General features: G+C 42.0%; 6 protein-coding genes across 8 annotated transcripts; 1 reads left to right on the top strand and 5 right to left on the bottom strand.

The window, feature by feature from the left end:
- The first annotated feature begins 8017 nt into the window (after nt 1–8017).
- On the top strand, nt 8018–11423 carry gng3 (guanine nucleotide binding protein (G protein), gamma 3). Its single transcript, XM_079282785.1, has 3 exons — nt 8018–8134; nt 8951–9050; nt 9838–11423. The coding sequence occupies exons 2-3, from the start codon at nt 8952–8954 to the stop codon at nt 9964–9966; spliced, it is 228 nt and encodes a 75-aa protein (XP_079138911.1). The 5' UTR covers nt 8018–8134; nt 8951; the 3' UTR covers nt 9967–11423.
- Nucleotides 11424–11578: 155 nt separating this feature from the next.
- banf1 (barrier to autointegration nuclear assembly factor 1) lies at nt 11579–15776 on the bottom strand. Its single transcript, XM_079282878.1, has 3 exons — nt 15699–15776; nt 14288–14452; nt 11579–13563 (listed from the first exon to the last, which is right to left on the bottom strand). The coding sequence occupies exons 2-3, from the start codon at nt 14411–14413 to the stop codon at nt 13417–13419; spliced, it is 273 nt and encodes a 90-aa protein (XP_079139004.1). The 5' UTR covers nt 14414–14452; nt 15699–15776; the 3' UTR covers nt 11579–13416.
- A 1152-nt stretch (nt 15777–16928) lies between these two features.
- prdx5 (peroxiredoxin 5) lies at nt 16929–19430 on the bottom strand. Its single transcript, XM_079282882.1, has 6 exons — nt 19222–19430; nt 18186–18320; nt 17959–18090; nt 17832–17870; nt 17669–17733; nt 16929–17292 (listed from the first exon to the last, which is right to left on the bottom strand). The coding sequence occupies exons 1-6, from the start codon at nt 19315–19317 to the stop codon at nt 17187–17189; spliced, it is 573 nt and encodes a 190-aa protein (XP_079139008.1). The 5' UTR covers nt 19318–19430; the 3' UTR covers nt 16929–17186.
- Nucleotides 19431–20353: 923 nt separating this feature from the next.
- Nucleotides 20354–33955, bottom strand: esrra (estrogen-related receptor alpha). 3 transcript variants are annotated; one of them, XM_079283658.1, is made up of 8 exons: nt 33749–33955; nt 32008–32110; nt 27860–28255; nt 27198–27314; nt 26988–27101; nt 25674–25841; nt 24429–24698; nt 20354–23117 (listed from the first exon to the last, which is right to left on the bottom strand). In XM_079283658.1, exons 3-8 carry the CDS (start codon nt 28248–28250, stop codon nt 22864–22866), a joined length of 1314 nt encoding a protein of 437 aa, XP_079139784.1. In that variant the 5' UTR covers nt 28251–28255; nt 32008–32110; nt 33749–33955; the 3' UTR covers nt 20354–22863. The 3 variants fall into 3 exon arrangements, with proteins under 3 accessions (XP_079139784.1, XP_079139786.1, XP_079139785.1); XM_079283660.1 differs by having other exon boundaries at nt 27872–28255; XM_079283659.1 differs by lacking the exons at nt 32008–32110; nt 33749–33955 and adding an exon at nt 31006–31110.
- A 6311-nt stretch (nt 33956–40266) lies between these two features.
- Nucleotides 40267–51864, bottom strand: kcnk4b (potassium channel, subfamily K, member 4b). The gene is given in 9 exon segments (XM_079283584.1): nt 40267–40914; nt 40917–41450; nt 41541–41683; nt 42733–42919; nt 43017–43177; nt 43317–43431; nt 50073–50343; nt 50602–50728; nt 51813–51864. Coding segments are annotated over 9 exon segments (1620 nt in total). The 5' UTR covers nt 51826–51864; the 3' UTR covers nt 40267–40845.
- Nucleotides 51865–60582: 8718 nt separating this feature from the next.
- On the bottom strand, nt 60583–70453 carry adssl (adenylosuccinate synthase, like). The gene is made up of 13 exons (XM_079283577.1): nt 70186–70453; nt 69513–69615; nt 69015–69083; nt 68774–68824; nt 68630–68696; nt 68378–68485; nt 67793–67874; nt 67236–67362; nt 66986–67140; nt 65876–66000; nt 65646–65743; nt 61572–61721; nt 60583–61456 (listed from the first exon to the last, which is right to left on the bottom strand). Exons 1-13 carry the CDS (start codon nt 70414–70416, stop codon nt 61404–61406), a joined length of 1419 nt encoding a protein of 472 aa, XP_079139703.1. The 5' UTR covers nt 70417–70453; the 3' UTR covers nt 60583–61403.
- Between the last annotated feature and the right edge of the window lie 505 nt (nt 70454–70958).

Raw genomic sequence — 70958 nt, 5'->3', positions numbered from 1 at the left:
AAGCATTTCTAAAAGCCCATGCCATCGCTCACTGTGGTCAATAAAACTGTGATGTTGCTTTTTTTTGCAACAGTGTTCATTCTGTGAGAAATGTTGGCTAGGTTTGGTCATAGTTTTATGTTTAACTTGAGGAAAAGTCCATCCACAGGAATATTTGGCGACACTTATCTGAAAAAAATACGAGGGTCCAATAGTTTCAAAGCTGTTGAGCTAAAACATTAATCCTGCAACTGAAATTTCGACAAAATGCACATTTGTATCACATGCCATTGAAACTAAACTGAATCAAGATGTTAAATATATACCTGCTAAGCACCAACATGCTAGCATTATAACTGTGGGCGTGTTAGGATGCTGACATTAGCATTTAGCTCAAAGCACAGCAGAGCTTAAGCCCACCAGCATGGCTGTACACACTTTTATTTCATTTTCTAGAGTACTAACACACATCTTAAACATGTACAAAAGCTGCGTTTACCTCTGTCAAGTGAATTTTACAGCTCATAGTAGCATTATTGTGATACAACCTGCATATGTGTCAGTTGCAAGATTTCACTTGATTTGCGTTCATTAAGGTAAAACTGCTTGTCACGGTTTTTAATCCAGTAGCATCTGAACTTTCTCTTCCATTTCTTACATGTTTGATTAGCAGCAGCTCTGATTACATGACTGAAGCTTTCCCATCAAGTGATTTAATTGCCGTCTTGTCTTTTTTTTTTTTGTTGGTTATAGCTGAATATGATAAAAGAAAATAAAAAAATGACCGTAGTAGCATCCTAAAGTGTGCAGTACAAAACCTGCTGGCTGGTTTGTGATGTAGTTCTCCATGTTCATTTCTAGTAAACACACTGGAACTGGCTCTTTTCATTAAAAAAAAAGAATCATTCCTGAGAATCTTTTGTTTTTAATCATGTCTTCTTCCTGGGTGCACTGAAAGCTTCGGTGAACTCTCAAACAGCCAATGAACTCACGCACGAGATAGGCTGGCGCTAACTCTGCCGACGGATCACCAGCACTCTTTGAATGAAGTCAAGAGTGTCTATTTGGAAAGTATTGAGCAGTTACATTGCCGTCAATACAAACGGCCAGTTGCACTTGATGATTCAGATGATCACCCCACCCAGATCTGCTTTGCCCATCATGACATAAGAGCTGGTTTTGGATTCACAGCTGTGTGATTGAGCACCCGGGGCGGATCGATCAGTGAGAGAGGTTAAAACAAGCTCACTGCCTGCCAATCATTACTGTGAATAAAAAGCATGAGCAGTGAGAGGCAGGACTGTACTGACTGCATGCAACTGTGAGGATCATACTTGTATTTCATAATGACTCCTCAATCTCTTATTTGAAAATCCCAGTGCAAGTGGCAATCTCCAGTTTTCCTGTTTGACCCACACTGTCATTTTTAGCCATGCTAGGGGCGTCGCTCGAGGGACGGCAATGCCCGCTTTTGTCAACATTCATGGTCCTCAGAGGATTAACAATGCATACTTTGTTGATCCCCTGACTTTTCCTCTAGCGCCACACTGAGGTTCACATTTGTGGTTTTGTGTGAAATTAAACAACTGTTGGATGGTTTGCAATTAAAGTTTGTCACAGACGTTCATGTTCCCCTCAGGATGAACTGTAATAACTTTGGTGATCCCTTCACTTTTCATCTCCAACACAGCGTATGGTGTGAATAATTTCTTCACTACATTTCATTTATTTAAAAGTAATGTGTCTGTCATCATCAGTTTACTGAACAATCAAAGCATAGTCGTTTACACAAGAGCTCATCAGCCACTTCTGAGTGATCGGTTATCGTAGTGGACGTTTTACTGTGGTTCCATTCTGGAGAATATTGAGATGCAGCAGCTGTGAAAAGCCCTCTGGTCGTCAGTCATTCACGCTCAGAGTCACACACGTAATGCATCATGTATTTTGTTCTTCAATACCAACACCTTACCATTGAGCTTGAAACCCGTCCGGCATTTCAGTGTCTGAAAGCCAATCAAGGAATCAATGACCCAAATGGGTTGAAATGAAAATCAACATCGGTCCAATATGTATTGACATCAACCTCGAGGCTGAGAACTGCACTATCCACTGCATGGATTGAAATCAATATGTCACCAACGTGTTAACCGGGTCACGCAAGTCTTATTTAAAGCAGCAGTTTGATGGAGAGGGCAATGATAATCTGACAGCGTTACACAGGTGGGTAACAAGAGAGCTTCATGGTCTCGGCCTCCATTTACTGTATGAGACAAATCAAACTTTCTAGTCACTACAAACTGTCAAATTTACCAAAATGTTTAGATTTGTATTTGCGTCACAGAATAAAGCTTTTCTTTTTTTAATCAAGTCAGTGAGAAATCAAGTGGGGCTGTTTCTCAGCTGTGAGGTCTCCAGTGTGCCATGACAGTAATTAACTTCAACTTAATTAGGATTATTAATAAAGGAAAAAGAAATGCTCTAAGTGTTAATTAGTTGTAATATTTATAGCATCATAGATCATTAAACATACACGTGAGTTAATAATTCAAACCGTTTTTTTTGTTGAAAACATTGCTGGATTGATGTTTAAAGCATTTTTGCACTCGTATTTTGAAAAGACATGTAGAGTTGACTTTTCTTTTACCAATATAGTAAAGAGGGTTCTACAGCTCATTTGTTTTACAATTTACACTTTTAACCGTGACATTATTGTCATCACGGCAGCAAATTATGAAAATAATTATTTGCTGGATGGCATGCACCCACACTAATCACACCTGACCATAACCTGCAGAGATGAAACAGGAGGTCTCGTGGACCATCTGGGGAGTGTTTCAGACACGGGCCTTGCAGTCATGTCCTGATTTGTACCTGCTGTCACTGTTTCTCAGAGCGTGTGCCAGGACCAAAAAAATTAATCGCAGGGATTAAAACTGGTCTCTGGCAGTCCCTGCTGAATTAAGTAATGTGGGTTTGAACTACATGAGTTCCCTTGAAACCAGTTTAGAAATTGCTGCAGTAGATCAACCTGCTTAGCAGAAGAATGCATGAAAGAAATGGCCAAAAAAACAAAACTGAAAGCGCGTGACAGTTGATAGCTGCTATTCAAACAGCCACAGAATAAATCATTGTTAGTCTGTGCTGTCAGTTCATTTAGAAACTGAGATACTATGTACGGATGGAGAGCATTTACCTTTCTGCAAGTCATAACAGCAGTATAGGTTTATAACACACTGTAGCGGCTACAACTCGGCTACAGTGTAGCCTAGTTGTATGCAGAAATAAATACATTTTTTAATTGGCTATTAATAATGTCAACAACTATAATCTATGAAGCATCCACAATGTACTAAAAACAAATGAATGCCTAATAAAACATATTCATAATCATCTGAAATGATGTGTCTTAAGAAGTTTCACGAATGTATCACTGACCAATTTTAAGGTGCATAGTGAAATCGAATTATTAATAGTAACTTGGTTTACAGAAAGAGCAGACGATGATACAAGACAGTTCAATTTACGTTCTTTTTAAGGAAGGTCATCGAGTATGAATCCCATGAGACTCAAGGGAACCGTACCTTCTTCTGGAGCAAATCTCAAGTGATGATTAGCAGGTGAAGAACAGGATGCTTTGACTTTTTACAAATCAGTTGTAGTTTGATGTTGAGGTGGAACGCTTGGAACCAAGTTGCAACGATGATACTTTGATTATGGTTCATAACCCAGGAGCTCAAAATGTATCTCCAGTTGTATTTACTTGTGTAGTGATATATATTTAGCAATACATATTGGCATCCCATGCTAGTTAAACAGAAATGCAATTCATTTCAAATGTCTGCTGATAAAACAAGGGACTAGGTGACAGGATTACCGGAAAAACACAACAGAATTACGGTACCTTGGCGAGAACCATCTTGTGTTTGACACAGCTTCGTACTGTATATGGAACAGTCTTGGCTTTAATATGTTTTGTATTCAGTCCCTTGGAATTGATGCTATCATGCAATATTATGGGATTATTTTTACATACTAAAAGAATAAACATTCGCTGTCTATTTCACCTAAAGAACAGTCAAATAAGATCTTAAGAATCTATCAATTTATTGCATTTTACCCTGTATTGAGCATTTATAGTCAGTATTAAACAATTAGTAAATGCTTTTAACAAACTATAATGTAGCTGTAAACAGATATAAAGTATTTTATTTCAAGTGTTTGTTCATGCATTTCTCAACAACTTTATCTCCTCTAGTGAACAAACCAGTGGATAAACATTTGATGAATGCCTAATAACACAATACACATAGCTTTAATCATATATAATGACATGTCAGGAGTTTGACAGAAAGAAAATCTAACTCAAGGTCCATTCAGTAGCTTTTCTGGAGCTTTCAACCGCATATTATGGTCCTCTTCATGATAGAGTTTGCTCTGTTGTCACAGTTAAAACGGTTGACAGTTCTGGAAAAAGAAAAAATGTAAGTCTCTTTCAAGAAGCTGGGGGTTCCCATATCTCCCAGCCGGTCCATAAGGGAGCCGCCGTGTTGTGAATGTGATCTTCACAGATCAGTGATGCGGTCAGACCTGCCAGCACCATCCAGCAGATGGAGTCCTCAAACTGCATCTGCAGTTTATCAATCCATATATACATGCTGCCATCATGAAGTTCATCTGCAGTCACTGGCAAGGTAATCAAGATGGTCAGTTCAACACAATAAAAAGCAAACATGTTGAGATCAAGTAGAGTATGGACAGTGTGTGTGTGTGCAGCTCTTTGCTCTCTGATGTTTACATCATGCTGGAAGTTCATTTTTTTTCATTTGCACAAATAAATTACATGTTTTTCATCTTTTAGTAAAATTCACAGGAGTTACAATCAAACTGTAACAAACAGTATTACTGGATAGCACCATTAAGAACTGCTAAACTGTGTTGAAATCAGCTACATCCACAAAAAAAGTGAAAAAGAAAGAAAAGAAATGAAAGAAAGAAAATAACAATCAAAGGTTTATCTATAATTCAGATGTGTTTACTGGATTCACCGGACACCTCGTCGCAGTGGCGGGCCGTGCATTTTATACCTGGGCCCAGGGGCGGACTGGGGGAAAAAAGTGGCCCGGGAGTTACTGTCAGACCGGCCCACTCAATACACGGCGCGCTGCCCACTCAATAGTCTATATCTATTAGATATAGTTTATATCTCAAAGACCTCAGAGTTTATTTTAATACTGGATTAAAGGAAGCTATAACTGCTTATTTTGCCAACCTAATCTCTTCTTCAAAGAGAAATCCCAAGATTCTGTTTGACACAATTAAGAGAATTGTTTCACCGTCTGTCTCCACTTTACCATGCTATTCTGTTGACGATTGCAACAAATTCCTTATCTATTTTATTGATAAGGTAACAGGTATTAGGTCTGGCATTCAGCCTGGGATCTGTTCATCTACTTGTAGCTCCTCGCAATCTCCTGCTGTTCTGGACTCTTTCCAGCCTATCAGCCTTCAAGACCTGATGGACTTAATTAACAAAACAAAGCCATCATCTTGCCCTCTGGATATAATTCCATCCTCTCTATTTAAGAACGTTCTGCTAACTATTGGCCCTGCAGTAACATCTGTTGTCAATTCCTAATTGTCTACAGGAATTGTCCCTTCCTATTTCAAAACATGCCACTATCCAGCCCTTATTAAAGAAAACTTAGATCCAGCTTTTCCCATGAACTACAGGCCCATATCAAAACTGCCTTTCTTGTCAAATTTTAGAGAAAGTGGTGGCCAAACAACTTACTGCTGCACTGGAGAGGCACAACATGTACGACAAGTTCCAGTCTGGGTTTCGTAAGCAACACTCTACTGAAACCGCTCTCCTGAGGGTTTTGTGTAAAAGTAAACCCATGTCTTAGACCTGCTCTTAAAATATGTTTTACGTTTTTATTTTAGTTTTTATTATTTTTTATTTTCTCTTTTAATTTTTTTATTTTCTCTGTGTAGATAATTTATTGACCCTTGGGTCACATTGTGTTTTTTATGCTTTTAAATGTCTGCTCTGTTAAGCACTTTGTGATACTACTGTCTGTGAAAAGCGCTATAGAAATTCATTCTTTCATTCAATACACGGCATGTATTTCGCCGGTCTACGGCGGCCATTCGCACCTCCGCCGGCCCCGCCCCGACCGGCGCCCGGCACGAGCGCACGGCGCAGACCGCGGTTATGGAGAAAAGTTTAAAAAAGCACCGTAGTGTCCATCCGTGCTATGGCGTCCTCGGATCGCGAGGAGCAGTATAATGTCAGTTTATACTGTTGAAACAGTTTTCACTGATTATTGACTTTCGGTATCAGAGTAAATTGAACGTGTTCTGTGAAGCATATAATATAGTCGGGGCCGGCGATGTCAGAGACCGGCCCAAACCCCGTCGGCCTACCGGGGATTCCCCCGGTATCCCCGATGGCCAGTCCGCCCCTGCCTGGGCCTTCTGTGCTGTCCTACTGAGCTACGGGTATTTGTTTCTATTGGTTTATAATACACGTGTTCGTGTTAAACCGTTTGGTACGAGGCTTACGAACCGAACAATACGTTTGAATAATACTATTGCATTTGGAAAATGCATAAGCTTAAATTGTGGGAAATATAATGTTTTTTCGGTGGACTGCGCTCACATAACAGACAACGGGATGTGTGACCTTTTGAACCCGGAACAACAACAAAAAACAGCTGGGGCCGGCGTTCGCCTTGGCGTTTGGCGTCCTCAGGTTAGCATAGCATATCATAGAGAAATAGGGGCAGAATCTTTATTATTATTAAATTATGAAATTATAAAACAGCTATCACTTTTTGATTCTGTTTAGGCCAGCATATAAGGCTGAGCTGGCCGTGAAGGCCCACCACTGCCTCGTCGTGATTTTAATAAACTCTTCTTGTTACATTACTATAACTGTATTTATATAAGATGATGTTACATTCCTCAAAATGAAAATGAAGCTTTGATTTGCTTGATTTTTAAAAAGTTTGTAAAATGTTCCCAATAAAACCCACCACTAAATACAAAGCTACAAGTGTACGACGGCAAGCACTAAGGTCAAACAAGCAAGAACGAGAAACTGCCTCCTCGCTCTCAGAGATAGTACAAGATAGAGAGAGGTCACCATCAAAAACACAAGCAAGGGACATGCTCTTAGCGCCATTAACCGAAACGCTAGCCTAGCAAAGATGGCGTCTTACAGTTTTCGAAACTTCAGTTGCTGGAGTATCCTCTGAATCTCCACGATCTAGATAGATATCACAATAAGTGTGATGTACTTTTGTAAAAACAATCTCTATTTAACAGTTACACACATACAAATGATTTTCATTCACTCAAATAGCGTTACGACCTAGACAGAGTTGTTGTGGCGTAATGATCATGCAGCTCTCTCCTCTACAGGGTCTTTGGTCTGAGAGCGCCATAAGAGATGCTGACGAAAATACATCGCCTCTGCTTTTCCCTCAAAGACAATTCATTTTCTTTGTGTTATTAAAGCATTCAAGAAATCAGGTATTCTTCTCAGCTGTAGGCTATCGCATACACAGTGAATACCCGCAAGATTTTCACAGTTTTGACAGTGATGTAAACCACTAAACCAGACTGCAGCAGTCCCCATAGCAACAGAGGAGAGGGAGGGCATCACAAAAGGCAGAGAGACACATAATGAGTCAGGCCACTTGAGTTCACATCCCAAGCTTTATATCATATTTTAGCACTAAAATCAAAACCACACACCACACAGACCATCCTATTCCCTCTGAGAGATTGACACTTGAGAGATATCAGTTGGCGGCAATTTCCTCTGCACAGATATGGTACGATCCACCCTCACAATAAAACTCTTACTAATGGTTTCCCCCCTCCCTCTGTCTGGCAGGTACCACTTACTGCCGAGGGGGGTGAATCTATCCATCCACCACAAACCTAGTGCTCATTGTGGATGGATTGCAGTGCAGTGGGCTGTATAGAGCAGGGTACCATCCAGGCTGTTGTCAGTGAGGGGTGGGGTCCGGCTACACTGATACCACCAAACGTAAGCTTACAGAGGGTCACAGAGAGGCAGAAAAAGGGAGGAAAAAGAGAGAGAGAAGAGGGGGGAAGATTGCACCTGAAGAGGACTACAATACGGGTAAGGAGAAAAGGGGGTGGATGGAGATGGAAGGAAAAAAAGACAATGGAGAAAGGTCCAGAATGGTTCAAATAGATTCGCTCCTTTGCTGCTCTGCTTTCCCCCTCCTGTTGACAATCCATCCTACCTGATTCCTTTTTCATCTGTGTCATTTGCACATTTATTCATAATTTCATAAATGTCATGGCTGCAGTGCTTATTTCATTCTACATTTGATGTGTGGTTAGTGGGAGAATCTGTTGGCCATGGTGAATAAATCTGACCATTTGGCCCAGCTAACATGTTTCTTTTGCATTTGATAGAATGTACTATATGCTTTTGTTGCACTATAAGATGAAACGGTGTATCAGATGTGCCAATTTTACGAGACAATGTTGACCGATATTTATTCTATTCTATTGCTGGGGACTGACTTGTTTCATGCTATCTTGCTTGCTCTGCAGCCGAGGCTGCCAAGATATATAAACATCAATGAATATCATATACATCATTGAGTATAGCTTTTATTATATGACGTAGTATTGTACGTTGTATTTACTTCAAAGATCTTAGTTATCACATAGAGTGTACTTAATTTGATCAACCACCTACATTCATAATGAAAAGCTAACTTTGCAACCAATAACCCTCTGTGTGTGAATCGGAAATATTATAGTCAAAGTGACAAATAGTATTTAGGATATATGGATCAATCATTCCTGGAGAAGCAGGGCTAGAGGAGAACTATTTATTCCAACACTTCAACAAACAAATGCAAAGATTTTACAGAAGGTATTTCCATCCATGATGCTCAACTGTTGCTGTGTTTGTGGCCAGGATGAAAGGAGACACCCCAGTGAACAGCGGCATGAGTGTCGGCCAAGCCAGGAAGCTGGTGGAGCAGCTGAAGATAGAGGCTAGTTTTTGCAGGATAAAGGTAAGAAAAAAGCGTCAGATTCAGATATGAAAAATAGGAACGATGAAGCATCTTTTGCAGTGAGGGAGACGTGCTTCCTTCTCTTTACTCCAAGACTTTGCGAAACCCAGTACATGTTTAGCAATTAACATGGACCTTTAAAACTTCTAGATGTACTGTAAATGTATAAAGCAAAACTAGAGTCTTTCTTCGTAAACTTCTATTTTCTAAAAAACTGCTAAATTTCTAAGTAAATGTAATTAGTTGTGTACTGATGCCCATATTTTCCACTCAAACTCTACTGTTGTTGATTCTGTATTGTTTCATTGCCTATGTTTGTGCTCATGCTGGATTGTGTTCTCTGCTGTACTGTGATACCTTTGTAACTGCAAACAATATTTCACTCACTCATCCTGTTTAGTATGATTTATAGTAGTATAACCATTTGCATTTTCTAGTCCACATCAGAAAATTCTCAACTTCTTGCAGCTTTGGTAGAGAAACGTTTGATACAATTCATTTGAGTTTCTGAGCCGTCAATGAAAGACACCACAACATTCAGACCACGGCTTTAAAGCCAAGACTGTACAATGATGTGGTGAGGGCTTGTAAATGGTGTCATTACTTTAAGATATTATTACGACTACACACTGTATGACCCGGAATAAAGTGTTTATATCGTCTGTAGTTAAATGAACAAAGCAGAAGGTAAAAAAAGAAAATCATTCTACAAATATACTGTATTAACAAAAATAATGATGTATTCATGTTCATAACCCGTCCTGAGTCTGAGCATCCTCATCTGCAGGTATCAAAGGCAGCCGCCGACCTGATGGCGTACTGCGACGCACACTCCTGTGACGACCCGCTCATCACCCCCGTGCCCACCTCAGAGAACCCTTACAGGGAGAAGAAATTCTTCTGCGCTCTTCTTTGAGACCAATCAGGGATTGTTGTGATTGACAGTACAACTGTACAGTATGTACATGTATGTACAGTGTGTACAAGTACTTCTGATATGAATAAGACATCAATGTACTATAGTAACCTTGCATAAAAGCTGCCGATGTACAGTACACATAATCAACAACAAAATGTCTCAAACGAAATTCTTTAACTGCTGACGCCCGTCTCAATGTTAGAGGAGAAGAAGAAAAGAAAACTGCAATCAGTAAAGAGTCAGAGTTATCATTATGAAAAACAAGACTGGAAGTATTCGGAAAATAAACGTAAGAAACAGCTATCATCTGTTAAATGTTCAACACATTTCATGCTCATTGGTATTACAGGTAACTGCCAAAAAGAAGACCGTGTGGGCATCGAGTGTCTTAATGGGAACAGACTCGTGTGGATTCTGCAGCATTAGACTCGTTTAACTGGGAGGCTACATTGCCACACTCGGCCTTTGGATTGTGGTGGTGCTACATGTCTCAGATGCTGCTCTGATAGGTCAGGGTGGTCAGCTCTCCTCATAGAAACTGTCTACACATTTGAGATCTGGCAAGGGAGGAAAAAAAAAAAAGAAGACAAGCCTATAGGTGGTGAAGTACTTCCCGTGTGGTGGTTACTTGTAGGCGGAGGTAATAACACTCTTCTTCAGATTAGACGTGCTTTACTTACAGGCGGCGGTCTTCATTCTCTCTCTCTCTCAACAGCTGCATTTGTCCTTCAGAGCGACGTCCCATCTGTCGTCAACATGTTTTGTATTCCTCATCCACTTTCCTGCTTTGGCCGTTTAGGACAACAGCTGTTTATGACCCGAGTATGATCATCGATTCAATGTAGTTCGAGGTTTTACTAAGATTTTTGCATTTTGCTCATTTCTATGCTGTTGCTGTAGCGTGGGTGTGTATGTGTACGCATAGGTGCTACTGTGAAAAGTAGGCAACGATTCTGAGCATCTGATCACTGTCAAATCAAGGTTTTATAGTTCAAATCCACCCCCGCCCCAAAAAAAATCAACATTCCAGGGGTTAAGGACATTTAATCCATGCCATTGAAGCAGTCAGATCTTTCATTGACATGAAGTTTCATATTTCTTTGCCGCAGATAAATACAGCAGTTAAAATGTACTTTTAAAGAATGGCGTGCGTCATCGGGTCTGAGGTTCTCCAGAGCAGACGGGTCCTTCAGTCTCACGTCTCTGCTCATTCATGTGAATGACTTTTTCATTTAAAAGGTGTCACTTTGTCTGTGGTTATTCCACCATACAGCACAGGCAATGCTTTAGTTCTGTCCAATCAGATCCACACGAAAATAAATCTCTCATTTGGAGTTCCCTCGGGCGTCTCGTCTCATGAGCGCCGTGGCATCCTCTGCTCTGGACCGGTTAAAAACAATCAACCAATGTGTTGTCAATATCCTGCAAACGTCTAAATTTGGAGTTTTGGTGAAAGAGAGATCATGGAATATCATGTAGTGAAATAAAACCTTCAGTTATCAAAGATTCTCTCTCATTTGTGACTTTATTTGATACAAATTGAATAATTTAAATAAACCTGTCAGAAGAAAAATAAAAACATGTTTCCAAATCTGATGCTTGTCTTTTATATATCTTTAATGACGAGAGCAATATAAAAACAGAAGAGTTTACAGTCAAATAGAAACACATCACCGAGAGGTGAACAAAAAGCTGCTACACAACGGTTACATCCTCTAACAGCTGGTGCTGTGACAGTCTGGACGTGCACTACTGCAGGTTATAGCTCACCGGACTGAATGGAACGCATATACTGGTGTGTGTTAAGGCATCTCATGTTTAGAGAGATCAGTTATGAAGATCTGACCTAAATCAGGCTTGGTGTGACAAAATACATACTACTTGTGCTTCTTACTCCATTTAAAGCCACCGGACACTGAGACCAGTGGATTCCCTTTGTTTAGATTAGATGAGTTAGTCTCCCTCTTGTTGGGGTTTTGATTTGAAAGAGAAATGAGGTCTTATGTTCTTCTGAAGCGTTAAATACATTCTAACATACACTCCAGCATATTGACGACGTAGCTTCTTAACTGTTAACGGACAAACAGGGTGCCGATTGATTGACTGAATCGTGGTCATTTCTTTTGATTTGGATGGCTGTCATATGATTCTGAACACACACACACACACACACACACACACTTTACCCTCCGGCAGGTACTAAGTGCTTTAGCGGTATCCCCCGTCTTAGTAGACATATACCACAGCCGGCTCCTCAGCAATAGACTGACACGTTTTTGACAGTGTTTGAGTTTGTTGCATCTCCATCTTTATTTATATACTTTTCCATTAGGTTCAAACAAGCTCTGAGCAGACCATAGTCTGGCCATGCTGCTTCTTCATATGCAGGATCAAATGTTAAAAGTTTGTGTAATAAAATAAAAAAAGTACATCTTTGCTTAGACCAGTGACACATAGGTTGAGAGGTTTAGCTTCCGTTTGTCACATATTCTGCAAGTTACTTCAAACAGACAATCCACCTCTTCAAGAAATCATTTAAACATTGTTGGTGATGCTGAACTGTGTTACGATAAACTATTTAAAACAAGACAGCTTACAACTTTCCAATGGCTTTAAAAACAGGCAATCGGGGCACGAAGCGCAAGAGTTGAAGGTGAGTAAGAACATTAGTCTGGATTCTTCTGGTAAATCACTACTTCACACAGAAAGACAAGTGTGTGCTCAACTGAAACACATGAGAACAAAGTAGCCATGTTTGGCTTAAGACATTGAAATTCCCAGTACATGACCAACAATGGATGAACCACACATTTAAAATTCAACCTTTAACAGAAAGTACATGCAGTATTTCAATGCTCTCGGACAAATTGAACACCATACACATGAGCAGCTTTCCCCCAAAAAACGCAAACAGGACAGTTTCAGCCTGAAGCGCCTCTGAACCCAGCGTTACATATAGTGTCCCTGTGTCACAGTCCTAATGGGCATGCTGGCTCAGTGGCACGACTTACTGGTCGACATAAATGGACAGGAGCCACCATTATTGTTGTTAGTTACACCCGTGCTTTTACTATAAAATGTTTAAAAGACTGCCATAAGAAGATCTACCGACGGTGAGGAGGTGACAGAGATAGAATTGTCCCGCTGTTGTGATTCTCCAGCCAACTTTATAACAAGGTCAATTTGAGGAAAGAGTGAGTCAGTATTAGTCTAGACCCACTAATGATAGACCATGAGAAGGGCATGTGTGAAATCTGTTTTGGGGGGGGGGGGGGGTCAAAGGATTTCAGAAATACACTGAAAATTTGAAGAAGTTCAAAAATAAATAAACTGAACCTCGTTTGTGTGAAGAGTGTCAGTTCATATATGCGGTGTAGCTGAATTGAATCAAGATCACTGAAGAGGTAATGTACAGTTTTCAGAAGTAGAAAACAATGGCCGAATGCTTTATAAGAAGGCATCACACCATTCTTTAAGGCAGCCATAGCAGTCACCTTGTTGTTTCACATTTGCTCTGCAAGTGTCCTTCAGCCAATCCCGGAAAAGCTCCTCGTCTTTCTTGAGCACAAGAAACTGCCCGAGGACGACGTACGCCTGCGAAAGGGAGAGATGAACACACAACAGAGAACCTAATCAAGACGGGAATGCATACGTCACAGGGTTTTCCCACATTGACGGCCCTGTTTGTCAAGAAGCCAATGCTGGATCGCAACTTGAAAAATAGTTACATTGTTATGTAGAGAAGGGATGGCTGACAATAGATCTTAAGCAGGTCTATTCACACACAAAATCAGTCACAAATGTCTAAATGATACCTACACAGGTCTGTGGTAGCCTACTGGATAACAGGAAAAAATAAAAGAAGAATTAGGATACTTTTACCCCACCTTATAGAATTCAGTGCAAGCTTCATCATTTGCTGTATTTATTTTAAGATGAAGCCATTTCCCTGAGAACGCTGAAGAGCTTGTTCATCAAGTTCAGCTTGATTTGAGTTCAACCTATCAGCGAGTTTGATAACCTGTCTAGTGTGTTAACACAACCATACTCAAACACACCGCAACAGCTGCTTTTAGACAACAATTTCATGTTGCAGGACCTTGAATTCTCGTGTTACTTTGATAGAGAAGGGCTATTATAGCAGATCTGAAAATAATGACTGAACTAATATGACCGAATTTCATAATCTGCTGCATTTCTTGTTTACATTCATTGTTTTTCTGAACTGAATTCAAGACCCAAATACAGTTACTGTGAGAATACCATGTTGCCGCACCGATAACCACATAAAAAGGCAAAGAAATCAGATCTGCATTACCTTATCAAAACCCCTCTCCTCCAGTCTTCCGCCAAGGGCGTCTCCGATGCCTGCAAGAGCCCCCACAGGCTTCTCCCCCATGGGCTCGGCCACAAAGTCTTTATGTTTTTGGGATGTCGACGACATGACTGCTTTGTAGGCGGCCAAAGATCACAAACTACTTAACTGAAACACAAAAGAGAGGGAGTATAAAAATCATGCTTCAGAGAGAATGCAACCCCATAAAGTACATTTTTTCCCCATCGTCTTTTTCTACGGGGATCAGCTTTAAGTATAAAGTATCTCTATATACATCAAATTAACAGTGTAGTAGTTGTAGAGATAGATAGATAGATAGATAGATAGATAGATAGATAGATAGATAGATAGATAGATAGATAGATAGATAGATAGATAGATAGATAGATAGATAGATAGATAGATAGATAGATAGATAGATAGATAGATAGATAGATAGATAGATAGATACAACTACTACCACCAACAACCCACAGGCATCAGCAGACACTTGATATCTTCCCTGGTGGAAGGTCTTTCCTGAAGCAAACTTCCATTTAGTGTAACTGCCTTGTGTCACGATAATACTGGGTAACGCTCCTAATTTTAAATAAGATTAAACTGGGCAATGAGTCCTGGTGCTCACCCAATAAACGAATTTGAATGAAGGGGGCGTGTTTGTGCTAAAAATAGTGTTATGTTTCTGCTAAAGTCATTACTTTCACCACCATTGACTGCACTGTATCCTGTAACATTATACCTTTTGTGCACTGACTTGAGAGGCTAACCTGGTGTAAAATACAGTATGACGAATGTTAGATCGCTGATGGACATATTCCAATCAATTGAAAGTTGGTGGAAGCTAGGACATAGCTGGCAATAAAACCCGTTGTTTTGACAAAACCACCCGACAACCGCAAACGTGCGAGCTGCAGAATGAATTACTATTTGGGTCAATATTTAAATAATGTGAATGTTTGCATGGTATATACATACGCCTTTCACGCACGTGTTTACACACATTGTTAGGGCAACAATGCGGGTCAGGGTACACCCACCGTTGATTTGCGCGCGCACTACATTTCAGTGCTAACAACTGTAGCACAACGAGCTAACGTTCACTGGACTCAAAGTGCGCTATCGTTTATTATCCCACGAGTCACAGCAGCTTGTTACCAGGGGGTGTCGTCTATTTTTTAAACGTGATAATCCCCAGCAAATCGTTGTTGGTTAAGTTAGCACTGTGACGCGTGAGAGTAGCGTAGTTAGCTCAGAATTGAGGCACCTTCAAATTCATTGCACAGTAGCCATTTATAATAACTCTTAACTGTCGTCGTATGGTGCTACGTTTTGTTTACAGCATGTTTCAGCTAATGACAGCAACGTGTAATGTGGCGGAGTATTATTAACTTACCAATTATTGCCCCGTCCTGGCTAAGTATTTGCGCAGTTGGCTGGAGAGTCGTGTGGTTTCTGTTTCCGTCAGGCACCGGCGACCACAATGCAATTCGCCCGTTTCTTGCCTATTTACGTTACTGTGGTTCCCTGATTGTTGACTTACAGGATAAACAGAGCAGTGTGCTTTGTCACTTCTCAACAAGGCAGCAACTTCTGATCATATACAAGTAGCTTACCATCGATACAGCCTTATATCATGATGAATGTTCCCTGCGATACAGGTAAACAACTTATATTGGGTCATTAAAATAACTTTGAAAATTGTATTATATCATAACAGCAGCTACCTAATAGTGAGTAACCTACTTTATCCATTTATGAGGCTCTATATCTATATCATGGTATCATTACACACCCCAATTTTGTATAGAGGTGTGAAAATTGAAAAAGAATAAAACTTCTAAGGGGCTTACTCTTCATATACCTCTCCCAGCCACAGACAAATCAATATCCATATAAATCAGTGACATTCAGATAAATACAAGCATCTCAATTCTTAAAATTACAACAAACACAACATCAAAGACTGGTTATAAGAGCCAGACGTGTATATATTAGTTAATTGGAATTTCGGGCTTATTAACCATTTCATTTCTGAATTATGCTCATTGTGCAGGAACTAAAGATATGTAACATATTGAAAAGCATTTATGTTAATGATTGACACTCCCTTTTTTCGTGATGTAATGACATCATGACGGCAACCGGTGCAAAACCGAAGAGCTACATTAGGCACAAGAGCATATAGTCTTTCTACCACGTGACAGAGTATATTATTTGTGTCTTTATTTAACGCTTTGCTGCGTAAGATAAAAGGAAAAGAGTTGAAAGATCTCCTGTCATTCGCGTAAGAAAATGAAGTCACCGTGTCTGCAGCTCATTTGCAGCTTAATAATGAACAACACAGACGGAACGCCGCTACACTGGTGATTCTCCTTCTAAAGAGATGTATCAAATTTGAAAATGAGTCAAAAAGGATTTCAGTATACGTGACGCCACCGCAAAGTCCTTGTTATGTGGTGAAGATGATGCATACATTTCTGTCAATAATTATAGCAGTGTGCTTCAACAATCTGATGTTGCATGGGTGTGTAGGATGCACATGTAGCATTTTGTCCTCATTCATCATAAGAAGAACACAGCTCTGGGACATTCTGATAACACACACCAAATAACCTTCACTATGAACAACAGAAGAAAAACATGATTATTGCTTTTAGGGGGAATTTCTTTTGCTCACAGGGATCAGTATACAGAGGAGGAACGCAGTTCTTTTGGATTGCCATTCATGTCATAGTTGTGCGCATTAATAACAGTCATGTGACTTTTGCATCTCTCTTTGGGAAAAGAAGAAAGATTGAACAGGGTGGTACTGGGCTTTGTTAATGCAACTTTTACAGTGATCCTGTGTTTGCAGTTGCGGTTTAATGAGCTCCAAATAAGCCTACAGCACAGACAGAACATTGGAAGCTAGGCTGCAGGTCAGTCCAGTGCCGTCAGGCTCCACATTGATCTTCTTCACAACGCCATCTTCCACCAGCATAGCATATCTGAAACACAAGATCAAGGATTTGTAGCTATGTACCTCAAATGTACCAGTAAAAGCCAGACACTGACTACAATGCACAAATGATAAAATAAAAGAAATGAAAGATTGTTTTTTCTCAGTATTATTCTAGAAATACTGTTATGTTAGCATTGGCCTCTGGTTCAAGCTCCATTTCAGAATTTACATGTAGACTTCCAAACTCAGACACTCAAATACAATTGTGTACAGTTAATATTGTGCACTATGACAGTAAATAGGGAGTTATTTCTGAGACGTCATGAGTTTATATTGGCACTAATTGGAGAACATTTGTTTGTTTTTAAAGAGATGTGATCAATCGGATACTGAAAAACTGAAATTGGCAAAAGGATCAATACCTCTTGGATCGCTTGTTTCCAAGTGCCTGCACAATCTGATCACTGTCAAGTAGCAGGTCAACGGCCTAAGAGGCAGAAAGAAAAAGACAGATGAGTACTCAGTCGAATGAATGCATGCATGCATACATACATACACATACATACATACGACATTTAGTTTTACCTTTGTAAAAGCTCCAGTAGAATCAGCCAGCATTCGAACCTGCAGAAGAGAGTAGCAGTAAGCTGACAGCTCAGTTGTGTGCCATGAGCTATGATTTCTAAAATGCACCAAAAATGACATTCCATACCTTGCCCTCTGTCCCATGCTCCTTTCCCCAGGCAGCCATGACAAATGCATCGTTGACAGAAATGCAAGCGACCTCCTGAACACCTTTACTCTTCAACTCCTCAGCCTGCTGCACAAAACCTGGGAGGTGAGTCTGAAAGAGACACGACAAATACAACGTCAGCTGATTGCAAAGCTGATGGTGCACAGCAAGACACAGCGAACAAGAGACGACAGCGTGGTCTCAACCTTGGAACAACCAGGGGTAAAAGCTCCAGGTACAGCAAAGAGGACTCCCTTCTTCCCCTTGAAGAGCTGATCCATGGCCACCTTACTTCCTGGATCGCCCTCCTGGACCTCCACCGCGGGGAGCTTGTCACCAACCTGTTGGGGATGAAGTACACATGAATGCAAGAAAGTAGATCCATATTGTGAAATTATACAAATGTAATGAAAGATATGAGCATGGGGGTTTAGCAAATGGAGTAAATAATCTGAACAGGATAGAAATTGTAATCGTAATAGGCGCACACTTGCACACTTGTTGCCACTAGAGGGCGACAAAACACCGGAAATATAGATGCATGGGTTTCGTTAAAATGGCCGAAAACCTTAACTCAAATTAACCGACTAATAAGCGACACTTTAACACAGTTTTCAACGATATTTCATTAATTTATATTACTCTAACGATGCCCTTGAATGCATTTAATTTAAACAATATTTGTACGGTCACAATATTTGCAGCTGTGAAGCTCAGGCACACTATAGCTGTAAATGAACTTCCTCAAGGACTTCAGGAATAAGTGTGCTTTTACATACATTTACTGACGCCAATAAACCTAACCTAATACAACAAATAAACTAACTAAGGCTACGTTAACTCAGTTAATGTTAACTACGCAGGTCTGTATCGGTTTTCGACTGACTCCCGTAATGTATAAATAGGCATTGGAGCAGCCAGACGACAGCAAGAGGTTAGTCATTGATAGTTTGCATAATGCTACGTTCAATGCACCAGCAGGTGTTGATGAATAGGCTGCTGGTACAGTACCCAGAGGACAGACACGGTTTAGAGTCACCAAACAAACAAATGATAGCTCCCCTGGCTCATTATTGTGATGGCTACGGGTTTCAGAGAGACAGCTAGCATGGTGAGCTACAGGGAAGAAGGCGACGCAGAGTTTAGTTTAGTTAATTCCACGAAAATAAATAAAACGACCTCTGTCTTTAAACCTTATGTGGCGCACACGGCTAACGTTAGCTCAACGCACGCAACTCTCACCTGAATCGGCATTTTGACAGTAGGAGACGTGTGTAGCAGTTTCACGCGCTGGAGAACACGGGTGCTTTTGATGATGGTGCTCGTGATTGAAAGCATTGTGGCTTGGCTCGCTCTTTCGGCCGCTGGCGTGATGTCCTGTGCTGCGTTTACGGTCTCAGACGTGCCTCAGCCTGTCACTGTGACTTACCTCACCGTTACTGTGAGTTTGGCTGTTTTGGACTTAACCTAGCTTCCAGATCTGGGCCTGCTAAATCTTTATTTACTGCGCCACTGAGCTGTGGAAGTGCTTATTATAAAAAGTAGAAATATCATATCATCTAAAAATAATCCATTGTGAGTAAAAGTCTGAATTCAAAATGCTGCCTCAGTAAAAGAGCACATTTCGATTGGTTTGTTAAAGTGGAGCCAATTTAAGGTACTTTGTTTACTAGGTTAGATTAGCAGTGTAGTACTGCATCGTGTCATATGAATGTAGGTGTATCATGTATTTTTTATGTAAAAAGTAACTTCTGAGCCATTGCAATACTTCAGCTCAAGCACACTCTTTAACAATCCTACACACTCAGACATGACATGTTAATGCAGCCGCAAAGGTTAAAGCAAAGGCAAACTGTTTCCAATGGCAGTCTGTTCAATCATGGAATCAAATACTACCATCCAATGGATTATTTTTATTCTCCAGTATTCGTTTATCATGCTCAGGAGCTGCATATCTGAAGTCTGTCCAGTGTTTTGGGTACAATCTTTGAAGGACTGTCCCTCATCATCAGTTCAGAGTGTGTGCAAATGGTCAAAATTCATCAAGTCATGAAGTTGACAGTTTCAACAGCAGTCCTCATCTAATGCACACAAACACGCATCCATAAACATACACAGGGAGAGATGAGACCAATGATATGTGGTGGTGGTGTGTCCTTTTATTACACAACACAAAGCACCTACAATAATCCACTCCCCGTTGCGTCAGACAGTGGATGATCTCACTTTTTTCACAGTGATTGTTATGTGGACATGTTTAGACAAGGACATCAAACTGGTTTATCTAAAGGAAAAGAAAAAGAAGATCTACACACGGAAATTCACAGCCAATATCACACGCAAAAACAAAGCAGTGTCAACAAACAACAGTAAATTGAGTAAAAAATAGAATTTAATCATTTAAATAGTCTTTCAAAATACAAACATTGATTTGAACTTCTAAATAATATAACGTTTAGTAGCTATTCTGCATTATAACTGGCATTGTTACATGTACACTGTGGCTATACAAGGAAATGTGTGAGGTTTGGTAATTTATCGTATTGCTCATTTATATTAATGCGCACATATTTATTAAAACTACAAATGACCGTATCATTTTGACAGTGACACTGCAGATGACCCCCGCCTTCCCTCCGAAACCCGCCGTACCTAAAACATGTTTGCACGCTGATGAAAAAGCTTCCGTTGTGTAAATGGCCGAGTCAATATGAAGAAACGTTAACAGCTCTACTTCGACCCAGGCATCTATATTTATTTGTTTGCAAGAAAACAGGAACATGTAAGCTGTAAAGCATGAATAATGAGCCATACACCGTATGAAAACAAAGAAATGAATTATCTCAGGTGTTTTTTTAACAACTGCAAAGACGCCCAATGAACCCAATGCTCCAATTGAAGTTGACAAATCAAAAGATCAAGAATTACATTTGTCTCCACAGTTATTTGGCCGTCCGGCGTGCTCTGCCTCCTGAGGTAGCCCTCTGTAGCCTCACCAAGCCGCTAGATCTATAGAGCCAGGTAAAATTGATCCCTAAAATGACAATCAGATTCAGTAAAAACACAACTGCTTACATTAAAAAAAGAAAATTGTATTGATATTATCCTGAATGGAAAGCTTCATTTCAATACCAAACCCACAACAGTGTCACAATGTGAATAAAATACCCTTAAATCCTAGAAAGGAAAATATATGAAAAAGCAAGTTTCAAGTCTTTAAATTCCAGAGCACTGTAAGCTGCACAGATATAATTATAATGGGGAATTTGTATCACATTTGCTGGCGTCATCGTCTTCCACTATAAATTGCATGATTCTGTTTATTTGAATGGAACTGTACATGGCTGAACGATTAACGGGCCTTTGGCCGCTAAATATTCAATCTGACTTTGACATCAGATACTGCAGCCTTGCATTGCATGTGAAGCTTACTATCATGATCATTTCTATTGTACGTTTTTCAAACCTGCGGGACTTTCTGCATGTTTTCAGACAAGGTTTTCAACATCCAAAAATGGAAGATGTTGCATATTTTGCATTTGTTGTTGTCCTGAGCCCATAACGGACACTTGCAAGTTTCATTTCAACAGATGCACATATACAAAGGAGGGATCTCTCATTGAAACGATTGAGATCTTTTATGCAACGCTCCTCACGACTGCGGAAAATGCAGCGAAATCTCACCAATGGCCTATCAATCGTATGGATTAGTGTTGTAGCCCACGAATCAAATAGGTCAGACGATTCTTTTTGAACAGCACACAGCTGCTGAAGTCAAAAACAGTGGTTAGATCTAGTGGAGGACTGTATAAAAAAAAAAAAAAAAAGCATGATGAGGCATATGCATTTCTTTTCGGACCACTACTGTTGCTCGCGCTTTATTGTCAGAGTTGCGTTCTTCCCTGATCTCAGTGTGGCTCATTGGTTTCGGCTGCACACGGACGCACACGCTTGCTTGCTTGCATGGAAGCCAGTTGTTTGAGTGCCAACAGGACTTCCGTCCAACACTGAATATATTACCTTCCAAGTCTTCTACAGTCTTCATATGCACTTCTCCTGGACTACAAATCAACTGCACCACCGCTTATAAAGAATCCTGCACCAACTACGTACATCAGTGGTTCTCAACTCCCAATATTTAACCCCAAAAGTGCTTCTTCTTTTTTCTTCTCTTGCTAGTGTTTTAAATCTACTCACCTGGCATCCCAGACCCAAACCACTCCCTCTGCTAGCAGCGGGAGTTTCAGTAATCAGCACTTGGGGTTCTGAGAGTGGAGAACTACAGATATACACACACACACACACACACATAACTAGATGTCTCACCCTTTTATCCACATTTCAAATGTGACAGACAACAATCGAGTCGTTATATTGCTTTTAACATATTGCAAGTAATTCCTATGAATTTGCGGCACACTAATCTATAGTAAATACAAGCACTCCATGTGCGTGTTAATCTGTCTCCCCCCCCCCCCCCCGGGTACGTATGTCAGTCTGTTCTCGGGTACCTAAATGGTGTTCTTCAGTGGTTATGCAACTGCACATCAATGCTGTGATGGAACTCACCATGAAAATGTTTGAAACCGAGAAGTATTCTGCCGTTGGTGTTAAATGTCGTCGCTCTTGGAGCCTTTTACGGAAGTCTTTCTGCAAATAACCGATGCCCACTTTGGGACATGAATGCATGATCTTTTTTATTTTCTCATATTATTTTCCTGTCTTCATGATGCCTATGCGAAAAGGGGGGAAAAAAGGACCATTTCCCCCCACTATGAATTCTCTAATAAAATTGTTCATTTCTCACAAACCACTCATCCAGTCTTGAAGACTAGATCTCCATTGGGTCTTTCTCTGCGTCCTGTGTACTGCTGGCTTTCTGCTCTAGGGAGAGTCCATCATGGCTTCCAGCATCTCCAGGAATAGTTTGTGCATGGGTACGCCACCGCGGGTCTTGATGCTGTAGAAGGTGGTAAGAGCACGACCAGCAGTCTGTCGGAGGAGAGGCAATGTTAAAAGGAGGCGTCCTGCCCGCTGGGACTCGTCCGGGTGCCGCTGACATTCCAGCTCCAGCAGGGCCTGGTGGAGGAGGTCCCGCAGCTTCTGCACAGCCTCCGTGTCCTCGATGTAAACAGAGTCTAACAGAACAGCAGGGAGCACACGGTAAGGCAGTGCGTAGGGCGTTTACATTCGCCACAGAAAGAAAGAGTGTGTTGCCCAGTGACTTACCACAAATACAAACTAATGGGAGCCTTTTATTTACAACACAAACAGTGCATGTGTAGTGCAAGCAGGACATGCTACAGGATCTTCTGTTGACAGTAATCTTGAGTCAATCTATCAGGGACATAAAGGTGGAACTAGTGACCTTACAACAACGATTGCACACATTTCTGCTCTATCCTGTGTGTTCCTGCTTTGGCACATCTGCCTGCTAAAGGCTAAAAACTTTCTTATTTGTCATTTTAAAAACCTTCACTGCACTACCACTGGCTATGCGAGAGTGTTCTCATGTTGTCATGGGCCTTTGGCTGCTGACATGCACGTGATCCCATCAAGCTAAACATCTGAACGACATACATTGTCTTCACCTCTTCCTGCTGATCTGCTGCTTCAGTTTCTACCACTGACACACTTAGCAGTTCGATGAGGACTGATCACTGATGAGGAAGCAGCTACTTACATATGGAAGGACATACAATCCCACAACTGTAGACAACGCTAATACAAGGACTCGTGTTGCACCAATCAAATAGTGGGTTTAAAGCTGCCACTATGATTAAGACAGGAAAGTGCGTGTACAGCAGTCATCAGTTTATTCGGGACACATAGCTAAAACTAATTTAACTATTTTTTGGTTCATTGTTCGTTTTGATGGCTGTGGTTTGTGGTGCTGTTGAACTGCACTGCGTTATGCTGAGATGACATCAATGAGGGTACTCTGAATATTAGCAACAATTCTCTGTGTAACATAATACAATTTAGCAGCACCACAAACTGCAGGTGATAAAGTTTAATGAACACCTCTCTAAAACAGCTTCAGCTGAACCTGAACAATAAAACCTTCATGACGACAATTAGTTTGAGCTATAAACTGCCTAATGATGTACCTAATAAACTGGAAACTGAGTGGACTTTTTCATATACGTTATTAATATTCCACTTAGTCAGGTGCAAGGTTTCCCAAGAAACGTGTTAGCGGAGGTGGCGAGCACTGAGCCTTAACAAGTACGATTCAATTTCAGAAAAATGTAATAATCTCCTCTGACGTGAATTTCAGGCAAGGTGACTCCACTATGAGAGGCTGCAGGACCCCCTTATATGATCAATCATACAACTAGAAAACACAGTGATATGAAAACCCACAACACAACTAACAGTTCTGCACTCAGAGTCAATGTTGCTTCTTATTTGTCTGCACAGCTGTTCAACAACACAAGTGTACGTACCTGAGTTAGTGAGTGCGATGGCTTTAAGCATGACAAATTCCTCTCGGTCCACGTTTAGTGCCCGGAAGCGGCGAGCAAGTTGACTGATAGCGGCGTTTAGCTCCGTCAGTCCAGCGACACGTGACATCTCCTCATCAAGGACAAAATCCTCTGCGAACACCACCTCGTCCTCGCAGCCGAGCGAGCGGTACGCCACACCCAGCACCAGCACCTCCAGCCACACGGACTGCAGCACAGACATCTGGTCTGCTAGGGACAGCGACAGGAAGCCTGCAGAGAGAGCGAGAGAGAGAGAGAGAGAGAGAGAGAGTTTAAATGTCGACTGACACAGAAGGCACTGGTCCTGTGTCTTTACACCGGCCAAATAATGAGCTGCATGCTGTAGGCAGCTGGAGAACCGACTGTAGTTTGTAATGCAGTCCAGCACTGCGTCGGTTCAGTTGAACTTTCAGCAGACATTTTGTTTTACCGATTAATTTAGTTGCACCTCTCAACTACGCTGTTCAGCCATCAGAATGAGGTTCACACAGGCCCGTTATAAGAGTCAGGATTATCAGCTGTTTTCAAAGACCTCTATGCTGATATTCTTTCTAGCTCTGACTCATAATGTCTTCAATTTAATCTGCAACGTTCAAATCAAATCGGTTCCGCTATCTTCAGGTCCCTCACTTCGTGCATGCAAAGTTTGATTCTCTCTCGGGCCCCCTCCAGAATCCTTCTGGGAGGTTCTTTTTCAGCTTTAAGCTTCTAAAGAAGTGGAAACCCTTTGTCTACTATTTTAATGGCTTTCCTGCTCTCCCTCCTGACTGATTGCTTATGTTTCAACACCATATCATCGGCCTGTGGCAGGCCCCCGATTGATATCAGCATATTTAACTCCATGGCTCAATATAAACTGGTTGAAGCAGAAATTTTAATTTGTATCTATTTATTTTCTTTGATATAAATGTATTTCTCATTTATTTGGATTGTATATCATATAATATTTATATGTGTATATACAGTACGTGGATCTATTCTTCTCTCTCTTCTGTAATGCATCTTGATGCAGATGTGCCGGGGTCGGGCGGACGGAAGGATTGATGTGAGAAAGAAAATATGAAAACGAGTGACCTGTCAACCCAGCAGTGTGTTTATCGTTTTTCATTTGAACAAAAAAAAAAGAAGCATATTTCTGCCTGATGAGCATACATCTCTTCTTCTGCTGCCATGCTCTCCCTCCCCTATTTCACACTCTGAGCATACCGGGAATGTGTTTGGCCCAGCCAATGATGACAACCAGCTCCCGGTCAGCCAGGTCACAGAGGGTGGTGAGCGTGCGCTGGGCTGTGTCTGGCTGCAGAGGGTCCGGCATGGCAAATAGCTTCTCTGGCTCTGCCACCAGAAGGTGGGACACAATGATGTTGGAGGAACCTATGTCACAAAGCAGACACAAAACGAGGGATTAATGTGATGCACAGAGAAAAAAAAACAAGTGCAGTGTACATTAATAGACATACAGACACACAAGATCTGCACTCGTGTTTACTAAACTATATACTGCACTATATCATGTGTGTGAGTCAAGAGCTGCAAGTTCGTTCACTAACACTTGTGCAAATTAGCACAGAACAAAAGTAAGTGTTTTCTAAGTGTTGCTTGTATGCGCTGGGCACATAGTGTTTCACCCACCCGACATTTCTCGCATTTTTGGGAGGAACACTCTGAGCTCCTCAAGTAAAAAAAAGTAGAAAATGACTGCCTCATAGTTGTTTCAGCTTACAATCTGTCTAAAATGACATCACTTCATCATTGTATCCTGGTAAACATTTGTGTTGAGTTGTATCAATTAGCTTTCCAATTCCTGAGTAATAAAAACATGTTTTTGAGGTCACTGTGAGCTTTGACCACCAAATTCGAATCAATTAAATTCCTCCAAGTGGACATTAGTGGAAAATTTGAAGAAATTCCCTCAAGGCCTTCCGGTATTGCGTTCACAGGAATGGGACGTGACGGATGGACGGACAACCCCAAAAACATATAATGCCTCGAGCCAAAGCTGTCCGAGGAATGAAAAAGGTTCAACTCTGAACAGATGGTCTCGGTCTCTATTTGGCCGGTGTAAAGACACAGGACCAGTGCCTTCTGTGTTAGTCGACATTTAAACTCTCTCCCTCTCTCTCTCTCTCTCTCTCTCCCCCTCTCTCTCTCTCTCTATCTCTCTCTCTCTCTCTCCCTCTCTCTCTCCCCCTCTCTCTCTCTCTCCCCCTCTCTCTCTCTCTCTCTCTCTCTCTCTCTCTCTCTCTCTCTCTCTCTCTCTCTCTCTCTCTCTCTCTCTCTCTCTCTCTCTCTCTCTCTCTCTCTCTCTCTCAGAAGAGCTCAGCAGGGACGTCCCAACTGAACTGTAGCCGACAACCCCAAGCTTAGATTGGTTTGTGTGTGATTGCCGGGTTGTTAATTATTCTGTTAGCTTCTGTTAGTAGCTACATGCAGCTTGCCAGCACGCAGTCAACAGACAGTTGATTGTTTTACAAATTGTATTCCGCTATGCTGCCGGTTGTAGAACAGAACACGAATGACCTTTTTCACTCTCCTTTGTCAGTGGTAGAGGGGCACTCTGGTATGTTGCGTTCTCCACTTCTGGGCGTCTTTTGTACTTCTGCCTTCCACCTCTGACCCTGTCAAGACGAACTCCTGCATCGGGAAAACACAGAACAAACAGATGACACATTTGAAAAAGACCCGTAACACATAATAGCTCCAGAGCTTCTGCAGACCGTGAGCACTCACCCTCTTTCAGCATGCCTACTTTGAGGCACTTGGTGAAGCGGCATGCTTGACAAGCCTTTCTGCGCCTCTTGGTTATCTCACACTCATTCGATGCCGGACAGCTGTACTCAATGTTACCTTCATGGAAGAACGGAAAAAATGTCAATTTACAGCGAAGAAAATGATTAAATAATCCTGTTTCTCTACAATATGTCTGAGGTCACAAATACAAGTAAGATGTTTTTTTTAAATGAGAGAAACTTTATATCGACTGTGATAAAATAAAAATACATTATCAGTACTGAACTATTTATGGTACCTTAATAGCTTTAACTAGTTTAACTGACAGTGATCTTATGGTTGAAAGCTAAATGAAAGCATTTCCTGGAATACTGGAAAGGAATTTGTGGGCCCTGGTGTGTGGAGGGCCCACAAATAGAATGAATAGCTATGGAGGCAGAAAGGGGCCCTTAGAGAATGCCGACATACAGGGTCCAGAATTTAGTGCTTCGACCCTGGGTGGAGGTTAATAGCAGTGAGTGTCACAGAACAGACCTCACATTTAACATGATTTAAGTGCTGCGAATGTAAAACCTGTCACCTCGTTACAGTACAGAAGGTAAGTCAGAGGAAATCATGAATTATTCATTGCTTGTTCTGTTATGCCAACAGGTAAACCTCACCACGACACACACCTTGGATGGTTCTCTTGAAGAACGCTTTGCAGGCCTCGCATGACGCCACGCCGTAGTGGTACCCAGAGGCCACGTCCCCGCACACTAAACACAGCCTCTTCGGCAACGTGCTCAGGGCGTACTTGCATCGCCCCGCTCCGTTTCCGGTGGAGCCCTCCTCCGCTCCATCGCCGCCCTCGTCTTTGAAGTGGCAACGCAGTGCCGGCGTGTAGAGCGGCGGGGAGTACCGCTTAACGCCGTCTCCTCTGGTTCCTCCGCCTCCACTGTGAGAGGAGTCTGAGGAGGCCCCGCCGGGGCTGATCCGGCCTCCCCCACCTCCCTCTGGACTGCTCGGTTCTGCCTTTATGTAGACGTCGGACCGACGCTCCCTGGAAGACATTCTGTCTACAGGGGGGAATAAACAGCATCGTGAATAAAGGCATAAACATTGTCTTTGAAAATACCTTCATGTCACCTGGTAAAAAGAAATCAGGAATCAGAGGAAACAGAGGAAACAGGCAGCCAAAAGCAAAATGGATACAACCAAGACAACTGAGACTGAAGAGCTGTCATGTAATTATTGCATTATTACAGTTGTAAAACAATTAGACCAACATCTAAAATTATTTACAGTCCAACATACGCTATACTTCCCCCAGTGACTAGTTAACCGAGTCAACCAAGTCACATTAAGATCATGGACCGGATCTTTCTATTATCAGCCTGCTGCCAACATGACGAAAGGCCAGCTTGTTCCTCCTCTTGTTCTTCAGTAGCACTTATTTCCTGTGCTGTCTGCGCCTCTTTTCTTTTTTTTTGCTCAGTTAGGTTTTTGTTTTAAGTCAAGAAAAACACCCTAGATTCACCAAACCAGAACCTTTCAGTCGTCAAACCATCGCCGCGGTGCGAAGTCTTTGTCTTTGACATTTCTAGACATGAAAATACCCAAGGAGACTGGATGAAGGTCGCCATGCTCATAAACAGTGACCGCTCTTCCCTATTCAGACACATAAATTACAGCAGCAAGAGTACTGCGGCAACCTGCCTGCCTGCCAAGGGCATGTCTATAGTCCTCAATTTAAACACAGAGACAGGCACGCTTCACGCTTCACACAGAAGACTCATGAGTCCATGATTAGAGTTCATTTATTGTATATATCAACCGTTAATTCTTCAGCCACTTTCCCATCACCGGTAATCATAAAATCCATTCCAATTCTATTACCTCAATGTCAGGAGTGACAACTCTTGCATTTCGATCGTCTAAATATTTGAATATGCGTGTGAGTAAAGTGACCACCAATCATGATGTACCATGTGTGCACTTACCCCCCTTATGAGGGGAGCAATTTAGTACTTAAACATGTTTCATTGATTCTGAAATTAGCTAATAGAAATGTAGATTACGCTGCTGTTGTTAAATTGGCCCCATCAACAGGGATCAGAAAAAACGGGTGAAAGGGGGGATGAACGACGGGGCATGAATTCTAGCGCGTCTCTGGGCTTCAACTCATCATCGGACACATTAATGCAGAGCCATACTCCAACGATCGGGCTCTTGTTCCAACTTAATAGATCACCGTGCGAGGACGATCTCTGCAGCCTAAATAGCTGTAATCCATTCAAGAACCAAAACGTGACTTTCTCATGTGTACAAACTGGGCAATAGACGGCTATTACCAAAACCATTTGTTCCTTGTTTATCAGTTAGGCTGATAATCCAGTTGCAGCCTGTATATTTTCAAAGTGGTGCAACATTTAAATTGCATTGCTTATTGGTTCAATGCTCCGATCCCTTACCCTGCCCACAACGACAACATTACACGCGGTTGCATGCTCTGTACACACAGGTATGGGTTACCGACATAAAAGTATACGTGTTTGGCATAATTCACAAGACTCTTAGCATTTTCTATACAGTACATACTTTACATATGTACTGTACTGTAGTTTTATTTACATGCACTCTCAAAACATGTTAACTATCATCATGTTTGTGTGTCAAACGATCTGTGTGTTTATGGCCTATAATCAATAAGAGCTCAGTCCAGACCTGGGGTGTATGTTATCTGTCCATGCCAATCTGCTCTGAATATATGTTGTATTACTAATTTATAGACATTTATAAGAACAGGCCTCTACCGACAACTTAGCATTCAGATACACTTCACATCACAGCGTGCATTTAATGAACCTGGCTCTTAGAAAAACAGGATTGTCTGTGCTTTATTGCATAAACAGTCAGTCAGAGCATGTGCGTGAAATGTGATTTGAAGGGGATCAAAGTTTTTTTATATTAGGCATATAAAACTGGGTTAAAGGCCCAATGGGGGGGGGGGGGGGGCAGGAAGGAGACAGGAGTCTCTATTTGCATTGATACTATGGTGCTATGCCAACAACATCTCACAGAGTGTGTGTGCTTTTCATGTACGATGTAATACATCCAGGAACGTATAACTTGGTCCAGATATCAGTCATTGCAATCCAAGTGTGCCCTTTAATCATATTTATTGCTACATCTGATAATCAGGTCCTGCAGTAGCTGACAGTCCTCTCTTTGGAGTTTGCCCCCTCTGGACTCGATTGTAGCTGTAATGTTTGACAAGCAGGCAGAGGGGGTCACTGAAAACTCTGCCCGTTTAAAGTTTAGCTCACTTAGGCTGGGGGAGAGGATCAGCCAATAACATCACCTCTAGTACATGAGCCCACATAATCAATGATGTGATGCGGGTTCGATCGCAGCAGACCAACAAGTACACCTCCACCATGTGCACCACCGCTGCCCAGTTCGGTATCTCCTTTTGGCCAAAAGAGGAACACCGGTCTCGGAACAGAAAATGTCCAAAAGGGAAGCCACAGTAGCGACGTGGTCACTGCTCGTTTTAGTCGAGCAGGATAAACAGTGACTTGTTACCTATTTCACTCAACATATAAACGTGTCGTGTGTACAGTAAACTAGCACACACCAGCATGTTTTGAGTCGCGTTAGCATTAGCTTCGACAACCTCGAACACATAACGTTATATGATAACTGCAGGTTAGCTTAGCCTGTCTAAGCTAGCAGCAGCTAGCGTTAATCCTGGCTGGCCAGACGCTCTCCTGCTGGGGCCTAGGTGTATTTATGTCACTCTAACCCGGGCTAGGCTGCATCTTACCTGATAGCTGTCACTAGTACAGCATTTAGGTCTCTCCGCGGTGTGATATCATGACACAGGGTTGAGAGAAAATCCGTTTCCAGCGCCTGCTAGCTTGTGTTGGCTCTGTGTGTGTGTGCGTGTTGAGATGGGCCGGGCTACAATCGGCTTTCTCTAACAGCTGGCAGATGATAATGGTTGGATATACTGACGCTAGGACACATTAAGGTCAAGGAGCACTCTGGAAACAGGTTGACACTGATATCCTACAGAAGCAGTGTTCATCATGGCTAAACTGCCGACTGAACGAGATGTTAGTAGACAGCCTTGAATGCCATAAAAGAGGATACGAGGTGTTGGGTACGAGTCTTTGTTGTAATCTTGATATAGGCCTATTATACGGTGACTATAAAGGTCAGAAATGAATTCACTATCAGTGTGTTAGCCGTAAATCCAGAGTCTCGACTCACTTTACCTGACAAAATAAAAAATAAAGAGATTCCTCTTGCAAATTAGGAAATTCCAGGCACCTGGCTTTACATTGTGTTATTGACACACATCTTGATTCTGTTGAACAGAAATTGCTGCAGAAAGCTTTTAATTTGTTCCCCAAGCTACATTCATCATCCCCAAAAGAAATACATTTTGGACCCCTCAGACTGATAACTTGTCACATTGATTTATAGGAGTTAGGCAGAGAGCGATCCTCTCTACTTGTCCTTTGTTTGTCCTTTTGGGGTTTGCAGGGCAATCACCCATGCTTTCAATGTGCCCCATGAGTTTCTTCATTGCAACAGAATGATAAGCACTGTGCCATATTTTGGATGTGAAATGGAAACATCATCAAAATCCTTCTCTGATGTTTTTTTGATGCATTTCTCCCTCCACATCCCTCGTATGGCCATGAGAAGACATTGACAGCTAGACGTCCATCAAAGCCTTACAAGAATGAACTTTACAAATAAGACATTATCTTAGATGAACAGCGTAAATGTTTCATTTAAGTTGAGCTGAAAACATTACCTGCTTGCTGAGCTGGAGTCTGAAGCCTATATTTGTATGACTCCCAGTGGTAGCTCAATGAAGTGCTGTTGCTTTGGGTTGAAAGCTGCAGTTATCAGGACACCTGCAAAGCAAGCAAAAGTTGTTTAGTGCCGTAACAGAACAGCAAGCAGCCAAGTCACTCATGTGTTACCAGCAGCCATTTGTCATATTAATGGTCACAACAGAACATTATGTCTAGCCTCAGTTATCAGATTATTAATGGGTCGTAACAGTGCCCACAGTTTGGTTTCCTCTGTGGTAAGTCATGTGTATGCTCGTAACGCTGACTTTTCCTTCCTAAAATACATATTGCACTGTATCTATCCATATTTCTGCAGGCTGCACGAGCACCCTCCCCCTTGCGCTGCATGACACACTCCAAAGGTCACAGTCACAGGAATGCTTGAAGGACAGACGGAGTAAAGCCAACACCTTCTCTCTCGCTCACTAAGTCACAAGCTGAAGTTTGGTGATAACTCTCTGTAAATAATTAAAGTGACCAGTTTTAATGCAAAAACAAAAAAGAAGACACACACAGCAAAAAACATTTGAGTTACTATTTTAAAGTGTAAACATGGCTCTGGCTCTTGACATTTTAAAGACTAGACACCATTGAATGCCAGATTGGAGCACAGAAGGACAGTTTCCTTGAAGCAACTTTCAATTTGAGCAACAAGACTGTAACGTGGGACAACTTCAGTTTTCAACCGGGACATTTCAACGAAGGCGATTCATTTAAGTTGTATGATGTGGATTTCGATTTTTTTTTAAAATTACCATAAAAACAAATCATTACTAATATATTTAATGTTATCTCTGAATAACCGGCACTTTTTTTTGTCATGAATGCAAAATGCAAATGTCACATAAACCTGCCCGTCCTTGGTCTGAAGTGGTTGCAGACCTTTCGCATCATTCCTTACTGAGTGGACATCGTTGGTCTCTGTCGCTGATAATGCATCACACTGACTGCGCGGCCTATAAAACTCAGTTTGAAGGTTTTAAATGCGGCGCGCTGTGGAGACGACGAGAACAGCACCCAGGGGTGACCTTGTCTACTGATCTCGGACCGGTGACAGGTTAATTGCCACAGTGGTTTATGCTTTAAGATCAGTAGCCTCAATCCCGGTCCCGCAGGCTCGGTGCATTGCATAGTTCAGTGTGTTAAGACAGAAAGATGAATAACTCAGTGGGGTTCAAATACAAAAACAAACAGCTGGTGTGTACAGTTGAAGAAGTGCGTGGTGCTATTTGCCTCGTATTTGGACTCGTATTTTAAGTGTTGATCTGCGGTGAGCAAACACAGAATATATCCGCTGCATCTCATTCAACCACGCATTCTTCATTTCCTCAATAAGTCAGCATGCATCCCATTTATTAAGACATTGTGTGAGGGCTTCACTGGCGGGCGGAGCTTTGGCCATCGCATAGAGTTTTACAGCACGTACATGAGAAGTAGTCAGAGGAAGTAGTCAGAGTGTAGTTTACGAGGAGGAGAAGCCTACTGCACAATTATTACATAATGTAGCCGACTAAATGTGTATTCCCCCCCAATAACGTGGCCACGCGAACTCAGCTCTGACAGGCGAATCGTGCATGCACATCAGGCTGCCGCTGAGGCAGCTGACATCTCCGCACAAAGATTAATAATAGCCCGGACCCACTGTGGGCTCCATCTCTGCAGTGTAGGGTAACGTAAGGCAAAAGCTAGGCTACTTACTGGGAAATGCAAAAACATCGCAGGGATGTTGTTGTTTTTTTAAATTTTTAATCTGAAGTCAGTCAAGTCCTTGCGGCTGGTAAATCCACCGTCGGTTTGACCGGTTTAGGCTGTCCAAGCCTCGCAGGGCTCCTCACATCGCATCACTGTGTTGCCGTGTGATATGGCGATAACAACAACCGGCCACGGTCTTGTCCGCCTCTTCTGTTCCGTACACGGGGTGTTGTAAATTCTCGTCTTCGCCTGCAACAGCTGAGGTTGTGGCTGGACGTTGGCACCAACACTTCACGTAGGAACACCGAATGTCCGGTAAGGGATAAAAAGTTTCACAATAAAACTTTGACGACTCGCTTTACATTTTATCTTTACTCGAGACAGACAACGTCCTAAAGCCAAGGCGAGGTCTGAGATTATAGAGTCGGCCTCTATTACCGGAATGTGCAAAATGCCCCACAAACATAATGGTAGTATGACTAAAATTAACAAAAATCACGGTTTTATTTGAACAAGCTCAAACTAAGTTACTTCCGGTTCTTTCTTGGCTTCTTCCTTCTTCTCTCCAGCTTGACGCAGCTCAGTGACGTAGCCTCTATCCCGTGTCTTTTCTCCTCCCTCTGCCCAGTTTGCGTCCGCTGTGTCTCCGTTACGTCCGTACGCACCTTCCACCAGCGTCATCAGCATTATAATACGGACCTGCAACTCGTGAAAAAGATATGACCCAGTCTACGTCAGTACAAATGTTGTCCAGGTATATATATAACAAGATCCGCTGAAAGAGTTCTGATTTCAGATTAGCTGTTTTCAAATCAGTTGTGTTCACCACTGAAATTAAAAACCATAAAATTCCCACAGGGACTTATATACAATTTAAATGTATAGCCTAATTTAGTCGGTCCTTATTGTGGCAATATTTTCTCCCCACTTTGGCATTTTTAACCAAAATGCCAAACAATTAACCTAAAATACCATACAATTCAATGTTATGTCTGTTATGAAGACATTTTTATTTTAATTATGCCACAAGCTTTCGGGGACTGTTGCAGGGCAAATCAAACTAGAAAATGCATTTCCTGCTGAAAATGCGTTAGAATGCTGAAAGCTGAAATTAATTGTGAAAAAATTGCTGAAAATTAAGAAATGGGAGACTATCTGTCTGAAAAATGTTGAAGCCCGAAAGCATTTAAACTGCACTGCTGAAAAACCTTCTAGTTGAAATGTTTAACTATGGTGTCTGTAGCTGAAAGTATGAGGAAGAAGAAGGCTTTGAAAGTTGAAGAAGTATAACAGGATTTGAAGATTTTCTCCATAGAGATCCCATTCAAAAGAAAATTGCAAAAAGCTTAATTCAAAAAGTTTTCAGATTACAAATATGAAAAGTCAAAGCACACCTCTCTTGAAAGAGCTGAACAATTTCTGTAGCTTAAACAAATTTCAGAAGTAGTGATATTTGTAGTAATAGTAGTAGAAGTTGTAGTTGTAGTAGAAGTATTATTAGCAGTATAGGTATTAGTAGCATTAGAATAAGTAGTAGTAGTAGCAGAAGTGATATTTCTAATAGTAGTAGTAGAAGTCGTAGTTGTAGTAGAAGTATCATTAGTAGTAGAAGTATTAGTATTTAGAAGAAGTATTAGTATTTAGAAGAAGTAGTAGCCTAGTAACAGTAGTAGTAGTAATAGCTGTAGTAGTGGTCGTAGTATTTAATATAACAGTAGTAGTAGTAAAAGTAATGGCAGTTTTTGAAGTAGCAGTAGTAGTAGTGGTAGTAGCAGTCGTACTAGCTGTAGTAGTATTAGTACTGGTAGTAGCATGAATAGCAGTAGTAGCAGTTGTAGTATAAGTAATAGTAGTAGTGGTAGTAATAGCAGGAGTGGTAGTAATAATATTGATGGTAGCAGTAATAGCACTAGTAATAGTAGCAACAACAAAAGTTGTAGTAGAAGTAGTAGCAGCAGTAGTAGTAGTAATACTAGAAATATTAGCAGCAGTAGTAGTTGTCGCAGTATTTGTAAGAGCATTCATTATTTCAACAAAAAAAGCCAAATTTTGAGCTTAATGTTTACATACAGTTAATCCATGGGTCTTTTATTTTGAAAGGGTGGGGCTGGGTGGGGGAGGGAGGGGGAGAGGAGACATAATCATCATGTTTGACACATAAACAGAGGTTATTAAATGACAGGCTTCATCACAAGCAGTTCAGTTAGAATTCACTCTCTGGGGCTTTTATTTTGAAATGGGGTGTGGGGGAGAAGGGGAGAGGAGACAGAATCATAATGTTAGATAAACACAAACTGGTTATTAAATGACAGGCTCATCACAAGTATTTCAGTTAGGATTCATTCTGTGGGGCTTTTATTTAAAAATGGCGTGTGTGTGTGTGGGGGGGGGGGGTGAAGGAGGGGGAAAAGACCTCTAAAGATCCCTAAGACTAAGATTGTGGACACAGTGGCAAAACACAAATGTTTTTTTCACAAGAATCTCAAGCTGCTCTTCACTCTAGCGGTGACATCACGCACTCTAAGCTGTGCAATACACACCCATTATAAAGTCAGAAAAGGGCTGAAAAATCATAAAAGTTAAATTGCTGCAGTTCAAAAAGTGTAAAAGATATCGGAAAGCTGAATTACGCGGCAACATTTTAAAGTTGAAATGGTGTCTGTAGCTGAAAGTATGAGCAAGTTGAAGGATTTGAAAGTTGAAGAACTTTAAGAGGATTTGAAAATCTTCTCCATAGAAACCCATTAATAAAAAAAGTTGCAAAAAGCTTAATAATTCAAAAGGTTTAAAGGTTAGAAATAGAAAAAGTCATAGCAGAGATGAGCTGAAGGAGCTGAACATTTTGATAGTTGAACGGTTTCTGTAGCTTAAAAAATGAAGAAGAAAAAGGGGGACGGAAGAAATAGTGGAACTAGAAAATGCATTTCCTGCTGAAAATGCGTTGGAATGCTGAAAGCTGAAATGAATCTCAAAAACATTGCTGAAAATAGATATCCAATTTTAAAAAAATTGCAAAAAGCTTAATAATTCAAAAAGTTGAAAGATTACAAATATGAAGTTATATCACCCCTTTCCTGAAAGAGCTGAACATTTTGATATTCGAACGGTTTCTGGAGCTTAAAAAATGAAGAAGAAGAAGCATTGCAACGAAAAATGGGGGGGACGGAATAAATAGTGGAATAAAGAAACAGGATAACAATAGTTGGAATGCTTAACATCATTCCAACAAATAATGGGCTACATGTCCCTGACACAGCACATATGGAAAATATAGTCATGCTGTCGGTCTTGTGACACTGAACCGGCTCCCTACACACCAGTTGGACAGGAGCCAGGGAAGAGGAGATCAGGAGATCACTGCAATGGGATGAGACGGGGAAATAATCAAGGAATAGTAGTTTGGGGGATAAAACCGTCGCCTGCAGTTTGCCAGATGCATAATAAAAAAAAACAGTACTATTGAATAGGCCCCAGAGATCTCTTGTGTGTATTATTAATCTTTAATGTAGCCGATAACAACGATTAAATTATTTTTTTCTGGTTAACTCAGAGGCTGCTGCTTCTCGAAATAGGCTGCCCCAATGCGCTCTCCGACATGCCTAGTAACAGCTGGCGCAGAAGTTGTCACGGAAGAGTTGACGACCAACCTTGTCCACTAATGAATAAAAACAGAACGTTGGACGAATGCCACGAAAGGACATGTAGCAGCCCACGGTGTAGCCTACTTTGGATAAGCGAGTATTTCCCCAAAGAGCGCAGCGTTATCCCTCTAATTATAGACCAATAAACGTTAGTCGAGGCTGTTTTAAACCAATAAGCGCGAGAGCCTCCGCTTGCATTGAGGCGTTTGCATGCAGGCTGTGCAGTGGGCTCGAGGCACGGGACCACGGGACCACGGGACGTGGTGCGCGCATGAGAGGAAAAACTGACGGCAGTGTCATTGCGACCTTGAAGCGAGGTCATTCCGTCTCTGCTGCAGACTCTGCACTTCTGCGGAGCTGCATCACACATGGTGCAGAGTCTGGTAGAGGCGAAACCGCGTCACGCTATATATCTGCATGAGATCCAGTCCGAAACCGAAACATTGGATTTGTTAGAAACAGTTGTCTGATGTGAGATGATGCGTTGTAATGCTATAAGTAGAAACGGTGTCACTCTTGTCGCTGAGGATGTGTGTTGAAGCTGAAGTGGAGGAGCAGGCTAAACAATGCCAGCAGGGGTCCCCAGGGTGCTCCTTACAGCAGGTCCTGACCCCGGACAGGTGTCGGCTGATAAATAAATACCAAGACGCCATTGTGCCTGATACACAAATAGCATTTAGGCAGTGCATGCGTGAGTCATGGATAACACAACTGATAGAGAACATAGTCTCCACCTATTCTAACACTTTGATCTGCATCGTAGCCTGAATACACAGTGGGTTAAAGGTTTTAGATGCTCTTGTTTCAAGTTGTCCTTGCTGAACAATCTTTGGTTCAAAGTTTGTATTATTACTTTTATACATATTCCTAGTCTTATTACATAGTCTTACTACTGCATTTGTATAAAGTTTAAAGGGGAAACCTCCTAAAACTGGGCGTTACATATTATAATGATTATCAATACTAAGGTCAATACGGACAGATGTTTCACTAAACTGGAGATCAGAGCAGCATGGCTTAATAATGCCATCAGGTTACATTTGATGGAGTTTCACACCACTGCAACGACTAATTCCACGAGTCCAAAGAGGTTTTGTTGAAGAAGTCTCATCCAATGACTGCACGGTGTCCATTTGTGAGTTATAGAAAATGTCCTATAATGGAACTGCTCCAGGATTTGTTTCTAGACCTGTTTCTGAGACCAGGTCAGGAGTGTCTACATCAGCACTACTAACCATTCATTTGCCCTCTAGTGGCAGCACAAGGGGACCCGCAGCAGCGGAACTGATGACGTTAGAGCAGCTGAGTGTGTGTCCTCCAGTAAAAGGTCACCCACTGCCACAGCACATCATCACTGCCTGCTGACTTCCTGATTGCAATGCCAGAACTCTGCCTTTTTCTTTTTACATATCCTGCAGTAAAGTGTCCGATTTCTAAAGGGCGGATGAACAGTCAATTGGTTTCTGCTCCTTCCAAACACTTTGCTTACTCACCATAACATTCTGCTTACTCACCACAAAAAATGCAGAGCCTAATTTGTCTCATTTCAAATAATCATAAACGACCATCAACTTCAACTTTTATGTATCCGATATTTTGTGAGATCGACTTTTCTTCAGAAAAATAAAACTCAGACAACAAAAGAACTGCAGATGCAGTTTGCTGTGGCGTCATGTTTGTCCTTGGTGCCATTTCCAGATTGAAACACCAAGGTAGAGTTTCCAGCGGAGTATCACTTACATGGATCAAACGAGGAGCGACGGCACATGCTATAAGAGCCATATTGACAACCCGAAGGGCATTTACACAGTACATCCATAGCACGGCACTGTGTGTATGCCGTTCAAATCCTGCAGCACGTCTGGCCTGTCTCCACCAACCTCATCATGAATGCCACATGAGTGTTTTCCTCCTCACCTCCCTCTCTGTGCACCAAACAAAGCCTGTATTTCAGTTTAGTGACAAAGCCATGACACATGCAAATCTTCATCTAAAAATGACTGATATTGCCTGGAATCAGTTTGAACCCTTATTTGTTCCTCTTGGTAGCGTTGTTTTTAGCTGCTTCAGGAGTGCCAGTGTCGGTCGGTGTATTCAAGCAGTCAGGCTGAAATATTTCTACAACCATTCAACGGATTGACATGAGTTTTCCTACAGACTTTCACGGTTTCCGGAGGATGAATTCGAATGTCTTCGGTGATCCCGTGACCTTCCCTCTGGCGCCACCATCACGTCAAGCATGGCTGTAAACTCTTCAAGTTACGCTTCATTTTCTGTCTAAATATAACAACGATTAATACCTAAATTATTTTCACAACAGCCTGCAAAATTAAAAAAGGATTCCAGTTAAACTTTCGCCAATTGAGGTGTTCTTTAGAAATCTATATCAAATAGTGGATTTGACTTTTCACATGGTGACAAAGTCGGGGTCCCTGTTTTAATAGAAGAGGCTCACGCTGCTACTAACTGGTGCAGTGCATTGTGTGTGACTGATTCTATGACCAGCTGCAGGACAGACCCTAAAACCTCCAGAAACACAGATATACTCCATTACATATGGGACACCGATTGTAATCAGATCCTGGTTTGGTCTCTGGGATACACCCATCATGATTCAGCTCTCAGCTTTGTTAGACATGTTGACCTACTTTTTCAGGTATGCCGGGCCATTCTTGGTGCACCAGTGACACTAACCCAACATGTGATGATAACAAAAAGAGATGGTTGTTCAACAGATTATCATGTTTCCCAGAGGAGCAAATGTGCTGGAACAGCATCTTTAAAAATGAAGTAAAGTACAACAAAAATGCTAAACATGCTTTTAAGACGCAATGCAGCTTTCCTTTGAAAAAAAAGAAAAATCTTCATTACATATATGCAGTACAGTATGATTAATGCGTTTGGCCATCAAACTGCAAATATTATGGTGGTACACAGTATTTAAAAAAACGTTTTATAACATACCAAAGATGTACCAGAGCCTGTTTAGTACCCGTTTACTTGTTGGCAGGATTCAAGAGTAACTGTCTCAGACCAACGCTACCTCTCTTTAACATGAGCATCACACTGCTGTGGCAACCACATGTTTCTTTGGTTGCTTTTCTTGTTTCTTGCACTGTTGTTTTTATGAATAAAAGGCAGGGAACCCTCATGTTAAGAGAGTGGTAGTGCATTACTGTCTTGGCCCAGTAGAGAGCAGTAACTCCTCAGAAAGTAATGGGAACATTGGCATACAAATCCCTTCATCATCTTTGGTTGAGGCATACACACTCGCATGCTAAGAGCATTAAATGCAAACCACAAGTGGCCAAGGCTTCTGCTGCATGTTTGCATCTTAAGTGTCTGTAAGTAAGCAGTACATATATACAAATAAATTGCTATATTGACAACTCCTTTGTCAGAACATGAACACATCTCATATCTCTCAGGGCGATACTTGTGCTAGCAGTGGAGTTTCTGTTTTTAGCTTAATTCTAAAGGCTTCACTGGTAGACCTGGAACTGGTTGGGGGTTTCCATTGGGCTCCCTCTTGAGCCGTTGATTTTGGGGCTTCTCTGTGGAACATGTTTTCTTTGACGTCTCCTCTTGGGCGTCCGAGAGCGCGCACAGTTGGATTGTGATGTATCCAGCAGAGGATCCAAATGTAGTTTACCACTCTGGGTATCTGAAGACTCATCAATAAAGGCCAGGTTCTCCCCAAAGTAGTCCAGAGGCTGAGACAGGTGGGGATCTGGAGGAGTCTCCTCCTTTTCAGGTTCTGCAGTTTTGTCTTCAGGAACTCCCTCCGTCTGAGTGACCTGAGAGTCTGTTTCTGACCGAGACCCTGATTCATTGGAGGAGGCGGAAGAGGAGTAAGATCCAGACTCTGTCTGACTCTCACGTCGCTCTTCTTTCCCCTCAGGGGCCCCGTTAGCTGACATGGTGTGTCCATTGCTGCGAGGGCCGTGGCGACGCTTTCGTCGACGCCTTTTGAAGGGGTCATCGATTTTTCCTGGAATGCGAAAATCCACCGACATATTCTGGATGTTTTGAGTCCAGTCAGTGGCGTGGGCTCGGAGCTCCTCCATCTGAGAGAAGGGGATAAAACCAGAGATGATGGAACGGAAGTGGCAGAGACATGACAATGATAAAAACAGACATGAGAGGAGGAGAAGTACCTCAGCTCTGGTCTTCTTGGATAGAACTCGAAGCCATTTACCAATCATTGTCAGGATAGATGCAAAGTAGGCAAGACCCAGCAAGATCCAGAACCACACCAAAGGCTTGTACCAGTGGTCACTCCCCGCATTTCCTGTATCCCCTTTGAGAAGATACAAAGATTACCAGTGTGTAAAGGCAACACATTTATTCATCCATTCAACTTTCTTTACAGAGTAAATAAACATTTAAGATAGGAGACACTATATAGCAGATTAGATCATCAATAATTCATCTCTCACAAGAAAGTAACACTGAATTATTGATGAGTAAATGAAAATTGTCTGTGCTGAGTGAACTTAATGCATTACAAATGTTAGTTATAGTTATGGATGGCTAATTAAGTCACGTTCATACTCATCTACAGATCAATAAATTCAATGGAAAAAAAGCAAAAACATGCAAAAGCAAGCGCAAGTCAGATATAAACAAATTAGACGGAAACAGAAACTACACTTTCACTTCAGCTGCTTCACACAAACAGTAAATATTTATTGATCTGTGTATTAAATTATGTCCAGTGAAGATCAGCTCTCAGCAGTTTGCGCAGTTTCACAAGGGCGTCATAGAACTACGGTGGCCTCCAGGTATCGTAAAAACACGAAAGGCTCTCGTTAGAGCCAACGTTTGGTTTGACCGTTCCGGGCTACTGTCGAATATGGCTGCGCAACATGGCGGACTCCATGAAGAGGACCCACTCCCTGAGTAGATAAGATGGGCTCATTCTAAGCTAACGAAAACACAATGATTCTTAGTTTCAGGTGATTACACTAATGAAAACGTATTATGAATATTTTATTCCATTTTTGCTAATAGATACCCAAAAATGATACACACTGGCCCTTTAAAAAAGGGATCTGAAGATTTCTGGGACCAGCATGTGGCTGCATCTTCTCTCTCACTCTTTCTTTCTCGCTTCTTGAATGCAGATTTCATTTCTTGTATTTCCACAATGACAGTGATACAATACAAGTTATTGCACAGGTGTATAACTGTACACTTTGTTATAATGGAAACATAACTTAAATGTTTTGTATGTAAATATGCCTTACCAAGCCTGATGGTAAAGTCCCCCTTTGTTGCTTCAGAGTCTGTGCACACCACTGCAAGCTATGTTAAGATACACGTGGGTAATCAATTACTGTTGTATACCTGCAACATAGTCTCCGAACCCAACTGTTGTCAGGGTGATAACGACAAAGTAGGCCGACTCCAGCAGAGTCCACTCCTCCACCTTTTGGAAAACCAGGATAGGCACAGCGACAAAGAGCAGGCAACCCAGCAGGATGGACAGGACGGCTGAGATCACCCGCACAATGGTTGGACTAACACGCCATTTCTGTCAGCAGGTTGAAACAACACAGTGAGACAAATAGAAGGAAGTACATGAGCAGTGCAAGCAAAGAAGACATTGGAAGCTCCGTTAAGGGTCTGACCTGGAAGAGCATCTCTATTTTGGCAACAGCTTTCCTCAGCCAGGTACCCAGATGGTCTCCGACTCCAGCGAGCAGAATACCAAACATCGGGATTCCCACCAGGGCGTAGAAAATGCAGAACAGCTGCCCTCCTTCTGTCTTGGGAGAGATGTTTCCAAAACCTGAACATATGGGGTGAGAGGTGGAAGATTAGTCGATTTGAGGACACAAAATGTAAAAAATGTAACTGATTTCACTCACAAGTAGCCTATTTGATCAGAATTTATGTTTGCGGGCTTAGTGCTCCTATTGGACACCCACCAATGGTTGTGATGATAGTCCCTGAGAAAAAAAAAGCACTGGCCAGATCCCATTGGCTGACGAAGGTGAAGTTGCTGTTAGGATCCACACCTGCACCGACGGCCTCCACTACGTCCTGAGATGGTAAAGTAGAAAAGAGAAGAGTTTGAAACAGTTCAAACAAACAAAATAACTTAATCCAAGTTAAAACTACCGCAACAGTACAACAAAATAGGATAATTAAATGTGGACTCTTAAATGTCAGATCTTTGTCATCTAAAGCTCTACTAGTAAATGAGCTGATATCAGATCATCATATTGACTTATTTTGTCTTACTGAAACCTGGCTGAGTAATGATGAATATGTCAGCCTAAATGAATCAACTCCTCCAAGTCATATCAATACTCACATTCCTCGAGGCACTGGCCGAGGAGGTGGAGTAGCAGCCATCTTTGACTCCAGCCTATTATTACACCCTAAACCTAAACTAGACTATAACTCATTTGAAAGCTTGGTTCTTAGTCTTTCACACCCAACCTGGAAAACAATACAGCCAGTTATATTTGTGATAGTGTACCGGGCCCCGGGTCCGTATTCTGAATTTCTATCGGAATTTTTTCAGTTTTTATCAAGTCTAGTCCTTAAAACAGACAAAGTAATTATTGTAGGTGACTTTAATATTCATGTGGATGTCGAGAACAACTGCCTCAGTACTGCATTTATTTCATTATTAGATTCGATTGGTTTCTGTCAGAATGTACAGAAACCCACTCACTGTTTTAACCATACTCTCGACCTGGTTCTGACTTATGGCATTAACATAGACGATTTAATAGTCTATCCACAGAACCCTCTTCTGTCGGATCATTATCTAATAACTTTTGAATTCTTACTAACTGAGTTTACACCGTTAAGCAAGAGTTACTACACTAGATGTTTATCTGATGGTGCCGTAGCTCAATTTAAAGAAGCGATTCCGTCTGTATTTAACTCAATACCATGCTTCGATGTGACAGAGGACTCCTGTGCTAACTTTAGTCCGACCCAGATTGATCATCTTGTCGACAGTGCTACAAGCTCACTGAGAAGGACACTAGACTCTATTGCTCCTTTAAAAAAGAAGTTGGTAAAACAAAGGAGATTCGCTCCATGGTATAACCCTGAAACCCGCAAATTAAAGCAAACATCGCGAAAACTTGAAAGAACATGGCGTTCCACTAACTTGGAACAATCTCGGTTACTCTGGCGAGACAGTCTTAAGACATATAAGAAGGCCCTCCGTAATGCCAGATCAGCTTATTACTCATTGTTAATAGAGAAAAATAAGAACAACCCCAGGTTCCTCTTCAGCACTGTAGCCAGGCTGACAGAGAGTCACAGCTCTGTTGTGCCGAGTATCCCTATAGACCTCAGTAGCAATGACTTCATGAACTTCTTTAATGATAAGATTATGATTATTAGAGACAACATTAATAATCTCCTGCCCTCGACCGATCTTTCCACAAATAGAGTAACCTTAGAAACAGCTGTAAACCCTGATATATGTTTAGATGGCTTTACTCCCATCGACCTTGACAAACTGACTTCAACAATTTTTACATCTAAACCGTCCACCTGTCTCTTAGACCCTATACCGACTAGGCTGCTTAAAGAAGTGCTACCATTAATTAGCACAACTTTATTAGATATCATCAACCTGTCTTTAGTAACAGGTCATGTACCACAGTCCTTCAAAGTAGCTGTGATTAAACCTCTTCTTAAGAAGCCCACTCTGGATCCAGAGGTGTTGGCCAACTATAGACCGATCTCGAACCTTCCCTTCCTCTCTAAGATCCTTGAGAAAGCAGTTGCAAATCAGTTATGTGACTTTCTGTGTAACAATAGTTTATTTGAGGATTTTCAGTCAGGATTTAGAAAGCATCATAGCACAGAGACAGCTCTGGTAAAAATAACTAACGACCTTCTAATCGCATCAGACAAAGGACTCGTCTCTGTTCTTGTTCTGTTAGACCTTAGTGCTGCGTTCGACACTATAGACCACTACATCCTGTTGCAGAGACTGGAACATTATATTGGCATCAAAGGAACCGCACTGAACTGGTTTGGATCCTATTTATCGGATCGATCTCAGTTTGTTTATGTAAATGATGAAGCCTCAATGAGGACCAACGTCAGTTATGGAGTTCCACAAGGTTCTGTGCTTGGACCAATCTTGTTCACCTTATATATGCTTCCTTTAGGCAATATTATCAGAAAACACTCTATAACCTTTCATTGTTATGCAGATGATACTCAATTATATATATCGATCAAACCGGACGAAACCAACCAGCTTGCTAAACTGCAAGCGTGTCTTAAAGACATAAAAACCTGGATGACCTGCAACTTCCTGATGTTAAACTCAGACAAAACTGAAGTTATTCTACTAGGCCCAGAACACCTCCGAAATCAGTTCTCTAATGATATAGTTTCTCTAGATGGCATTGCGCTGGCATCCAGCAGCACCGTCAAGAATCTTGGAGTTACCTTTGATCAGGATTTGTCTTTCAACTCTCAGATAAAACTTATTTCTAGGACTGCCTTTTTTCACCTACGTAATATTTCAAAAATCAGGCACATCCTATCTCAAAGCGATGCAGAGAAATTAGTTCATGCATTTGTTACCTCTAGATTAGATTACTGCAATTCCTTATTTTCAGGCTGCTCTAATAAGTCTCTTAAATCTCTCCAGCTGATCCAGAATGCTGCAGCTCGTGTACTAACAAGAACTAAGAGGAGAGATCATATTACTCCTGTATTAGCTTCTCTGCACTGGCTCCCTGTAAAATCTAGAATAGAATTTAAAATCCTTTTACTGACCTACAAAGCCCGAACTGGTCAGGCTCCATCATATCTTAAAGAGCTTATAGTACCATACTGCCCTACTAGAGAGTTGCGATCCAGTGATTCAGGGTTACTTGTGGTTCCTAGAGTCTTAAAAAGTAGGACGGGAGCCAGAGCCTTCAGTTATCAAGCTCCTCTTCTGTGGAACCAGCTTCCCGTTTCTGTCCGGGGGGCAGACACACTCACCACATTTAAGAGTAGGCTTAAGACTTTCCTCTTTGACAGTGCTTATAGTTAGCGCTTTATAGTTAGGGCTGGCTCTGGCTTGCCTTGGACCGGCCCATGGACAAACTGGTATAGGCAAAAACTACAGGGGGACTTCCTACACTGAGCACCTCTCTCCTCCTCTTCTTCACCTCCGTCTGTATGCATTGATGTCCCATTAATGCTCATTACTAACTTTACTTCTTCCCCGGAGTATTTGTGCTTTCTCGCCTCACAGGATGACCGCAGTTTTATCTGGACACTGGTTCTTCAACCAGCCATGGCCCTGCTGACATCTACTACGATCTTCATGATTAACATTATTAATCCTATTACCGACACCATTAATGCACAGTACTGATTATTAATCCTATTACCGATACAATTAATGCACGGTACTCATTTTGTCTCTTCCCCGGAGTCCTTGTGCTTCCTCTCCTCACAGGTTTCCATGGAGCATGGTTTCATCTGGACCCTGGTCCTTCCTCCTACCATGGCCCTGCTGACTCCAACTGCTAATATCACTTTTATTATTACTCACATTACTATTTCATACTGCCGATACCATTAATGCACATTATTGACCTGCTTCTTCACCAGAGTCTCTGTGCTTTCTCGCCTCACAGGTTCCTGTGTATCCGGGTTTACCTGGACCAGGTCTTGCCTCCTGTCGTGGTTGTGTCATACATTGAATGTGCTGTAATTACATTGAATGTGTTGTAATTCACTATCCTGTTCTACACATGACATCATTGCACGCCTGTCCATCCTGGGAGAGGGATCCCTCCTCTATTGCTCTCCCACAGGTTTCTTCCTCTTTCCTCCCCGTTAAAGGGGTTTTTGGGGAGTTTTTCCTGTTCTGATGTGAGGGTCCCGGGACAAGAAGATGTCAAACGTGTACATATTGTAAAGCCCTCTGAGGCAAATTTGTAATTTGTGATTTTGGGCTATACAAAAATAAATTGAATTGAATTGAATTGAATTGAATTCAGCAATTCATATTTAATCGGATAGTAAAAAGAGGGGTGAGCCAAAATCGTACAAACTAGTCCATTAGCCCACGCGATTCATTTCAGACATGTTGAAAGTTTCAAAGGCACAAACATGAGTGTGAGTTTCTTTTTATTATCCAATTAAATAGTCCAGTACTGTTGGCAATGCTGTAGAGAATGCATTGTCATGGCATCAGCAGCAGGAAGTGAATGACAAAGAAGTGACTGGTGATGTACGACTGTGACGGCTCCATTCTGTCCCGAGTGCATCGAACCAGTGCGAGCACAGATTCCTGATCTAATTATCTGTTTTCTGTCTGTTGGTGCTTGAAGACGTTTGTTAACTCTGAATTTCAAGCTGACTATGATGAAGTCGTGATTGAATATGGTCCCTGCAGACATTATTACATATGGTAAATTAGAAGTTTACAATCACAGAGGCAGGGCTGTGTCTGGTTGATACCGTCTTTTGGACTGACGCCACTGCATTATGTCTGTCCCAACTCGTTTGGGAAAATGGATTGATTTCTATTGTTTTACGATTCCAACTGAGCTTTCACTTGAATTGCTAAAGCTCCTAATTAGTGTAAGCATGGGCAATATTTGCCAAACTAACACAGCACATATTGAGTGGTGAAATCAGCTGATCTTTACTACACCTGACCTTACTTTAGTCGAGTTGAGAACAGATTGTAGTAGGAAGGAACTTATCTATTGAGGACCTGTTGAAACATCAGCTGACGTTGCAGTGAAACCTGACCCACGGTGCTTGTTGACCAGAACAACGTCTGAAGAATTACTTTGTGACAGCTGCCCTGGTTCACTCATTCACAGGATGACTTCCATTTGTTTTTCTGACAGCACCTCACAATAGTTACAATAAATGTTGATTATATTCGTGTATTTCTATTCCTACAATAATGTGGAAAGATTGCATTGGAACCCTTTGTTTTAGAAAACCACCAGATGTTTTGTATTAAGTGATTATCTGTATTAAATAATTTAGGAAATAATTTGAACTCAACCTATAAAGATATTATTTAGCCATTCTTATTTTTGTATTAACACTTTTTACAGGAGTTTATCTATATTTTAGATTATAGAATCCTTTTAAAATGCCCTTTTCCCATTTATCTATATATCAAAGCTGTGCATGCTACCTACCTAGCTGGCCTAACATTAGCTGGTGAACTCAGAGTTACCTCTGCAGCATCTAAATGTTCTTCAGAGAACGACAAACAACTCTGTAAAGAGAAAAAAGACTTTCTCAGTGGTCGCTCATTCGCTCTGGCCAACGGAAGCTAGCCAACACTGCTAACACTAGAAACTGCTAACAGTTAGCTCGTTAGCCGGCTAGGTTGGTAGCATTAACAGCCTTGGTAAGCTAATGCTAAGGCTTAAAAACGCTAAAGAGGTTTAGCTTGTGTACTGTGTTTATTTACAGCAGCAGCATTGCTATTGCTCTAGCTGACTAGAGGGAATTGGCTATTGTCAGTAACAGGTGTGCTAGTTTAAGAGAGGGCCTGTGATTGGCTGAAAGGTGGTGACTGTTGACAACAACACAATCATGAAACATGACATGATAAAATAAAATCTGTCATTATGAAAAGGGTATTTTGAAATAACGATGTCTATAATTAAATAATAATTAACTATAAAATTCAGTTATCATGAAAATAATTGATGAAACATCATTTCATAACAATGATTTCTTCAATTATTTCACAAATTATTGTTCCATTTATGTATTTTAAACAATGTATTTTTTCTATTTGCTTAATATTGAACACTTTGGGGTTCCATATTAATCATTCATTCCATTCTAATACTATGAAACATATTATATAAACAGGATGCACCGAAGGAGCACTCCGGATCTCTTATCATCGTCCTTTAAACAATCAAAAACAAAATGTGACTACCTCGTTCACATCTGTCATGTCCGTCAGTCCCTTCAGTAACCTTTTTGCAAATGTCAACAGCTAAAACCGTGATATATATAAGGACAAACATCTCAGAATCCCAGAACGGTTGCCAACATGGCTCATACCGCTCAGCCGTCATGCACTTGCACACGCATACTCGAGCTGACCCATCATTACATAGCTGCTCAGACCACACCTGTTATCCACAGCTCCAAACGCCACACACATCTGAAGGGTCACCCTGGAGATCCACAAAAGTGATTCAGTGCGATAAGTTGCATTGTCAAACTCAAGCGAGTTCCAAGAGAATATAAAATGTGAAGCAGTCAGGCCAAAATGTATTTTTAGCGAGATGCGGGCTGTCTCGATTCAGAACCTGTTGTAGAGGTAGATGACCAATCGTGAGTGAGAGGGGAAAAGTACACAAAAAATCTCACCACAACATAATAATAAATAATAATAATAAAGAACATATTCCATAAAATGATCAGCCTCAATTTATTTTCAAATATCAGTTTGAATCTCAGCTTTTTATTGGCCAAAATTAACTAAAAAGTTAACTTTTGTTCAGCCAGCAAAGTCATCTATAAATCTAACAGCTGAACTATGCATGGCAATTAAAGGAAGTAAATACTGAGGCCTTATTGTCGGTCACAAGTTGTGTTTATAATACTTTTCAGTGGCTGTACCAACCTGGGGGTGAGGACCCCCAAAGGGGTCCCAACTTAAATCCATGTTGTCATGAGACATGTCAGGAGAAGAACTGCTGTACCTCTATAAGGCTCTGTAGGTCGTCTGGGCCCATGCAGGTAAAGTTCAACAAGAAGTCCCGGCGTACGTCCAGCAGCTGCATGTGCTTGCCCTCCTCTCGCGGAGCCTCCAAGGAGCGGAACACCACAGCTCCCAGCACCAAGTAGAGAAGCACCCCCGTGAGGATGCCGAGCAGGGTAGAGCAGCGCATGGCTCTACTCAGTCCGAACGTGGGCTGCTGTTTCCCTTTGCCAGCCTCTGCGCTGGTGTGGCCTGGATCCCAGCTGCTGCAGCTGAAACATCACCGACCACACGAACACAAGGGGTTTTCAAACTGACAACAACCCAGGCTGTTTACACGCCTGCGCATGAAGCATTTAATGGACTCGGGCCTCACCACACTGCTGACACACAGTCAACGAAACATCCTCGATAAAACGCCAGTCATCTGACCTGCCTGAGACTTTGAACAGATTCGACTGCACTCGTACAGAAACATACAGTGTATGATCCATGTCATCAACACACGGACAGATAATAGTTGACCGTACCTATCAATCCGCCTCAGTTGCCCACGTCTTCGTCTTTTCCAGTCCTTGTCACCAGGCCTGAGGATGGAGTCCCTGGACCCGTAACCAGTGGGGAGCCCGTCCACCTCACACTCCGAAGGAGGGGACACTAGATAGAAGCAGAGGCACATATTCCCAAGTGCTATTTTAGCATTCACAGAATTTACCTCAATGATTTTGATTAAGAGAAGAACAGCTTTACGTTCACTTTCTCACAAAAGGTGTCAGGAGTGAGGATAATCCTCAGAGACACTTAACAACAAGGGGAAGCTGTCAGGCGTAGAAGTGCTCAGGTTCTGGTAACAAAACCACCTGTTGTTGTCTTTTCTTGATGGTTACACATTATGTGTAGCCATCTTCTAATCATATGCACACTGTGCGCCTTTAGATTGTGACGAGAGGCGGTTCAGCTTTGTTATATTCCAGCCACATGCTTTGTAAAATCAGGGTGGAGAAAACTATTAGAAGAAGATGTATTTCCCTTCGGTGATGCAGATCAGCAGTAGCAGAAGAAATACAAAGTGCAGGTACCGAAATGCATCAGATGTGAACTTCAGAGATTGTAACCTGGTTCAGTGTGATGATGTTGGTCATCACCGGCTCAAACATAAGACGCATTCTCATTTGAAACTGAAACTGGAGCCAAGGCTCTGCACTCCGATGCATCTTTGCCATGTTAAAGCGATGGAGTCGAGAAACTGACAGATGTGTCCGACACTCCCCTTTGTCCCCAAATTTCGGAAATGGTTTAAGAGGGAAAGATTTTTTATCATTTGGACCAGTAAACCTGCCATTTCCAATTCACTCTGCAACACTGGACTGCAAGCCAGAACAATAAAGCCAGCGCCCGTCTTCTTACGTTCGGTGGCTGCAGCGCTTTAGTCAGCAGATCTGATGCAATTAAAGCAATAAACTGTGACAGCCAGTGGCGGCTGGCTGGAGGCATCAACATGTAATAGAGATGTTAAATTAACAGTGAAAACTCATCATAGCTTAATTTAACATCAGTATTCATAATTACACTTCATGTTTACTTCTCCTGATCTTTACCTCCTATAACAAGGTCCATAGGGGCATCTCAATAAATGAACATGTTATATTATATTATATAAGTGTTATTTACTGATTGTTTTCGTGTTGGAATACATGTTAAATATTTAACTGCCAAGTAATAATGCGTGTTTGATACTTACATTTTTTTTGCATGAAATCATACTGGGATGTTTGCTGAAATTGATAGGATGGCCCTACCTAGAACATGTTCCACCAGCCGCCACTGGTGACAGCAAAATATACACTTCTCTCCACAGTTTTACAGCTGCTGGGAATACACAAAGAGACTCTTCACTTTCCAAATTGAACACAACACATCCGCAAGTTAGCAGAGTAACTCATACCTATATTGGTAAGATTCATTTAAATGGTTGGATTTTAGGGTTTACATTGTTATATACAAAGAGACTAATACAACATACATACGTGTGATTGATGTGAGTCACAATATACTAGTAGTTCATGAATTACTTAAAGAGAACAATGATCAACTTTTTTACCAACACCAAATATATCATTGAAGCATATTTTGGCCCAACACAGTTAAAAACAGCAGTTATCTGCTGCACACCTACCACAGAATGCAACACAGAGAGCCAGACAGGTTACACACCACTAGACAAAAGGAAAATGTAATACGGCTTGCATTAAGTGCCAACTGTGCTGCTGCCGCTGTAACCGAGACATAGCCGTATAGTGATCCCATTTTATTACCACTTAAGGTCCCTCCTGGTCCGTAAAAATGTATGGCACCGACCGACCCGCCGGAGATTCCCGCCCATGTGTGCTTACCTCAAAATGAAGGATCATAAGAATCCAGAGTACCAGTCACCCCATGCATGGTGTTTCATGAGTTGAGGCAGCCGCATACAGCGAGGTGTGAGTGTGTGTGTGAGCATGAGTGTGTGTGGGTGTGGGAGGGATGCTGTGAGCACTAAAGAGAGGAAAAAGATACTCGATCAAACTGACTTTATATAGAGTGTGAGAGAGTGAGTTAAAGAGAGAGAGGGGGGGGCAGCACAGATGATGATGGAGTTTTGGATCGATTCAGTTTCTTCAGACTTCAGTTAGATCAGTTTTTTTATACAGTACGTAAAGATATCATTATATAAAGACATGAACGCATAATGCAGGTTCATTTGCTTCAGTCTGTACGTGGAGTTCTTCACATTCCAGAGGTTTTCTCCAGTGAGTTCAACTGAATGTCCAATGCAGTCATGGCTGTGTGGTCATATCAATAACTCTGTGGGATCAATGTTTGAGATTCATTGAGATCTGACTGCCGACTCTGCAGGGGGAAGCCAAGCGCAGCCACCCTTCACCATGCTCTTAATGTCCCATCTTCAACACAAGCTTGACAGAACTGCTGCTGCTCTCTTTCTTTCTGTGTGTGTGTCTGTGTGTGTGTGTCTGTGTGTGTGTGTGTGTGTGTAGGTGTGTGTGTGTGTGTGCGTGTGTGTGTGCGTGTGTGTGTGTGTGTTTACAGGGGCGGGGATGAGGTTTATCAGGCAGATATTCCTATGTTCCTCCAGATCTGTAAGGTTATTATTGTAGGATGCCTAACAATATCAGGCAAAAAGGACTGCTGATAGCCTTTCAGCTAACTCAGGTACATTTACATTTGTTCGAATTATGAACATTGTCCCTTTTCAAACAAACAATAACTCCTGGTTACTATTAAATGTAATAGTCAGCCTATTGTGGAGAATTTCAGTATCAAACACATTATAAGTACGATTAAATAACCCCCCTAGTGATGAGTAGAAGTGTCACAATAATAATATGTTAGTCACAATATGTTTACAATATTCTTACTTATAGAAGATATTATGTGTTACAGTATATTAACGAATTGAATGTATTAAATCATAAAAGTATAGTCACTAAAGGTATTAAAACACTGTAAGAATAGTTTGAGGGTCAGACAGGGAAACTGGTGGGACATGCAGCAAATGGGGGATGTGGTCAGTGGGGAGGACAAGCTGACCAGAGGTGGAGTCAAGACAGATGTTTTGCAAGGAGCAAAGCTGTTTCGCTAAAGGATCGATCCAGGGAGGGGACAGAAGTCAAATGGAGCCAATCACTAATCGCCACGGAGGGTCATTCAGATGTTTTATGACTGTTTCGGACATATTCCAACTGTCAGGGCATATAAGAGACTGTTCTGGAGAGAATTCCTCAGACCGCATCCGCCCCTCTTTTTCAGCACCTGGAGAAGCCAGACCTGTGAGGAGGACGCGTGCGTGTGGTCTCTGTTCTCGAGAACATTACTGTTGATAGTTGATTCCGTTTGTAAGTGAACTTTGTGTAGTACATTAAATATTGTATATCATTTTGAAACCGGATCCAGTTCCGTTTTTCTGATGCGCGTTCGCAGTAGGAAGCTTGAAGCAGAACTCTCCCTGCAGCCTGCCGCAGCCTCGCATCCTTCTGTTTAAACCCTAACACTATACATTAGTATAGTTTGAATAACTGCAGGGATTTCTCTTCCCGTAGTTTTAAAAAAGACTTCTTCAAGTTTCAGCATAATATAACAAAATAAAGATGCTTCTTCGAGGCTGTTCTTTTGCACAGCCGCGCTTTGATCGAAATGCGACTACCTCATAATGACAATGCGAACATGCTGATGCAAAGGATGCATACTGCAAACCATGTTCCCCATCTTAGTTAAACGTGTTAGCATGCTAACATTTGCTAATGGCTACTAATAAAAATTCTTGTTGCAAATGTTCTTCATACCTTTGCCACTGCATCACTGTACTAAACAGCTGACCACAAAATATTGGGAATATATGTTCTCCAATGACAAGTAAAAACTATCTTCATGTAAGCTATATGACCAGTGGCAGCTGGTCAATAGAGGGCCATGGGGCATGGCCCCACCATGAGCCACACAAAAAAAAATACGAATTATATTAATCATAAATTATACAAATTGTCAATATTTGTGTTTTTGAACTATGGAATGTACCCAGTAATGTGTGTAAAATATGATATCTGCGCAAAATATATGCTTTTCCTGCTCGTGCTCTCCGCCTGTGTGCTCTCTGCTCGTGCTCTCTGTCTGTGTGCACGACACTCTGAGAACGCGCAGCTTGGGGGGCCTGATTGTTTTGGCCCAAAAGAGGCGGGTCTATGAAGCAGTTTAGCCAATTGCTGATTCAAGATATAAATGAGTGACATACAATTGAGCCAATCAGCGCCCTCAAATAGATTCAGCTGTGGGCCAGAACGATCAGGCCCCCCTCGCTGCACGTTCTCGTCAGGAGAAGTCTCGACACGCGCTCCTCCTCCAAGACCCGTTTGAGAGGAGAACTTTGGTGGAGATTCTGCAGCCAAAGAGCTGATATCAGATCAGCCTGACCTCACAATCAGACAGCAGACTCGCGGGAAAGGGAAGCAGTACATGAAGCTTCTGTACTAGCTGTACACCAGACAGGTTTGGCTAGCTGCATGACGTCATGCTAATAATTTATTTAGCTTTTTAAAACAACGGGGACGGATCCAGCACGGACAGTTACGGGAGTGAGGGATGAGGAGGTAAGGAAACATGAGAATACCAGGGTAGGGAGTGAGGGATGAGGAGGTAAGGAAACATGAGAACACCAGGGTAGGGAGTGAGGGATGAGGAGGTAAGGAAACATGAGAACACCAGGACACACATGGAGAACTCTGTCAAGCTACATATTAGACAAAGTGAACATCTTTTATTCTACTTGTCCTCAGTCTCATATGCTTAACTTGGTCATGGAGGCATCAACATGTAATAGAGATGTTAAATTAAGAGTGAAAACTCATCACAGCTCAATTTAACATCAGTATTCATAATTACACTTCATGTTTACTTCTCCTGATCTTTACCTCCTATAACAAGGTCCATAGGGGCATCTCAATAAATGAACATGTTATATTATATTATATAAGTGTTATTTACTGATTGTTTTCGTGTTGGAATACATGTTAAATATTTAACTGTCAAGTAATAATGCGTGTTTGATCCTTACTTTTTTTTGCATTAAATCATACTGGGATGTTTGCTGAAATTGAGAGGATGGCCCTACCTAGAACATGTTCCACCAGCCGCCAATGTATACGACTAAATATATCGTATATATCATGTATAATGTTGCTTTACTGTATATATTTTTGCAGTATTTGCTGTTATTTTACTGTACCTTCACTGAACTAGTCTAAATAAACTACTATCACCTTCATAAGAAGGCTAGTACAAGAGAAAATGTCGGATAAATGTTGTCTCTTGTCTTTTGAAAGAGAGACAAATGGGACGGCACAGACGGAAAACTAAGATCACAAAGCCAAGTCGGCAAATTCCCAAGAATCCAGTGTTGCTCAGTCAGGGCCGGCCGTCTGGAGTTCAAATGTATTACTCAGTTAAAATAAGCATTTTAAAGGAAAACACAAATGGGAATTTGATGCTGAGTAGCTCGCCACATCGATTTAATCGAACACAAAAAATAACTTGTTTGATGAGGCTGTTGTGCGTTGCCTCCTGACTGAATCGATGTTGTTGCTCCTGACCACAAAGGAAGTGAGGAGTCATATCGAGAGCTGCTGGGATGATGGTGGTCAATCAATAATCAGTCGAACAATCCCAGACAGCTCCTTTCAATACAATTCATCCCAATCAGGAGCGGAAGGTAACTTTCTGCCAGCATTTGCCTCTGCCAGAGCTTCCAGACTGTAAAGGGCAACGTGTGCCAGGGCAATATATCAGGCTAAGAGGGGTAGACAGAGTTATTGTTCAGAGGGGAACTGGGACTTCAAATTTGAGGTATTACAAGGAACACAAGGTCAGTGCCAAAATGATTAAACATGGCATCCAGACAGACGACGACAGTTTCAGGGACTGACAGTCAGTTGCACACCATGGCATGATGTTGCTTTATTGATCAGCTGATCAGCACATCTGCAGATCTATCGCATCCAGATTCAATGAAATGTTTGACACGCCCTCCCAAGCAACATGAGCTTACTTTACTCTACACAGGAACAGAAAGGGGTGGGACTTCATGTGACGTAAAATATGGATAAATGCAGTTTTGATATGTTAAAGAATACTGAGGATTTTCTTACACGTTTAAGCAAGGAAGACGCTGATATACTGTACAATCTACACTTTGTTTTTGTGTTGTATAGCATTCAGCTGAGATAAAAAATAAACAGCATTTGACATGCACACTGATGTGTTATTTACTAGTTTAGTAACTGTATTAAACAGATGATCTCTTATCAGTCATTGGCGATTGAGCTAGCACATTATAGTATTCTGTACACTATGTCATAATGTATTTACATGCATCTGTCAAAGGAGTACATCTTATTCATAATGAGATCAGACTTTACACGTCGTTCTCCGTATATTTCCCTGCAAATACTTTGTGCTCGGTCTCTACTTGCCGAGTTGCGGAATTGGATTTATTCCATGCACTCTCCCAATAAACTGTAAAATACATTTAGCTCCTTAAATTCAATCTGTGTGAGAGCTGCTGTCTCTCTGTTCTTACCAAAAACTGAACGCAGGCCAACCCCCTTTGAAACAGGTGTCTTATTGCTGTGGCTATAGATACATCCTGCCACAGTGCAGAATGAGGAAGGAAGAAAGGAGGAATTCTTCATGAACGCAGTGATCAATGTTAATCAGAGAGCTCCGTGGAACGCACGGGGGGGGGAATTCGACAACCGTGGCAGTTTTTGCATTGCTCACACCCGTCCCCCCCGCCTCCCCTCCACTCCTCTGATTCTTCATCATCATCGAAAAGTAGTTAACATTTTGATAAAACAAAGATTAAACAAAGATTATTTCAGGGCATGCTGATAGCAAAAATGCATCGAATTGGACTTCTACATTACCTCCATATTCACCACATAAAAGAAGATCTGCCTTGACATTCATCAAACTCCTGGTCACACATGCGAAGAAAGAGACAATCTGAAAATGCTTACTTCTAGTCGGTCGATGGCTTCAATTCCAGGTGTCCTGTTAATATAATGTATGATTGAGCTGGCAGTGTGAAGGTCAATGAGTTAACATCCAGCCGTTGGAGGGGAATAAAACAGAGACAGCTTTTGGAAAGAGGTCTGATGAGGGATGACCATCTGAGAGGTACAGCTACACTTGAACAACAGACTCCAATTGATTGACCTGCTGATAAATGTGCTGTCAATTACAAGTAAAGGAAGGTGGTAAACAAAAGAGAGTCAGGGAGGGAGGGGGCCGACAGAGACGCCTGGGGGAGGAGGACTACGCGGCTATTATGAGCACTTTATTTTCAATTAAGCCTTCTTGCATCTACTGTAAGCTCACTTTCTGCCATTTCTGATGATGCAGGGACTCCTTGGACTGGAAATTGATTGGTTAGCAAACGTCTGCAACTTTGCTCATTTAACGGGAGATGCACTTTCGACGTACATAAGACGACAAACCGTCAGAAAATTATAATTTTTTACTCAAAAACAACCAGGTTTCTGTGTTTGAAAGAAAGTAATATATGTTTTTGTAATTCTATTAGAACTTGTAGGAATTGCCTGTTCAGTTTTATATTCTTAACCTCTACATTATTCATACAAAAGCACATGGGACTGCTATCCAGGGTTTAAGCAGAACGCAGGAGCTGGTGTGATGTGTGGAAGTTTAGTTATATTTTCAAATGAACTGTTTTATTGGAGTTTATTGAATATTGCATTTGTTTCATTTGAAGTCGTCGTTTAACAATTGTGTTTTTATTTCATGATGTCCCATTTTAATGACACAAGTGCCCCGCCCCTTCATCGTTCAGCCAATCACAGGCCCCCAGCCATCCATCCACAACTGTCCTCCTGAGTTCTTGTTTGCTACAACAACTAAAAACTCTTTGTCCTTTTTTGTCCTTTACAGAGTTTTGTGTCTGGCAGCAAGCTGCTGCCTCTCGACTTTGATGCTGCTGACTGTAATAATTCCAGGGAAAAGGCCTACGTAGCTAGTAGGGGTGTAACGATAAGCGTATTTGTATTGAACCGTTCGGTACGAGGCTCACGATTCGGTACGCATGACGAACCGAATACGTTTGAATAAAACATTTTTTTTAAACTTTATTGAACCAGGTAGTCCCATTGAGATTAAAAATCTATTTTGCAAGATGTAAGTAACAATACAAGATGTAAGTAACAATACAAGATGTAAGCAAGATGTAACAATACAAGATGTAAGTAACAATACAAGATGTAAGCAAGATGTAAGTAACAATACTACATAACATTAAGGAGCAGTTTTTGTTTTTTATGCTTATGTGTTGCTAAGAAGACACCCCAGAAGATGAGTCACTCAGGTATAGTTCCATCATTGTTCAAAGTCAAAGAATAACTTCATGTTAGTTGTAATGAATAAATATATTTTAAAATAAAGTACGTTTCTCTGGCATTTATAGTTTTCTACTGTACCGAAACGTACCGAACCGTGGCTCCACTGTATCGTACCCAACCCAACCGTGGATTCTGTGAACCGTTACACCCCTCGTAGCTAGTTATCTGATAACGTGTAGATCGTTACCAAAATGAAAGGAAACCTTTGTCACCGTGTGTGTTTATCCACAGCAGCAGATAAATCATTGATTCAGAATTAGTCGTTTTCAGCTAACAGGTGCTTGTTGATGATATTTTTGTGGTTGAGGGCAGATTTTGGTGTCAAGACATGATGGAAATGTTTGGTTAATTCCTAAGTTACCGGTATTCATTGTTGTAGTATCTACTTAACATTGTTTGGGGCTCCATGGTAGTGTGGAATACAGTTCAAAACAAACCTTTGTGACTTAAAATAATTTATGCAAATGACTAAGATTTTAGGTTTATACTCAACATTGAGCTACTATTTTCTATCAGTTATTTGATCTTTCAGGACCGTTGACTGTCCCGTTAGTTAGTTTTCTTACTACTCTTTCCCACCTCATGATGTTCATCTGTATGCAGACTTTAATGACATCACTTCTGAGCACATCTCTGCCAACATCAACCTGAGGTGTGATGGGCCTGGACAGCTGATAACACCTGTGTGGGTGTGCAGGGCCGTTAACGCATTAGACTGCAACATCTGAGAAACTCCAGGACTCTGTTACACCTAGACCATCGATCTGCCAAGGCATCCACTTTACACTTTAATCGAATCCCTCCCCCACCCCCCAGACCTGAAAAGCTTTTAAATCTTGAGAGGAAGTCGACTAACTAAGGAGGGTGTGAAGTAAGAAAGAGTGAGACAAGACTCTTGCGGGCTGAAGGGGGCATGAAGAAGAGTGCAGTCATCCGTCCACTGACGCCGTGCGAAGCAGACGACTTTTTTACACATTCAGCAGCAGATGTAGATCAACTTTATCATTTGTTTTTTTCCGGCCACCAGCAAATTAAAATCCTATATTCACTATTCTTTTAGCCGTTTTTTAAAAATTGATTTCGTGTGAAGCGAGTTCATCGGGGCTTTCTTGCTGAATCAGCTGCATGTGGAGACGCAACCGTTTGAGGCAAGACTGAACCAAAGCTCCACAGACCGGAGGGCAAGAGCAGTCAAGTTATAATTCTTTGTTGGTTCATCACTACAAGTGGCACCTCTCATATCACACGCATTCATATGATCCGTCCCAAGATATACCATTTTTTTGATCAGAGCAGCTTTTAAACTTGCTTACGTTTTTGCTGTGGAGACATTCAGAGACGCGGCATCACACGTCTTCTTAGGTGCAGATTTCAACCGGACCACCGTACACAGATAGTAATGTGTGCATTATGAGCAACACTGCAGCGGCCAGAAGCACCGAAATTTACTGGTGAACCCAAACAAGAAATACTGATGTGAAGGGAATAAACTTGCTCCAGACTTGGAGGTTAAACCCTTTACTGAAACCTTGAATGAATGACAAATCAAAAGAATATTAGTTTCCTTTTATTGATAAGAGCAAGCCGAGACTTTTACATCAATGACAATGAATTAAATGGTGTAGGAAACGCATTGAAATATTCTCTGGTACGTTATTGCCCATCGGCCATTTTCTTCACCTTTACACAAACTTTTCACAGACTGGCAAATGTCTCTGTGTGGATGTGGAATTTCTACTTACTTTTCCTCAATTATTATGAAGCAAACAGCTGTTCAACCTCCAGTTGTTTAGTGTCGGTTTATCCGTTTTGAGGATGATTTAAAAAGCACCGTCTTCGTTCCAACACTCGTCGTGAAAATATTGTTACAAACTGAGATGCATTCATGTTTCTAAAGTGTTTTAAAATTGTTCAATAGAAACGTTCGCTAACGGACTGATCGCACAACGGCTTTTAATCACTACAAAGCCTGAAAATGGTCTCTGGCTTTCTTGCGTTGCACCCTTTAAGATGCAGTGTTCTGTTCAGTAACAGCTCTTGAAATACATGTAAAAAACAACAACACGGAGAACAGTTAGCAATTACGGGTGAATTAGATTCAAATGCTAAAAAACAAAACTGTGCTTTATGCGGAATGGAAGAAAGAACGAGCGATCCATTTGCACCACGTTTTAAAAATGAACACCCGAATAAATTACATTACATTATGTGGAATGCATAAATGATGTCTGGGGAAAAATTATTGCAAATGTGATGCACAAGCAGCAACAAAAGGTTTCACAAATGGCTTTGCTGGTGAAGAGTTTCCTCAAGGAGAGTTTGCACTTTAAACTAACCCTGAAATGATCTGAGCTTACAGGTCGGCAGACGGATCAAAACAGTTTCACCACGCTCTCTCTGGACTTGCCGACTCCGACCCACTTCACTGAAATGAGAGAGAAAGAAAAAACACAGACAAGGTGTGACTGGCAGGTTTGGCAAAGCGATTTAACGATCTGGCTGCAGTCCAATCCGTTGATGTAACATGCCCGTTTACAAACCTGGCACTTGCAGGAAGTCCTCGATGAACCGAATGTAGCTTTGTGCGTTCGGCGGAAGCTCCTCGAAGCTCCGCGCTGACTCGGTGCTGCAGCACCAGCCGGGCAACGTCTCGTAGTCCACCGACACCCGCGTCAACACGTCCATGTTTGCTACGACAGAGCGAGTGAAAGATGATGTTTTTTGTTTACGATTCATCACGTGTCTGGCCTAAACGACACACCGGACAGCTGTCCTTCAGTGGTATTTATGGTGAGTTACGGATACATTTTATCATCCGATGGGATGCGATGCTCCTAAGTGAGGGTGTTCCAGTCAGTCGGCCACCCATTGTTTCAGCTGCTATTTGTTCTAAACGGTTTGATCGGTGGTCTCTATGAAAGGTCGCTCAGAAGAGCAAACCAGATGGCACAAAGACGGGACTGTTGCGCCGTTATTCCGCCTCACTGTTCTGAATAAAGAGGCACGGAGACAGAACGGGGACATTGTTGCTTCGCCGCTAAGCCGGTGTTTACAGCAGTATTGCAGGATCTCTGTATTAAAAAGGGGGCGATGAGAGAGAGAGAGTCCCCCTCTTATCGATTAGTCCACTAATCTTTCATTTTGGTCTCAGTCGACCAAGATTTCTGAAGTCGTGTTTCAATGCTTCCTCCTGATGAATGACCCGTTTCCAAGAAACTGATGAGCAGATTTCTGCTAAACACAAGATTTAAAGTGGAACTGAGAACCTCAAGTTTTATAGATCTGTAAAGTAAATCATCTTCTCTACAAAATCGTGCAAGTCGACTACGAGTTTCGGAAATATGCTGCATGCGTTATCTGCCAATATTTTCTCATCTCGTCATTTAAATACACAATAAACAGAAGGCTTCAAATAGGTCATGGGATCGGAGCACCTTTACTCCTGAATGTGCATCTCTCTAATTGTTGAAAGACTGCAGCACAACCGGAGAGCACTCGGAGAAACAGATCTGGATGAGGATTGGAGCCCCCTCAAATATTCAGCACCATAAAGACGATAAATATACGAGGGCAATCAGTGATGACATGCTGGCCGAGAGCAGCTGCAGTGTCACAGAGAGAAGTGGTTTCATCATCCTCTGGTTCATTAGCTTAACAATTCACTTTGCTCCGTTTGGCGGAGCCAAAGATAAATGCACCCTCAAATCTGCTGAAAAATAGATTTTCAAAAAAGCCCAAGATGTTGCATTTCCTGCTAGCAAAAGCTGACCTGTGTGAAATAAGGCATTAAGGAGCATAAAAGCTGCGTTTGTTCACCTTTAACCAAAGGCTGAGTAGTCCTTCTGGGAACAATGATCCCTTTGAGAGTACAGGTCCTCTCCCGTGTTTACAGTAATCACGTTTCTGCCACTAAAATGTTTGTAGATCGATGGATAGTCTTAGACGTGAATATTCTTCAATCAAAAGATCAGGACATCAAGATAAAACGTGACCATTTACACTGTGAGGGTTTTAAGTTTTATTTCATGCATTCAGTGTCTGTGAGATGGGGTTTGAGGAATGTGCAGGAGTGGGGGTGGTGTGAAAGTGGCAGGGAGAGGTGTGAAGTTTAGGACAATGGGGCATAGGCCCAGGTGGGGCTTGTTGGACTTCAGCCAATCAGTGAGCTGATCGATGAGCTGAGGAATGCAACTTTGAGGGGACAAAGGGTTTGAAGCGCTGGGGGATTTCAGATCTTCTGCTGGCCACCGAGGAGGCAGACCAGCCTTCTGGGTGGCTCGGATTGGATCTCACATTTGATTTTATATATATAGGTTTGTTTTGTTAATAATTGTGTGATTCGGTTTGTAACTGTTTTTATGCTTCTTGGATAATAAATCCATTTGATTTTTACTTTAACCTGCTGTTGTGTTTTGGAGGCGATTGAGACAGCATGGCTGCAAGGGGGGGGGGCGATTTCTCCCTGTGTCCAGAAGTTGTGGCCTTAACAAATTTGGCACCCCAGATGGGACTTGACGAACTCTAAGACGGGGATGTGGGACCGCGGATACTTTCGGAGTGTACACGAATAAAAGGTGAGCAGAGCCATTTTAATAAAAATCTGTTTTGGTAATCTTAGCCGAAAGTGTTCACGGACCGCATAGACCCTGAGGGCCGCATCTGGGCACAGAGAAAGACCGCAGAGTAACCTGAAGCTGGAAAAGTGCATTCTCCTGAAATTTACGCGAAATAAGACCTCAGAGAGGCCGGGTTGGAGTCCCGAGGCGGGGTTGGAGTCCCACGCTAAATAAGACCTCAGAGAGGCCGGGTTGGAGTCCCGAGGCGGGGTTGGAGTCCCACGCTATATAAGACCTCAGAGAGGCCGGGTTGGAGTCCCGAGGCGGGGTTGGAGTCCCACGCTAAATAAGACCTCAGAGAGGCCGGGTTAGAGTCCCGCAATGTGATATGGAGAATACAGCGAAAAAATAAATAGCCTGTTAAACCAGAGGCAAATATAAGGGTGGACTAAATTGGGGTTCCTTGAAAAAGGCAGTTTTTGCCAATTAAAATGTGATCAACTTGGAGTGTGCTTAGAGAAGAGAGAGAAGTGAAATGTATAATGAGTTTGTTGGACAAAATATACTGCTGTCTCTGTTTCTCTGTCTCCCACACAATCTGAGTTGTAAAAGGTGGAGATTGCACATGTGTTCTGGTACGAGGACCAGGAATGGTGTGAAAGGACATGTCTGACTGGCAGCAAGTCAGACTCAATTCACTGACTTAAAAAACACAGATGATCCTGGCAGCAGAGCTGGTTACACCCACTGAGACAGCGGCTTCATTAACCCCCCTTCCCCCAAACCACTCCACAACCCCCAACCGGAAAGGACAAAGGCACTGGCAAGCTGAGCGGTGTCATGGACAGTTCTCTTCACCACCCACACGAGAACGAGCTACCTGAACAGTCACTGCACTCACAGACTCAACTGAACTTTTTGACAGAGATACACACTTACATGAGTGAAAAGCAAATTCCCCACCATTGGACGACGAAGAAACACCCAGAACTATGTGACCTTAGAGGCACAATGTGTTGTCTACTGTTTTTTAGCATGTAATTTGTAACACCTATTCTGCTTACACATCATGATGACACCTATGTGTAAAGAATAATCCTTTTCCCTCAACAGCTTGTACTTACTTTAGCAATGCCACACGAGAACTGTTATAAATGCTTTTAATATACAGGGCAACCAGTTATGAGTGGATGATGCATTGATGGATACAACTGTTTCATGTACTCACTCTGAAGAGTGAGTAAAGGGGGAATTGTGAGGGTTTTAAGTTTTATTTCATGCATTCAGTGTCTGTGAGATGGGGTTTGAGGAATGTGCAGGAGTGGGGGTGGTGTGAAAGTGGCAGGGAGAGGTGTGAAGTTTAGGACAATGGGGCATAGGCCCAGGTGGGGCTTGTTGGACTTCAGCCAATCAGTGAGCTGATCGATGAGCTGAGGAATGCAACTTTGAGGGGACAAAGGGTTTGAAGCGCTGGGGGATTTCAGATCTTCTGCTGGCCACCGAGGAGGCAGACCAGCCTTCTGGGTGGCTCGGATTGGATCTCACATTTGATTTTATATATATAGGTTTGTTTTGTTAATAATTGTGTGAGTCGGTTTGTAACTGTTTTTATGCTTCTTGGATAATAAATCCATTTGATTTTTACTTTAACCTGCTGTTGTGTTTTGGAGGCGATTGAGACAGCATGGCTGCAAGGGGGGGGGGCGATTTCTCCCTGTGTCCAGAAGTTGTGGCCTTAACAACACCGTGTATCGTAGTCAACAGTTGATACATGACAAACACTGGTTACAGCTTCTCACAAGTGAGGATTTGCTGCTTTACCACGTTTTATATCACCGATACCGTAACTTGTGAAGTGCGTTTTTCACTATTTTCAGGTCTTTCAATCAGTTAATTTTACAAATAGAAAACAAATATAATCATCACTTGCATTCCTACTTTTCATCAATCTCTGCCCCCTACTTTAAGGCAATGTGACATGCGACATCAAACACTATTTACTCTGTAACGGGCAGACAAAGAGCTGTTCTATAAAACATTGAGATGGTTATGACCTACCGGGGAAACTTGGTAGAGATTTTCCGTCGACTTTATAGGCCACGCCCACTTCAATCTCTGACAGCGTGTCCAGAATGTCCAGCTTGGTCAGGGCAATTCTGCAAGGAAAAGCAGTCACTCTGTTCAACTCTGATGACGACGGACGGTTGAGAGCGCATCATGAAGCTTAACTGCAGCTTCAGTAATTACATCAGCAGGTGGGCATAACATTCGGAAATGGCGAGACTTACGCAGAGAAGCCATTGACCATGTGGGCGTATCTGACCAAAATCAGGTCCAGCCAACCGCAACGCCTCTTTCTGCCCGTCGTCACGCCGAACTCTCTCCCTCTGGACTGCAACAGTTCTCCAGTCTCCTAAAATACAACAAACAAGGAGCACACTTTAAAAAAATCCACTAGATAAATCAGCAACTTTAAGGGCTACTGTGTTGATTCTGCTCGTTTTGACGCCTGTATTTGTGTCGGAACCGTTAGCTGCACATTCCCTTTCCCAGTAACGTCCTGCTTCAGCATGGGGAAGCTGCCCAGTACAACAACACTCCTCTACCGTTGACCGTTGAGCAGCTGGGCGTTAAGTGTCTTTTTAAAAAGCACGGCGCTGGCAGACCTCTTTTCCGCAAAAGGTTCTCTCAGCAGTCTCCTAGATTTGAACTAACCCACGTCTGACCACAAGTCCGCCCCTGAAGCCGACCTCCATACCTGAAAAACTGAGGCCACTGGAGTCGTTTCGGCTCACGGGGGGGAATCTGCATTCACCCGCTTCTTAAAACTACTGCTGATAAAGTGAGCTTCTATTTAACAGTTACTGAACAAGGAGACACAAGTCGGATGATTCACTCCATCTCTCTGCAGCACCTTTCACCACGACACCGTGTGTCTTCGTTCAGTGATGCATCGTTCTGCTTTCGTCTCTGGATGTTTTGAGAAGTGTTTCACAATCGTTATTTCAGAATTAGGAGAATCCAATCCGTATGAAACTCATAAACCATGTCAACAAATTCAACTTACCCATTTGGAAAGATATCTTATCAAGTTAAAGGTCATATAATACTAGAAATGATAATTCACATTTGTTCTCTGACTGTTGGATAAACATCTAAAATACTAAAACGTTGCTGTTGTGAGTGTGGTAACCCGACAACAACATCACGTATCTCCTTCAACCCGGTGGAGTACGTTGGCTATTTTACAAATAGCCTGAGAAGAAGGCAAGATGAATTTGATCCTTTCATCACAACATCGACGTCTTCTGAGCCCGACGAGTCTAATCGGGAATTAGCAGGAGCTTTTTCATTAACGAGTCGGGGAAAAGTCTTTTTTCAAATGTGTCTTTACTCACATTATCCTGCTCTGTTGGGAAAGCGCCAACGCCCACCCGGGTGGTGTAGGCTTTGACGACGCCGTACACTCGGCCAACGTACGACGGGGGCACGCCGAGACCGGTGCACACTCCGCCCACGGTGCAGTTAGAAGACGTCACGAAAGGATACGTGCCTGGACAGAGAAACGTCGGTTAACCCGAGGAGGCAAAACATCCGATCCGTCTTCATAATTAACTCTGTGAAAAAAAAAAACCCAGTGGTGCTCACCAAAGTCGATATCCAGCAGAGCAGCATTGGCTCCCTCCACCAGGATCTTCTTACTGGGCCCATTGAGAGCTTTGTGCATGAAGTACACCCCGTCAGTCACCAGGGGGCGCAGCCTCTCTGCATAGCCCTGAAGAACAGAGACCAACAAGTTACCAAAATAATGAAAACACTGAATTCTGTTCAACAATAAATACAAATTACAACTGTCAATCATTCAAACACCACCCTAAGGTCAACACCCTTATCATAATATGATAAGGGTGTCATATTATGAAACTAGTAAATAAACAATAATCTTGATTAATGCATCGTCCTGATTTCTGTTTTTCATCACAGCAGACATTTTAAATTGTCACAGTAGTACAAGCAGGTGTAAGTTAACATGAGTGATTTCTCTGTTCTTGTGACCTTGAAACTGCGGCAGCTAAATTCCGCAACCGTTCATTGTATTATTTACACATGTGCATTTCCCACTGACACAGGGAAAAATGTCTCCCGTGAAAAAGGTCTATTGTCACAATACGGTACTGCGATGCCGGTCCGTCAGTGTTCCTCACCTTCAGCTGCTTCAGTTCACCGTCGACATCCAGGTCAAGTTTCGGGTACATCGTCAGGAAATGTTCGGCCAACATGCGAAACCTGCGAGGAGGACGGAGTTCAAGAGGCTGCTCACACACACACACACGCGTTTGTAAAAGTTTACGTGCATCCCCTTCTGGATGCAAATGCTGCATCACGGACAGGCCATCGTAAATGCTTCCGTGTCATGTGCTGCCACCTGGTGGCAGGAGAAGATACAGACACTACACTTACTACGGCAATGCATTATGACACTCATAAATATAACTATGGACACCCGAATGTCTGAGGTTTTTGTTCAAATGTGATTTAAATGCTCTCAAAAATGTGTTCCTGAACACAAACTTGTATCTTGGGAAGATCCTCACATTTAGGGATTCAAATACAACGGCCCTTTAAAAAGAGATGCGTGTCACAGTGCTGCAACACCTAAACCTGAATAGACAAGACTTTAAATGCTGTTCACACAATGAAGTTGGAAATAATATATTTTAGACCAATGATGAGTTGGCAACATATGAGAATATGGAAATGAAGGAAATTTAAAAAACAGGAAAACTCACTTGTCCTGAAAAACCTTAAAGTCTGAGACAAGGTCACAGACTCGCAGACCGTTGCGAGCAGCTTTGGAGGAGTAGGCCGGACCGATTCCCTTTTTCGTGGTTCCCAAACTGAAGAACAAGTAAAAACACAACATGAATAACCACAACAACCCATTTGTTTAACAGAATAGAATCCCTCCAGCTTAAGTAGTAAATATAAACATCACCAGACTAACAGATATATAGCATTTAAACTAATTATAGTAGATTTACTTTTTCCCTTCTTGTTGCTGCCGCTGCTGCTCCTGGATTCCATCAACAGCTTGATGGAAGTTGAACACTAGAGGCGGATAGAGGGGATTGTCAATAAGAGGACAGTACTAATTAAGAAATTTTAACGAGGAACCGGTTACTCACCAAGGTGGGCACGATCAGAAATCTTTAATCTCTCCTCCCATCCTTCTAATCCTGCACACAATAAAACAAACCCCACGTTACATGTTGGCTATACGTCACCGATACCACAGTCATGACCCCATCCTGCACATTTCATTGCAGGTTTCCAGCCTATTAGGGGACGCATCTGGGTTTTTGAAGCCAATACCACTATTATGTTTAAAAACACCATAAATTTGATGACATATTTAGAAACCTTTACCTTTGCCTTTCTGCAGGTTCTTCTGAGCTTCCTCAAACAGACCTGGTAGGTGTATCACCACTCCGTTGCCTGTGACGAACAAAAAAAAAACCGTATACAAACAGTGAGAAGCCGTGCACCATTGCTTAAACACATTTCTTATGTGGCTCGTGTTTCTTCCTGAGGTTTCATTCGTATAAAACACAAGCTATCTCTTGTTGCCAATGATTTTAACAGTTCCTTTCATGGTTCCTCTTCCCATGTATTCATAGTACTAGAAACAGAACATCTACCAAAAAGAGGAAATGCTTAATCAAGAAAACAGAGTCTCATGTGCAGTACGTGTTGATTGTTATCTATATGGACCCACGCACACTCTGTTCAGCTCGAACTACACGACACAACAACTGATACGGCTGTCTGCGGTGCTTCTGAAGGACATACTGATTTTATTGCTTTATTAGGATCTTTATCTTCCTGCCAACTTCAAAAATGAAAACACAAAGGATCGCCTCGTACCAATGAAGGAGACAGCCTTCTTGTTGAGCACTCCGCTGGGCAGCAGGTGGAAGTGGTACTCCACTTTGTCCACGACCACCGTGTGACCTGCATTGTTGCCTCCCTGCAAACAGCACAAACATGGGGATCAGCCACTGAAGGAGAGCAAACACCAGCACCCATCAACCCAGAGGACGGTGAACGTTGCTTGTATGTTTCATTGAGAACAGGCTCTAGCTGGCTGTGGTGAGCTACATGCTAATATTTAAAGCAACACATTCCTGTTGAATGTCACTGGGTTGAAAGCGAACAGCTGGACAACAACGGGCGCTCAATGCGTTACATAACACACCGTGATGGCTATCAGTACGTGGAGGTCATGTGCTGGACTCAAAACACATTTAACGTTATCTCCCAACACAGCAGATAAGTTATACATTTAAAAAAGAAGATGAACAGGCATGTAGTTCTCACTAGCATACACTTAGCACTTCTACATCCGGGAGGTCAGACACGGTTGTTGACGTCAGAACCACTTCATTAATATTTAACGGATGGGGGACGGTTTTCACCAAACATTTTCACCAAACAACCCGTGTTACGATTAGCGGACGTTTCAATAACACCGCCATAGTACGACGCGGTTGGTTTGAATGCTACTTGTGAACGTTAAATCGAGCGTGTAGCTTTGTACCTGGCACCTGCATACAATATCCGCATCCATTGCGAGCAAGTCCACAACTTTCCCCTTGCCCTCGTCGCCCCACTGCGCTCCGAGCACGACGGTCACTTTGTTCTGAGGCTCCTTCGGGACCCGGAGAGCAGACTGAGAGAGGGTCTCCCGCGGCCGCTTCACGACCGGTTCCCCGTTCAGGGAGACGGTCTCTCGTCCGTTTACGTTATCCATGGTGCTGTCGGATGCCATGCTGCTGTCCTCCTTCTGCACACCGGAATATCGTTTTACCGCGTTTCTCTGCGTCACGGGAAGTGGTCGGCCGTCGCTTCGCCACTAGGTGGCAGTGTTTCTCTTTATATCCTTTGTTCTTAGTATTAACATACTGTACAATGTACATCCATTTAGCGCACAGTTGTCATTATTCATTCTAACTAACTGTATGTATATAATCAATTAACTGACACACATACATTATATGTAACTCCGTGTCTTTGTTTGTTGAGCTTATGGTTATTAAATTAAAGACCTCCGTTAATGAGACGTCACAATTCACGAAGAGTACAGAAATACAATGTGATTCACTCCACTCCACTTCCGCGTTCGCTTTTATCATCGGACGGATTGAACGTGCCCGGAAGTAATATTCTGCTGTTTGCTTTTAACAGCTCAAATATAATGCTTTATCCGTACTCGGCAAAAAAAGCAACTGCATTTGTTCACCATGTTTTGAGCAGTTTGTTGTTATTTGATAAATTCGATTGGTAATGTGCACAATTTAAGGCACATCATTA

This window comes from Melanostigma gelatinosum (genome assembly GCF_949748355.1).
Source record: "Melanostigma gelatinosum genome assembly, chromosome: 14".
NCBI classification, from domain to species: domain Eukaryota; kingdom Metazoa; phylum Chordata; class Actinopteri; order Perciformes; family Zoarcidae; genus Melanostigma; species Melanostigma gelatinosum.
The sequence above is the reverse complement of the archived record's forward strand: the minus strand, read 5'-3'. Positions and strand labels throughout refer to the sequence as shown.

Excerpts from the sequence above, each read along its gene's own strand:
- adssl (XM_079283577.1), bottom strand. The coding sequence starts at position 70,416 with ATGGCATCCGACAGCACCATGGATAACGTAAACGGACGAGAGACCGTC. Across the intron at positions 68,486-68,629 it reads CAGCAACAAGAAGGGAAAAA|TTTGGGAACCACGAAAAAGG; the intron begins GTAAATCTACTA and ends CTTGTTCTTCAG. Across the intron at positions 66,001-66,985 it reads TCCCAACAGAGCAGGATAAT|GAGACTGGAGAACTGTTGCA; the intron begins GTGAGTAAAGAC and ends GTTGTATTTTAG.
- banf1 (XM_079282878.1), bottom strand. The coding sequence starts at position 14,413 with ATGTCGTCGACATCCCAAAAACATAAAGACTTTGTGGCCGAGCCCATG. Across the intron at positions 13,564-14,287 it reads AGGAGAGGGGTTTTGATAAG|GCGTACGTCGTCCTCGGGCA; the intron begins GTAATGCAGATC and ends TCCCTTTCGCAG.
- prdx5 (XM_079282882.1), bottom strand. The coding sequence starts at position 19,317 with ATGCTTTCAATCACGAGCACCATCATCAAAAGCACCCGTGTTCTCCAG. Across the intron at positions 18,321-19,221 it reads CTGTCAAAATGCCGATTCAG|GTTGGTGACAAGCTCCCCGC; the intron begins GTGAGAGTTGCG and ends CATCCCCAACAG. Across the intron at positions 18,091-18,185 it reads TTACCCCTGGTTGTTCCAAG|ACTCACCTCCCAGGTTTTGT; the intron begins GTTGAGACCACG and ends TGTCTCTTTCAG.
- esrra (XM_079283658.1), bottom strand. The coding sequence starts at position 28,250 with ATGTCTTCCAGGGAGCGTCGGTCCGACGTCTACATAAAGGCAGAACCG. Across the intron at positions 25,842-26,987 it reads GACAAAGGAGAGTGAAAAAG|GTTCCTCCAACATCATTGTG; the intron begins GTCATTCGTGTT and ends TTTGTGACATAG. Across the intron at positions 23,118-24,428 it reads CATCGCACTCACTAACTCAG|ACTCTGTTTACATCGAGGAC; the intron begins GTACGTACACTT and ends CTGTTCTGTTAG.
- gng3 (XM_079282785.1), top strand. The coding sequence starts at position 8,952 with ATGAAAGGAGACACCCCAGTGAACAGCGGCATGAGTGTCGGCCAAGCC. Across the intron at positions 9,051-9,837 it reads CTAGTTTTTGCAGGATAAAG|GTATCAAAGGCAGCCGCCGA; the intron begins GTAAGAAAAAAG and ends CCTCATCTGCAG.